The sequence below is a fragment of the Pristis pectinata genome, chromosome 12 (assembly GCF_009764475.1).
Source record: "Pristis pectinata isolate sPriPec2 chromosome 12, sPriPec2.1.pri, whole genome shotgun sequence".
Taxonomy (NCBI): domain Eukaryota; kingdom Metazoa; phylum Chordata; class Chondrichthyes; order Rhinopristiformes; family Pristidae; genus Pristis; species Pristis pectinata.
In genome coordinates, this window is record NC_067416.1 from 19,733,822 (window position 1) to 19,805,910 (window position 72,089).

At 39.7% G+C, this 72,089-nt stretch overlaps 1 protein-coding gene across 1 annotated transcript; it reads left to right on the forward strand.

The window, feature by feature from the left end:
* Window positions 1–784: 784 nt before the first annotated feature.
* htra1b (HtrA serine peptidase 1b) lies at window positions 785–46,280 on the forward strand. Its single transcript, XM_052027655.1, has 10 exons — window positions 785–1,065; window positions 1,195–1,648; window positions 12,144–12,243; window positions 15,103–15,307; window positions 33,244–33,438; window positions 33,536–33,568; window positions 33,916–34,030; window positions 36,418–36,475; window positions 38,795–38,890; window positions 44,829–46,280. Exons 2-10 carry the CDS (start codon window positions 1,213–1,215, stop codon window positions 44,995–44,997), a joined length of 1,407 nt encoding a protein of 468 aa, XP_051883615.1. The 5' UTR covers window positions 785–1,065; window positions 1,195–1,212; the 3' UTR covers window positions 44,998–46,280.
* The last annotated feature ends 25,809 nt before the right edge of the window (window positions 46,281–72,089 follow it).

The following is a 72,089-nucleotide window of genomic DNA, read 5'->3' on the forward strand; positions in this document are numbered from 1 at the left end:
TTGATTTCTTAACCCCTAGCCAGATTGTGGAGAGTGTGCCCAAGGGGGGATTAGTTTATCTTTGTCATAACACATGGAATTTTATTTGCATGCTCAGGACAGTTAGTACTGACAGAGCCAGAAATCTGACTGGCAGAGGCAATAGTATCACAATTTATCCATTGACAGCACCACAAACAAATTTTAAATGATTAATTACACTTGAATAAAAATATTAACAATCATTTTATTTAATAGCTTCGTAAATTAGGATCCTCACACGTTCTAATTGACACCGAAATCGTGCCCCTAAATCAGACGAAAACCAATTATATTTGAATACTACTGGGTGCATCGACCACAGCTTTGGTTGCAATTCGTGATGGTGAAAGCTGCAAACTGAAATCTGAATTATTTCAGTATTATATAACTGGTGTTTAGTGGATGGAAGTATTCTCTTAACTCAATTACATGAATTTTTTTCAGACGTTTACGCAGCATTTGCGTTTCTGCCAAGATTCGATTTTTTTAAATATAGAACCATACAGCACAACTATACCTGCAGAGACTGGAACTAAATTAGGGGAGATGGTTATGAATGCAGCATCTATCTGTCGTGTACGATCATTCTGGAGAGAGTCGTAATTCACAGGCCATCACACTTTGAGCAAATACAATAGGACATAGATTACACCTCCTGAACAAGGAGATGTTTTTGAAAAGGAGATGAAGCATTTACATAACCTGCCTGTTGGATTCACGGTTGCTTTTTTTTTCGCAGCGCGATGTTCAAAGTGACAACCGAATAAGCTGCAGTTCCCCTGCAACAGGGAGAATGGAAACGAACTAATCGGACCGGCCGGCTTGCAAACCCCCGACGAAGAGGCGGGTCAGCGTGCCGAGAGGGGGCGGAGAATTCGCTCCAGTAAACCAATGGTTGCAGGCAGCCGTGCTTGTGTGGCGGTCGGCGGGTTTGATCCTTCGGGCTGTCAGAGAGAAGTCCCATCGCTCTGGTGAAATTGGTCCTCGGGATAAAGCGAGCGGTCCCTTGCCTGGGCTGGAGAGGACTTGTTTCCAAAGCTTAAGGCAACTCTTTTTATTTTTGCATTCGTACACCCACCAGCATTTGAGCAGGGTGTTTAATTTTATGTTTAGCTCCTGGGGAGGTGCGTTAAGGCGATTAATTAACAGGACATTCTTGAATGCACTTTGCAGCGTTGGCGCTGGTTGGAGATGATGCTGTTGTGTGCAGTGTTGGGTGCCTGCTGGCTGCTGGCGGACGGCAGGGTTACCAGGCGCTCGCCCCGCTGTGAGCAACCCTGCGACCTGTCCCGGTGCCCCGAGCTGCCCTCCGAGTGCTGGGCTGGCCAGGTGCTGGATTCCTGCGGCTGCTGCCCGCTCTGCGCCGCCGGCGAGGGCGAGTCGTGCGGCAGCCGGACGGACGTGGCCAGCTGCGGCGAGGGGCTCAAGTGTTCGGTACCGCCGCCGCCCGCCTACGCGGCAAAGAGGAGGATCAAGGGGGTGTGCGTCTGTGCCAGCAGCGAGCCGGTGTGTGGCAGCGACGGCAGCACCTACCGCAACGTCTGCCACCTGAAGGCGGTGAGTCGCCGGGCTCAGAGCCTCAACCAGCCGCCTGTCATCTTCATCCAGAGGGGAGCCTGCGGTCTAGGTAAGCGGTGGGCCGGCAGTGGGTAGTTTCCACTTAACCGGTATGTGAACACGAACAATAAGCGTCTGCATAGAAGTAGCGTTCCTATACATCTGCTCAGTTATGTCTCAACAAGGAATGCATGGACTTTTATCGCGTACTTTCCTATTCGTGATGACCAGTTTACCATTGGAGGTTATGATGGCGAGTCTGTAGAAACGAACGCTAAATAAGAATGGGTAAGAATGGGGCCATACTTTGACGGATGTGTCATATCCTGATATTCTGTACGTGCATAATTACATGAAGTTGAGTTATATAGAACACTACAGCACAGTACAGGCCCTTCGGCCCAATATGTTGTGTGGACATTTTATCACAAGATCACAAGACAAAGGAGCAGAAGTAGGCCATTTGGCCCATCGAGTCTGCTCCATGAGCTAAGCTAATACTATTTCTCTCTAGCCCCAATTTCCGACCTTATCCCCATATCCCTTGATACCTTGACTAATTAGATACCTATCAATCTCCTCTTTAAACGCCCCCAATGATTGGGCCTCCACAGCTGTATATGGCAAAGAATTCAATAATTTCACTACCCTCTGGCTAAAGAAATTTCTCCTCATTTCTGTTTTAAACCAGTACCCTCTAATTCTAAGATTGTGCCCTCTAGTCCTAGACTCACCCACCAGGGGGAACAGCTTGACCACATCTACTCTGTCTGGTCCTTTCAATATTCTAAATGTTTCTATGAGGTCCCCTCCCATTCTTCTGTACTCCAATGAATACAGTCCCAAGAGCTGACAAACGTTCATCATAAGTAAGCCCTTTCATTCCAGGAATCCTCCTCGTAAATCTTTTCTGAACCTTATCCAACATCAGTACATCCTGCTCTAAGATTTATCTAGACCCTTCCCTCCCACATAGCTCCCCATTTCTCTATCATTCATGAGTCTCTTAAATGTCCCTAACGTATCTGCCCCCACAACCTCTGCAGGCAGTGCGTTCCACACACCCACCACTCTCTATGTATGTAAAAAAAACACTTAACCCTGATATCCCCCTTATACCTTCCTCCAATCACCTTAAAATTATGTCCCCTTGTGTTAGCCATTGTTGCGCTGGGCAAAAGTCTCAGGGCGTTATGTTAGTTATCTCAGTTATGTTTGGATATGCAACGTGTATTTTGAGAGGCTTTAAGTGATAGTGTGCATTGTTCTTAGAACATGTTGTTGAATTACATGGCTGTTTCAAATGTAGACCACTGATATTTTTTGCTCTTTTTTTAGAAAATAAAGCAAAATTTTCCCGTCATTTCAATGAAATATCTGATTTGAAAAGGAACTTGTATTAAGCATGACCTTGAATTGCCAGTGAGGGAGGATGTTTTTGTTTCATTTCAGTATAAACAACTGAGGGATATTTGTAGCCAGAATTAAACAAATTTAATTCCCAAAGTTGGTTCCAGTAAATTGACTTTTTTTCCCTCAAACTCAGCACTTTTTTATGCTGTATAAATGTAGAATGTGCATTGACAACAAGCTACAAAGAAATGCACGATGAAACGCATTGTTTAGAGTTGGGCCAAATGATCATTTTCTGTGCTGTACATTATATGTATTTGCTTCTAGGTTTTCATTGCACTACTTTCAATGGAATCGAGAAAGAGTAGCTGATCTTCTCCACCAGGTTAATCCCTGGATGGTGAAGATGAATATCAAGTGTCTTAAAGTCAGAGCTGGGTGTAGACAGACCAATATTAATGAGATATAGTAAATAAGGTGTATTAAGTAGGTAAATGTAGCTGATTACAAGTATTCATTTGTGGTCTGATAGTTTTATGGTATGAAGTTGTGAACTGAAACTTTGAACTATTTGACTATACTATATTGACTTTCTCTCCAGATTCCTTATTTGGCTTGGGCAGAGTATAAATTAAAATATCACATAATTTCAGTTACCTGTTTTGATGAATTATCAGAATCCGGTTTATTATCACTATGAAGAAATTGTGGGGAAACTCAGTGTTAATAAAATCTTAAATATTGTTTGGACAGGGTGTGTTTGTGGCAGGAGACTTTTGGCATCCATTTCTACACTGTTTTTGTGATAATCATCTAATTGGATTGCAGCACACATTCTAATCTCATAATTACAAGTTTCTTGTGTTGACAGTCGGGCCTTTTATCTGCACGTTCTGATCAAGATCCTAAATTGGGTATTTCACCTAATGATCTTGAAGGTTTCAACATTCTCTGGGATATGTGTTTATGTCATCCATCCAAAAAGAGGGAAGCCCATTGTAACCTACTGGTTCATTCATGCATATTTAGCAAATGTGCACGTGACCCAACAGATAGATAGATTAGCAATAAACAAACTGCTGGAGGAACTCAGCGGGTCAGGCAACATCTGTGGAGGGACATGGACATTCGACGTTTTGGGTGGAGACTCTTCATCTGTCGACTGTCCATTTCTCTCCACAGATGCTGCTGACCTGCTGAGTTCCTCCAGCATCTTATTTGTTGCTCCAGCTGCAGTCTCCTGTGCCTTCAGATAGATAAAGTACCTGGGATATATGTCAACTGTGGGTGATAACCATAGCTCCAGAAAATACCAGGGAAACTTTATCACGTATCTTTGATTCAGAGACTCATTCCTTCATTGTCATTTCATATTCTGTTGTGACATAGTTGGAGGCCATTTGGCCCCTTGAATCCATACTGGATCTTGGCGCAATCCTATCAATCTCATTCCCTCCTCCCTTGTTTTCCCTGTAATTTATTGTCTTGCACCATTAACTTTTTGACAGATTCTCCTACCACCCACTTAAACCCAGGGCAATTCACAGTATCCAATTAATATCTCAGCCAGCACATCTTTAGGAAACTGGAACATCTGAGGGAAACCTATGTTATTACTGGGGGAATGTGCAAATTTCATACAGACAGCAGAAGAGGTCAAGATCGAACCTGGGTCCTGGAGCTGTGAGGCATACAAGGTACCTGCTGTGCCACTGTTCTGCTCTTTTATCTCCAAAATTGCATTCCTAATAGCTGTCAGGCACTTTCAGCATTTTTAACTGCTCTGAAGGTCAGTGTCTTTTAAGAGGCATCAAAATGTACTTGAATAATTAAAAAAAATATCAGTAGCAAAAATAAATTTAAATGCATATTAAAATTCCAGCAAATACTTTATTTTAATGTTTAAATTAAAATAAGAGCACCATCTTCTTCTCCACATGATCAGTGAGTTCATTCAAATGAATGGTGTTGCCATCCATATTCCAGCTTCCCTGACATAAAACTGAGAGTCTGATTCAAAGCACGTCCTCACTTTACCAGAACAGTGCTTCACCAATGGTACAGATGGTCAATGGCCAGCCAGCATATGACTTCCAGATGTACTGACATACTGTCTGTTATTAGCTAGCAGTTCCCTTTGGAACTACAGATGATCAGTCAGCGTGATTCAGTGAAAAATACAGACCAAGTAGAAACGTACTTTATTTCAATAAAACATTTAATTTTTTTTCAAGAAAGTGCTAAGCATGTTTTACTGCAGCTTTGTCATGATTAAAGTGTTGCATTCTTAAAAGAATCAAACTTGACAAATTGTTGAGGGGCCCATAACTTCTGGAGGCATTCTTCACAAAAAGCTGAAAGCTGTGCAAAAATTAATTGGAGGCAAAGGATAACCAGTTTAATATGTCAATGGCATCTAAGAAATTTACCCGAGCATCTCATCTGTGCACTCTTGTTTGCTGACATGGTAAGCCAGATCTTTATAAATAATTTTTTTTTATGATGCAAAGAGAAAATGAGCTGATCCACATGGATTGATTATCACTGACATCTCGGATGCATTTGACCAATACTAGAATTATTTAATGTCCAAAAGTGCAACTTGAATTAATGTTGAACATGGGATTTGCAAGTGCAACTTGTTGGATTTGCCAGTTATTAAATGACTAAATTTTCTTTAGGATGATTTGGCAGTATCCTAATTCAAAATGACTACAGTTGTGTAAGAGTCAGTGGAAAATGCTAACGTGGAATCAATCCAAAGAACATTTAAAAAAAATTGCTTTCGGCACTGGCTAACTGGAGACTTGATGCTATTTAAAAAAAAACATGTTTTGGTGCAAAGCAAGTGTTGTTATAATGTTGAAATTCAGCCAAATCTCACCAGTTCCAGGTGTTATAAAACCCAGTAATGGGGCATGTTGTGAATTTTTTAAGTTGAGCAGTTGTTATTTAATCTGAATGTTTTCATTGTTAGCTATTAATAACCACACACAGTCTGTTCTACAAAATCCTTCATGATTTTTATAAAATACACTTCAGTTATTTTACATAGTTTTGAGATAACATCATTAAGGGACTTTGAACTTCAATACTTAGCTCAGAGATCATGCAGATATTTGCAGTTGCTTCAACATGCACTCAAACATCAACCACGAAACTGGAGTGAGTGAAATACATTAAGTAGCAGTACATGTAGAATTTTCTGAACATTATTTCAGAGAGCGTACAGACTACATTGGTACAAAAGTATAAGGCTGGATGATGTAAATCTCAAACAGTATTACAAATTGCTGAAAATACCCAGCTGGTTGGGTATCTTCTGTGCAAAGGCCTTTTTTTTCTTGTGAGTGCATGAATTATACAGTCTTTAAGAAAGAGTATAATTAAGTGCTTGTTCGATGATTTCTTAGTACTGTGGTTTGAGTGTACTTCCTTATCTTTCTCACTTATTTTAAACTGTAGGAAGATTTGTCTAACTCACTCATTGTTGAGATTAAAAACCAAGCAGCTTAGAGGAAGAAGTCAATGGTGTCCCATTTGGAAATCCAAAGTAACTGATTTTACTTTACAATTAATATAAAATACCATAAAACTTCCAAAAAGCAATAACCTCTGATTTGTTCTCTCAGCACTTTGTATTAGCCACTCTGATGCCTTTAAATGAAGGTGCCTGCAATCAGTGCTGTCACAATCACAGTTTGTGGTCACCCAGCAAAAAATGCTTCAGATGACCCATTTAGACCTTCAACAGTATTGTAATTGGTACAACTTATGGCACCTTGTTTCATGTGGTGGTGCCCCTATTTCATTGATGTAAACTGAATGTCTGTGCAACTTAGATTTGTAAATTATTTATTCCTCATTGGCCCAGGCTTGCAGTAGTAACGACAGTGAAAGTGCTGATGTTTGTCAAATTGACAGTAACTTAAGAATTTCTGTGAAATCCTAAAGTTGCAGTCAACGATCCAACATGCCTTCAAAAGTTGAGTAGTTTCCTACCTTCACCAATGGAATCACTTAAAGCCAGAATCTGACTTTCTGGTATTTACAAAGTAATCCTGCCATAAAGATCCTGATAATCTTGTAAGTAGTCTGTAAGTCTTTTTGTGGACTATTAAGCTGTTATAACTGGTTGGCAAACTATTTGTCTTACAAGAAAAAAAGCTAATTTTATGGATGCACATTAAACTTTTCTTTCGTAAGTATATCAAACCTCAATGAATTTTGATATTTCTTCTTGTATTTGTATAATCCAATCATTAGCACTTTGTGAAATGTATGCTCTCTTTGAGACTTTTTAAATGTGTTTGGTTGCTCAGTTTGATGGCTTCAATGCTGTCAGATATCAGGGATCTCTTGGAGCTGACCCCTGACAGCAGATAGTGTCAGTAAAGGTGAGGTCCTTGACATGGTGATCATGTGTTCATTGTGGGATGCTTTGGGGTCCATGACAAGCATCAATGCTTTGCTGCGGACTGCAAATTCCAGCCTTTTTGGTTGCAATTTAATGGCAGGTATACACCCAAGTTTCCTAATTAATACTGCGTACAACCCAAAAGGGATACAAATGATTTCTGAGTATGATTTGTCACACATACAGAGAAAACTCCCTGGTTGTTGCTCATATCTTCAATAGCTATCCAAATAAGATGAAACGTATTGTAAAGCTGAAAGCAATAAAATATTTTGCATTGTTCAGCACCATTCTAAAGATGCATTATATTTGGACAACAACTTAAAATAAAACCTAAGATTTTGCTGAGAAATTGCACAGGGTCCCAATTAATGCATTGTATTTTCCAGATAATTTGGAAGTTTAAAAAAAAGCTGGTTCAAATATCATTTTCTAACCCTAATTTTTCATTTAAAAACCCACTCTGAAAGAAAGCTAACTGCTTGTTTTTCTGTGTTAGGTAACTGTCTCATTTTGACAGTGAGAGAGAGGAATCAACTGTAGAAATGTTGAATGATCTTGGCAGCAAGAATGAAGGATTAGGTTTGGACACGTGGTGAAGGGGGCAAGCAGCCAGACATCTTGCATTTCTTTTTAACCTTGGGGGAGTGGAGCATTTTTATGATTTGAGCCTTCAGCTGTTCCTCGTTAGGTAATAAGAACATTGAATAGAGATAATGCCTTCAACAGAAATTGGAGAATGTGAGAATTTAATAGAATTTCATGGTATTAATAATCAAATTGCTAAATAGTTAAAAATTAGATAAAATGAAATAGAAAAGCAAAGATCAAATTTAGAATGTGTGTACGGAGGGATGATTTAGTTTTGTATTCATCAAGGTAAATGTGTACACTTCTCACCACTCAGACATTTAGTCCAGTATTTTCAGTGCAATATTGAGGGTGTACTTCAATGGGAGGTGCCCAGTTTTAGACAAACTCGAGATGCCAATTATCTTCAGATCCATTGAACTGTTTGAGAAACTAGAAATTTAATCAGTACAAAAAGCACAGAAGGAGTTGGTCAGCTCTTCATGCCTGTCCTGGATCTTTGCCATCCTCTTACCCCATAGCTCTGTAATTTTCTGCTTTTAACTCTTTGTCCAATTTTTTTAAAGTTATTTTTCCATCTGTTTCTGCAGTCCTTTTTAAGTCAGTGTTTCCAAGATGAACGTATCTTGCTCGATAAATAACATTTTTTTTCTGCTCCTTTCTCTACTTTGTTGCCTGTTATCTTAATTCTGAGTCCTCCAGATACCAATAGTCCTGTAAGTGAAAGGAGTTTCAGCAAAACTCAAAGTAAGTTTAAGGAACAGCATTACATCTTCCAACAGGCGGATTAAAGCCTTCTGCTCTCAACATCAAATTTGACAGTTTTGGTTAATCAGCCTTTCCAGTCTTGTACCTCACATTTCCAGCACTTCAGGTTTTATTTTCTCTCTCCTGTTCTAGTAATGTTAGATTTCATTCATTGTCTTCTCCTTAAACCTACCCAAGATATGCTTTTGGTATTCAACAGTCTTTACCACTTTTCTTTAACCAGCACTCCCACTACACATGTCATTTTATCTCTTCTGGCCTCCACTTCATCACTGATCTTTTGTTCTCTCTGCACCTTCCCCCTTTCCCCTGCATTTAAAACTTGATCTATTTCTAACTTTTCCAGTTCTGATAACCAACCTGAAATATTATCTCTGATTCTCCCTGCACAGATGCTGCCTGACTTGCTGAGTATTTCCAGCATCTTCCATTTTAATTTTGGTTTTCCCTTGTGTCTTTCTGAAACCGCTCTAAATCTAAGGATTAATGCTCCTGAATGATCCCTTGATGAGCCTCACTGGAAAAGTTATTTATGTTACTTCTTGCAGGAAGCTGAAAAGCAGACATTGCATTTGACTATATAATGACAGTGGCTGATTCAAAAGAACTTCATTGATTGTGAAGCCTTGTGAGATGCCTCAGGAATGTGAAATCTTTTATATAAAATGCAAGTTCTTTCTCTTTGGTGATTGCACCACCCAACTAAATACATTCCCAGGTCAGCTATGGTACAGCTAAACCTCTCTCAATTATATCTCAACAAGGCATTTTAGCTCCAATCACTGAAGCATACCCACAATTTAAGTTTCCTCATCTGTCTTTTAGTTAAATGTTAAGGCACATTAATGTTTATTTTGATGTATTGTATTAGTTTTAAAGAATCTGAAATGAACCTTCGAGGACAAAACAGTGGTACAGGCTTGTTGTGGCCAATAATTGCATTAGTAGCTGTTTGGTCATTCCTCTTAGAATAGAAATTATCCAGATACATTTAAGATTAAACCGATGTTTTTGGGAGCAAGAATGCAGGGCATGCTTTTGTGTTTAGCGTGTATTTAGCTGGAGCCAAGTGCATTTGAAAGGGCAGTGCTGAGAGTCAAGTTGTTTGATTTGCGCAAAATGGCATACTTCTGGATTATTTTGAGTAGTGAAATATTTATGTATCTGATATAAAGATGTGTTATGGCAAATAGTGCAGCTGGAAGCAGTAAATTAAAAAAAAATAACATTACTAAATCAACCAGGGCAAAACCTAATGAAATGTACCAATATAGAAAAATGTGAGGCCAACTACTTCAGATTATATATAAAACGATTAGAATGGTACTTTCTTTTTTCAGTTGTCAAATGATGGCATCCTAGACATGGCTAACATTTGATGCCCAACTCTTAACTGGCCTGGAGGAATTGGTAGTGAGTCACCATGTTGAATGGCTGCTGTCGTCTGTTAACGAGGCTCCTACCTTGGTGGGAGATAGGGATCCCCAGAGTCATGACTTGCTGATGAAGGAACAGCTATGCTTTTCCAAGTCAGGATGATGGGTGATTTGGAGGGGAGCTAGCATTCCCTTGTGCCTTCTGACCTGGGTAGCAAAGTCTGTGGGTTTTAGAGTTTCTAACTAGTTGCTGTGAGTGAGAAAACAAGTTCAAGGGGTCTCAAAAGCAAGGACTCTGAACACAGTCTGGCAGTAAGTGATTTATTTACAAAAGACAAGCATGGGAAAATGGTAACAGGAATAACACACACACACACATGCACAGTTTATAGTGAACGTGGGAAAATCGCACCAGGGATGACACACTCAGACACACACAATCAAGGAAAAACAATATGATACCTGCCCACCCCTTGACTCAGTGCAGGCACAGCTCTATGCTACTGGGGACACTAACTAAAACACTCCCAACCCTTTAACAGTGCACACCTCACGAACGATTTCTCCAGCACCATTCCACGGTGCTCGGCCTGGAGTGAAGCAGATGGTCCCTCAAATGTGGCAAAGACAGCAAGCCGAGCACGTGGTGCCTTTTATAGTGCTGGAGGGCTGGGGGGGGGGGGGGTTCCAGCCCAGGTAATTTACAGGGGGCCAATGGTCAGGTGTGTGCTGATGGGTGGGGCGGGGCCTAACCTTGATTGGCAGTGATGTGTCTTCTGACCAGGTAGTGGGCAGTACTGTCACGTGACAGCCACCACCCTCCACAATACACTAGTGGAAAGCTATTCACAATGGAGGTCCAAAGAATAGTGGTGCAGCTAGTTGTGCTGCTGCCTCATAGCTCAAGAAACCTGGGTTCAATCCTGATTTCAGGAGCTCTCTGTGTGGGGTTTGCACATTCTCCCTGTGACCATGTGGGTTTTCTCTGGGTGCTCTGGTTTCCTTCCACATCCCAAGACATGAACCCTTGGAGGTTAGTTGGCCACTATACCTCTTCCCCAGTGTGTAGGTGAGTGGTAGAATCTGAGTGAAGAAAGGACTGTGAGGAGATTAGTGAAAAGGAAAATTAGTGAGGAAAAATTAGTGGGTTGATGAGATTGTTCTGTGAGCCTGCATAGACTTGATGGGCAGAAATAGATTCCTGTGTTGTATGGTTATGTGGAAAGTCTTTATTGTTCATGTACATAAATCATTAAAGTGCCATGAACAGGTACAGAAAATAATCAAAAGGACTAGTGGAATATTTAGTGGATTAGACTGCGAGAGGGGTAGAAGTTCTAATGCAGCTATACAAAGTATATTGCAGCTATTGTATTTGGACTCCAAAGTATGAGCAGAGACATTGGAGAATATAAGTGGTTAAAAGGGTGAATTGTTTGCAGTTTTCAAATTAGTAAGAGTAACTAACTGATAGGGTAGATGGAAGAAAGCTATTTCTGATGGTTGGAGAGTCTAAGAGCATTAAAATTAACCTTTCGTGTGAGAAGAGGGATCATTTCTACAAAGAGGGTTGTAATCAATCAGAATTCTTTTCTGCAATTGAATGATGATAATTTGAGTGATGATAAGCTGTTAAGTTTAAATTAGATTGATAAACTTCTGTTCACTGAAGAAACTAGGGGCATGGGAAAAAGGTAGATATAAAAAGTTATGTTGCTGATCAACCATGATCACAGTGAGTGGAAGGACAGGTTCAAGGGATTAAATAGTCTACTCCTATTGCAATATTTCCAGTACTTTGATTTTGACAATATTTCCATAACAATTAAATAAAATAATTTGCAAGAATTTTATTTCTAATATACACTGTATTTTTGAGCTTGTGTGATGTTACTTAGCATGAAATGCAATATTGGCTCTGTAAGTTGGATTCCAGCAACTGTATCACCCAAACTATCCTGCAATACAATTTTCCAAAATTCTCATATAGGATACCTAACCTGAATAAAATTACCTGAAATTAGTTGTTAAATTCACTTGTTTACTTTTTTTGCTTACAGGTCAGAATGACCCAAACAGCCTGCGACACAAGTACAATTTTATAGCAGATGTGGTGGATAAGATCGCTCCTGCCGTGGTTCACATTGAACTTTTTCGTAGGTATGCAAGACCTTCTCTATAATTCGCATGTTAGTAGCACTTATGCAGACAAGTGACCATTAGAAAACAGGGTACTGTCATTTACTGAAAAGTCTCCTAAAGCTTAAAAAGAATGGCAGCCATCTGTGAAAATATAGAAAGAAACATGAAGATAATTTCTTAGGCTATGTTTGCCTATTCAGACATGGTGTCTGCATGTTAGGTAAACTAAATACTAAAAATGCCCAGTGAGAAAGAGGGAAAGGATGTCTTCTGGATATAAAGGATTTAACAGGGCCAGTTCTCTCAGATAAAAAAAATCTATTGTACAATTATATTTGAGATGTTAATTCAGTTTGGTTTATATTTTCATCTGTATATAAATGTTTAAAAACTTTATAACAGGTATAGGTCAGTCAGGTTAGGAAGCTTAAAGCTTTAGTAGTAAGTAGGATTTCTGGCATGTTTCCAAAATCTGCTATTATTGAACAATTTCAAAATATTGGTTACTAATGGGTGTGTATTTTGCAAAAAATTAAATAGGAATAACAAGAAAGGTAATAATTAGGGACAATTTGAAGGCAAATTATAACCAATCGTATAATTTTGAAGTTTCTAAAATATGTTTTGCAACTGATAAGGTGCATTAGACAGTAAAATTCCAGAAGTCAATGTTGGATTACTTCAGCATACTTTACACAATAAGTAGAAATAAATTAATTTACTTGGAGTCTACTTTTCTTCTCTTTGTTCTGGCTGCTTTTTAAGCAAACTTATTTGTTCCTCATTTCATGTCTTCCCTTCCCCTCCTTTTGAATGAACTGGATGTTGTCATTCCTAAAGCTGGTCCAAGTCTGCTCCACCCAACACTGTTTGACAGACTCCTAAAAGCAAAATGTGACATAATTCACTTGCTGCACCCCCAGTCACTTTCCTCGTTAATGTTGTTAGCAGTAATATCCCTTTCTTCTGTAAAGGGAAATCCATGTCATCAGATCAACTAAAATAAAAACAAACTTCTAATCTAATGTTTTTACCTTCTAATGCTTTTAACTTCTTCCTTATATAAGGAGACCAATACTGTACACATTATTTCAGATATCATCTCACCAATGTCCTATTGAATACTTGAAATATTCAATACCTCTCACAATAAATAATAAGCCTGTTTGATTTCTTAATTGCTATAGGTGCCAACTAGTCTTGTGAATCATGCACTAGAACAGCAAGATCCCTCTGCAACTCAGAGTCCTTGCAGCTAGAGTGAAGTGAAATGTTAATTTAATTTAATATATTGCATAACATCAAATTTTAAACTTTGTATTTTGCCAAGTGCAACTAGTTTGCTTAAACGATGAGTTCCCATTTAATTTGTTCTCTCAGCTGCAATGATTTTCCTTCAATAGTCATAAAGCCCTTTGGGCCCCAATGTCTATCTTTTTGCCCATCTATGCTAACTCCATTTGCTTGCACTAGGTCCGTATCCTTCTCTGCCTTGTCTGTTTAATTGCCTATCTTAAAGTCTCTTAAACGCAGTGATTGTATCTGATTCCACCTCCTCATCTGGCAGTGATTTCCAGATACCAACCACTCTCTGTGTTTAAAATAAATCTTCTGCCCTCTCAAATCCCCTCTAAAAACTCCTTCCTCTCATCTTAAACCTATGCCCTCTTGTTTTTGATATCCCTACCATGGGAAAAGATTTTGGCTATCTACCCTATCTATGGCTCCTGTTACCTCTATCAGATCACCCCTCGGCCTCCTTCACTCCAGGGAAAACAAACCCGGCCTATCCAATCTCTCCCCATAACCAAATCCTCCAGTCCTGGCAACATTCTGGTGAATCAGGATCAGCAAATGACGTCACTTGTCCATCATTTGTGGAGTATATATGGTTTTGGGGTTGTGGAGGGATAAAAATTCAATGAGATATACCATGCACAACAAAAAAAAAAGGGTTTGTGTTTTATGTCTTTATTTCTGAAATCCTAAAGAAGCATTAAGCAACACCTCCAAACCCATGACTTCTACCACCTAAGAGAACGTGAGCTGCAGGGTGATCAGAACTAGCAAGTTTCCCTTGAACTACACACCATCTTGCTTGAAAATGTATTGTTCCTTGGGTCTAAGCCAGTGCAACACTGTAGAAGTACCTTCACCAGAAGTAGTGCAGCAGTTCAAAAGATGGCTCAACATTGTCTCCTTAATGGCAGTTAGGGATGGACAATAAATGCTGGCCTTGTAAATTATCTCCACGTCCCATAAATGAATAAAAGAAACAATTCTTCTCCCCCTTCCACAACATGTATCATGCACACATTTCTACCAGTGTGGCGTATCCTTCAATAACAAAAACTTCTTATTATATAAAAATATCTTGTCAATATTGGTGGTACACCCCTCGTAGATTAGTGACCAGGGGATGTTTTCCTTTTGTTTCATATATGCAAGTTTTTATTGCTATCCTATCTTGGTAAACTAGACTGAGGCAGCAATTGAGAAGGATTTGGAGTAAAATATGACCTTGACTCTTGGGGCATTATATTGTAGGACTAATAATTGGACTGAGGAAAATCACATTTGTATGCAAAAGAACAGGAATCTATGAAGGATATACAACTTCAGATAAAGAAGTAGTTTATATGGACTACTGCTAACAAACTGATAGAAACTTGTTTTTAAAAAGAATTGAAAAGTTAATTAGTAGTTTTCAGAACAAAGGTAATTAAACAAGTTTTGCATTCAAATATTATAGTGAGATGATGGTAAGTGTGCAGATTAAAGATATATGTTGCAGACAACTAGGGCCACTTAAGGTAGAAAAAGTAAAAATATGCATTTGAACCTGTATATTTCTTAATGATTGATTGATTTATTTAGGGCAGTTTATTCCAACCGTGAATTGTCTGTTGCAAGTGGTTCGGGGTTCATTGTCTCTGAAGATGGATTGATAGTGACAAATGCACATGTGGTCACCAACAAGCAGAGAGTGAAAGTGGAACTGAGGAATGGAGCAACATACAATGCCAAAATAAAAGACATAGATGAGAAGGCAGATCTTGCTTTAATTAAAATAGATACTCCGGTAAGTTCTGTTCTCTAGCTACTGTACAGGGAATAATATTTATCATCACACTATCTTTCATAGATTACATTTTAACATAAGCTAAAGCTACCAATTCACTCAGCACTGAAGTACTTACAAAAGAAGGAATTAAGGATAAAAAAAAATTTAAACTCTAATTATACTGCAAAAGGAAAGGAACCAAGTACTGAACTACGTGGAACCTCTAATTGAATTCTTTTAGTCACCATTACTTTTTACTTCCTGCTAAGGGGACAGTTTTGTGGATCGAATGTTTCACTCTTCCTTGGATATTATTTATTGACCAGTCTCCCATGTGGGAACTTGCTAAAAATCTTGCTTAAATCCATATAACCAAAATGAAATGTGTTAATTTGTGTTGTTCAAAAAGATTTTAATTAAACTTGTTTCGACAACCTTCCTTTTATCTTCTTCAAGTCAGGTTAATCAGACCTGATCTTTGAATAAATCCAAGTTGGTTTTCCTTGATTAATCAGTATGCTTCCAAATAATGATTTTTTACTGCCCTTCTTTTCAGTAAGTTTACCATCACTGAGTACAGGCTGGCCTGAAATTACCACCTGTTTCCTTTATGATCAACAGTAATATGTCAGCAGATCTCCAGTCTTTCAGTGTTATTCCAGACTAGAAATTGGGCAGAGCCTTCTTTCTTTGCTTCTTTCAATAACCTGGGAGACATTTCATCTGAGTCTGGTAACTTATCTTCTCCCAAAGATTCTAAACCCCTTAATATTTCTTCTCTCTACGTTGATCCCACTCAACATTTCATACACCTCCTGTTTCAATACAATATCTGTGTCATTCCTCTATTTTATAAAGATAAAGCATTCAGTGAGAAGTGCACAAATGTCTTTTGCCTCTACACTTGTATTGCCTTTTTTAATTCTTAATGCAGCCTCATCTTTCTTTAGTTATTCTCTTGCTGTTATGTATTTGGGGAAAACAAACACCTTTATGTAGTTACAAAATATCTTTGTGCTTTCCTTGGTTTTATTTGCCAATTTTTTTTTTCATGCCCTCTCTGATTTCCCCAGCATATTTTAATCCCGGCACTTGTAGGTTTCCTTTAGAGTAATTAAAATGTGGGGAGTGTAAAACAAAAAAGATTAATGTAGAATTAGTGTAAATAGGCGGTTGATGGTTGGTGTGGATTTGTTGAGCTGAAGGCTTGATTTCAATGTTGTATCTCTTCACGACTTTTGAGCAGAGAAACTTCTCTCATGTAAGTGTTTACATCATATCCTGGGATTGTGGCTCTGGGTCTGATGGAACACCCTTGCACCCTTTAACCCATTAAGCCCTTTCAAAATCTTCTGTTTCAGTGAGATCACCACTTGCTCTTCTAAATGCATATGCAATCTTCCCAAGTAGGGCTTCCCCCTTTTCTCAGTAACCAAGGATATTGAAGGGGATAATGGTAGACAGGCAATGACTAGCATTTGATACAGGATTTGTAACTAATATACACTCTTCTAATACACAACAGAAAAAGTGGTCTGATCATGGATTACAAGTGTAACTAAAGGTAGTACTAAATCTTAGGAGAGCACATAAAATTGCCTGATAAAAGAGTAAAGCTGAGATTTGGGAGTCTTTAAAATTCAGCAAAGGTTGACAAAAAATTGATAAAGGGAAAATAGAATTTGAGAGTAAACTAACACAAAACAACAAAAAGTCTAAGAGTTTCTGCAGATTATTTAAAGGAAAAGGCTAGGGCAAATGTGCATCCCTTACAGACAGGGATGGAAGAATATACAATGGATAGTAAAGAAATGGCAGAAAAATTAGATATGTGAGTGTCTTTATGGAGATGAAATTTGTTTTCCCAAAATGATAAGAGAAAATTTCATTTTTTTGTTGCTTTGCAGTGTTGATGGCATTTTTAAAAATTAATCTCTACAATGAAATGTATGAGGCCAAACTTCTGGGTAGAGCTGTCTGCCCACACTTGCTGTTCAGGTGCCTAATAGCCGGACACTTACCGCTGTGAAAACCTTTGACAGATGTTGCAGGCACACCCTTAGATTTGCTAAATGCCAAAGTTGTCAAATTTTTTTTTACTCACCTCACTGACAGTCAGAAGCATTCAAAGACTATTAAAAATGAGAAGAGCAAATCTTTTGCCCCAGTGCCAGTGTGAATGCCAGGAATTGCCTGGAGATCTTTGCAGAAGTCCTGGTTTTTCAGCTTTGGTGTCAGCCTCAGCTGGCGTCAGGATTTACTGCCCTGTCACCTCTGGCTACAGCTGGAGCTATACCTAATGAAGTTTAACAGGACCAGTGATCTTCATTGGGCTTCCCAGTCTTCAAGCTGGAAAGTCTGTCCATTGAATCTGAGCCAGATTAAACCTGGGGCAAATACAGCAGTGGCCACTCAAATGAATGGGAAACATCAGCTTCTGGGAAAAATTTAAATCAGGATTATTTTAAGTTACTTTGAATGCTTTTACTTGATTTTTAGAGTACATGTGTGTTTTTTTTTGTTGAATGGGCTTTTAGTGTTATGGGCTATTAGTAAAACTGACACCTAAGACGAGAGAGCGGAGATTGCCGGAAAATAACGAGGTTTTTTTTTCTCTTTCTAGCGTTCGGGACAGCGGCGAGTGACTGCGCATGCGCGTGACGTCACCCGGAAGCGCGCGGGCGATTTAAAAGTCGAAGGTTCGCCTTCAAGTTTTCTTTCCAGCGACGAGAGAGCGGAGATTGCCGGAAAATAACGAGGTTTTTTTTTCTCTTTCTAGCGTTCGGCACAGCGGCGAGTGACTGCGCAGGCGCGTGACGTCACCTGGAAGCGCGCGGGCGATTTAAAAAGCAGACGAGCATATCTAGCGGGCAGCGTCGGAGTGGGCAGCTGAGTGAGAGGGAGCAGAGTGGGTTCGGCTTTGGCTCAACGGGCTTCGGCGAGAGCGGGAAAGAGGCGAGATTATAGAGAGGGGTGAGTTATTAGTTTAGTTTAGTGTTGAGCTCAGTGATATTCAGCAGTATGCATCTGGGATTAGTGTTGTGTTTGGAGTGTCAGATGTGGGGCCCCTGGGAGACGACCAGACTCCCTGATAACTACATCTGCGCAAAGTGCACCGAGATGCGGCTCCTCAAGGAACGGATTGAGAGTCTGGAGCAGCAGCTGGATGACCTTCGGTTGGTTAGGGAGAGCGAGCAGGAGATAGACAGGAGTTATAAAGATTATGTAGACAGCACCTCAGTGGCAGTCCCCCTCAAAAACCGATATCTCATTTTAGATTCGGTTGGAGAGGATGACTTCATAGAGGAAGACCTCAGCAGCCAGGACCTTGGCACCGTGTCTGATACTGTGGTCCAGCAGAGGAAGAGACATGCAGTGGTTATTGGGGATTCGATAGTAAGGGGTACGGATAGGAGATTCTGCGATAGCGATAATGAGTCTCAGATGGTGTGTTGCCTCCCTGGTGCCAGGGTACGGGATATCACAGACCGTGTCGAGAATATTCTGAGGGGGGAGGGTGAGCAGCCAGAAATCTTGGTACATGTAGGTACCAATGATGTAGGTAGGAAAAGAGAAGAGGTCCTGAAGGAGGAATACAAGGCATTAGGGAGAAGGTTGAAAAGTAGGACCTCAAGGGTAGTAATCTCAGGACTACTACCCGTGTCGCGTATCAATGACAGGAAGAATAGAAAGCTCTGGCAGTTAAATGCGTGGCTGAATGACTGGTGCAAGGGGCAGGGCTTCAGATTCTTGGATACCTGGGACCTTTTTTGGGGGAGGCAAGACCTATTTGCTAAGGATGGGTTGCATCTAAACTCCAAAGGGTCCAATATCCTGGCGGGAATGTTTAATTTAGTTGTAGGGGAGGGTTTAAACTGATCTGGCAGGGGGATGGTAACCAGGATGCTAGGTTACAAGATGCTAAGGTGAGGGAGAAAGTGTATAGAAACGAATCCATTGAGGATGGCAAGAATGACAGGCAGGTGATAAGTCAGGATAATTTACTGAATAATAGAAGTACAACAAATCCGGATGTTAGGATACAGAATGTTAGGATCGGGGATGAGGATGTTCGGATACCGAATGTTAGGATAGGGGATGAGGTCTACACGAACATGTCTAAGATAGTAGGTAGCGAAGATAGTAAGAAGGATGGACAGGTAGAAAGTCAGGATAATCTGCTGATCAATAGAGGTACAGTAAAATCAATAGCAGATACCAGTCTAAACATACTATATTTAAATGCACGTAGCATCAGGAATAAAGTAGATGACCTAGTGGCACAACTACAGGTTAATAAATATGACATCGTTGCAATCACTGAGTCGTGGCTTCATGATGGATATGATTGGGAACTGAATGTCAAGGGGTATACAGTATATAGGAAGGATAGGAGGGTAGGCAGAGGGGGAGGTGTGGCCATGATGGTTAGTAGCGATATAAAATCAATAGAAAGGAAGGACATTGGGTCAGAGGAGGTGGAATCCTTATGGGTGGAGCTGAGAAATAGCAAGGGTAAAAGAACAATAATAGCAGTCATATATAGGCCCCCGAACAGCAGTCAGGAAGTGGACCATAAGTTGCAGATTGAGATAGAAAAAGCATGTCAGAGTGACAATGTGAAGATAATTATGGGGGATTTTAACATGAAGGTGGACTGGGAAATGCAGCAAGGCGGTAGTACTCAGGAGAGTGAGTTTGTGGAATGTCTAAGGGATGTTTTTCTGGAGCAACTTATTGAGGAGCCCACCAGGGGATCGGCTGTTTTGGATTGGGTGCTGTGTAGTGAACCCGAGGTGATTAGGGAACTAAAGGTAAAGGAACCACTGGGAACAAGTGATCACAATATGATTGAGTTTAGTTTCAAGTTTGAGAAGGAGAAGCTGATAACTGGTGTATCGATATTTCAGTGGAATAAGGGAAATTACAAAGGTATGAGAGATGAGTTGGCCCAAATTGATTGGAGGAGTAAGTTAGCTGGAGGGACGGCAGAGGAAAAATGGAAGAAATTTCTACAGGAAATAAGGACAATGCAGGACAGATATATTCCAAGAAAAAAGAAGGTTTTGAATGGAAAAAAGGCACAGATGTGGATAACGAGGGAGGTGAAGGATAAAATAAAAGCAAAAGGGGCGGCATACAAAGTAGCAAAAATTAGTGGGAAAACAGAAGATTGGAACGATTTTAAAAATCTGCAGAGAGGAACTAAGAAGGTCATTAGGAAAGCAAAGATGAGTTACGAAAGGAAGCTGGCGGACAACATTCGGAAGGATTCTAAGAGTTTTTTTAAATACATAAGGAATAAAAGAGAGACACGGGTTGACATAGGACCAATTGATAACGGTGCAGGAGGTATTATAATGGATGATAGTGAGATGGCAAGGGAATTGAATGAATATTTTGCATCGGTCTTCACCATGGAGGACATAAGCAATGTGCCCATTAGTCAGGAGTCTCACGAATTGGAGCTGAGTTCAATTGAGATTAATAGGGAGAAGGTGCTTGGAAAACTAAAGGGGCTTAAGGCTGATAAGTCTCCCGGACCGGATGAGGTGCATCCCCGGGTTCTGAATGAGGTGGCTGTGGAGATAGCGGAGGTGTTGGCGATTATTTTTCAGGAATCAATAGATTCTGGCATGGTTCCGGAGGACTGGAGGGTAGCGAATGTAGTTCCGTTGTATAAGAAAGGTGGGAGGCAGCACAAAGGCAATTACAGACCTATTAGTCTGACGTCAGTGGTGGGAAAATTATTGGAGTCTATCCTCAAGGAGGAGGTTACCGAATACCTAGAGGCGCAAGGCAAGATAGGACCTAGTCAACATGGTTTTGTGAAGGGGAGGTCCTGTCTGACCAACCTATTGGAGTTTTTTGAAGAAATCACAGGTAGGGTGGATAAGGGAGAGGCGGTAGATGTTGTGTATTTAGACTTTCAAAAGGCCTTTGATAAGGTGCCTCACAAGAGACTGATTAATAAGATGAGAGGTCATGGAATTATGGGCAGGGTAGCAAAATGGGTGGAGAATTGGCTGGTTGGCAGGAAGCAAAGGGTGGAAATAAAAGGATCTCGTTCTGGTTGGTTACCGGTTACTAGTGGTGTGCCGCAAGGGTCGGTGTTGGGGCCTCTCCTTTTTACCTTGTACATCAATGATTTGGATGATGGAATAAGTGGTTGTGTGGCTAAGTTTGCGGATGACACCAAGATAAGTGGAGGAGTAGGGAGCATAGAGGAAATAGAAAGAATGCAGAGGGACCTAGACAGTTTAGGAGAATGGGCAAGGAAATGGCAGATGAGATTCAATGTTGAGAAATGTGCAGTTGTACACTTTGGAAGTAGAAATAAGCGGGTAGATTATTATCTAGAAGGAGAGAAGATTGATAGTGCGGTAGTACAAAGGGACTTGGGGGTACTCATACAAGATACCTTAAAAGTTAACCACCAGGTTGGATCGGTGGTTAAGAAAGCGAATGCTATGTTGGCATTCATCTCGAGAGGTATAGTGTATAAAAGTAAGGAAGTGTTGATGAGGCTCTACGGGGCGCTAGTGAGGCCTCATTTGGAATACTGTGCGCAGTTTTGGGCCCCGCATCTTAGGAAGGATGTGCTGACGTTGGAGAGGGTTCAGAGGAGATTTACGAGAATGATTCCAGGAATGAAAGGGCTTAAGTATGATGAGCGTTTGTCGGCTCTTGGACTGTACTCGCTGGAGTACAGAAGGATGAGAGGGGACCTCGTAGCGACATTTAAAATGTTGACAGGTAAGGATAGAGTAGATGTGGCTAGGCTGTTTCCCTTGGTGGGCGTGTCCAGGACCAGAGGGCACAATCTTAGAATTAGAGGGTACAGTTTCAAGACAGAGATGAGGAGAAGTTTCTTTACCCAGAGGGTGGTGAAATTGTGGAACTCCTTGCCACGCACAGCAGTGGAGGCCAGATCAGTGGGGGTATTCAAGGAGGAGATAGACAGATATCTAAATAGTCAGGGTATCAAGGGATATGGGGATAAGGCTGGCAAATGGGATTAGAATAGTTTTTTTTTTCTCTCTCTTTTTTTCCCACCCCATTTCTTTTTCCCTTTTCCTTGGAGCAGACTCGATGGGCCGAATGGCCTGCTTCTGCTCCCTTATCTTGTGATCTTGTGATCTTGTGACAGCTGGTGCGCTGGAAAGTGTGGGGACTGCCATCAGTGAATAGAGCCAGCTGTCTGTACCGAGACAGCTCTGCTGCTGCATGGGCCATGCCAAAGTGCAGGGAGCCAGACTTAAGTGGAAAACTGTGCTAGAGATCTCGCTGGAACAAAGAACGTGGCACGGGGCTGGCAACCATTGATTTTTGGGATAATGGTAGATCTGCCCTCAAGACCATTTGGGGGAGGGAAAAAATGTTTCTTAAAAATTTAAAGAATAACATTTTATGTAAAATCTTTGGGGGAAAAAAAAGAAACACCTTTAAATAATTAAAAACACTACTGCAGTCAAGTAATTTTTCGGAGCAGACTCGATGGGCCGAATGGCTCAATTCTGCTCTTACGTCTTATGGTCTAATTTTTATAGAACATAAGTTGGCTTATCCTTGCCCTTGTTCCTCGGAGCCATAAGTTCTCCATTTAAACAAAAGGGCTTGTGGATCATGTGCCAGGTCTAATGAACACATTCCCCATCATATGTGGTGTGGAGTTCCAGCAAATTCATGATCACTGGGAAAACCAGCAGACCTTGGACCCAGATGGGTAGCCTTGTTGGCAAACCACTGCACTTTAAAGGTAGGATGTTTATATAGTTGTTATTTTGTCACACACTTCAGTGTATTTTGCGTATAATTACTTTGAATGCAAGAGTAAGCCTTCACAGAGAGCAAAGGAATCACTGACCAATTACTTTGTTTTTCGTAGTTTTGATTTCCCTGGTGTTGGTCAGAACACCGGGGAAATTTCCTGTTTTACCTGAGTAGTATCATATGACTTTTAATGCCAAGCTGAACTAATGCAAAAGATAACTCAATTATCTTGTTCATTGGAGGCATTCCACTTTTCACAGTACTCGCTGTATCGCTTTAAGGTATTAACATATAAAACAAACCTTAGGGCGGAAAAAAGGTAATAGAAATGTATTTATAGTATAGGAATAATATTTAAAAGAAATCACACTGTTAATTGCCACTTGAATGATTTGGGCAGTCCAGTTGTAAGAATTTTAATATTGGGCGTCCATGAATTCTTTCATATTAAAGAGCACTATTAATTGTGATTACTTTGATCTTACTTATTCATATTTTGGTGATTGGGTAGTCTATTATCTAATGGCCTGTTGGACAGGATGTATGAATTGCAAATCATCTTATTAAATAGGAGTTAAAATTGGAAGTATATTAGTCACTCTGCTACTTGGCTCTGTTCATAAGGATGTGCTACTTGATATATTTGACTGAAATAAGTTTATTGGATAGCTATCCCATTAATATCCTGGATGGACTTTTTTCTAACTACTTTGACCTGGTAGCCTTGATTTAAAAGCAGCTGAGCCCATGCTGAAATTGATTGTCAGCAGTATAAGTGAACAAAGTAATCCCTGGAGCTATAGGACACAATCCAACCCTCAAAGCTGCTCGTGTTTGATAGCGCTTAACATCTGTGTAAATAAATTTAAGGGGCTGGCCTGAAACTTGGTGTTCAGCTGTTATTAATTGTTATTAAACATGCAGAGATCTGTGTTGGCTCTTTGCTCATATGAGTTTATTTGTAGTAAAATTTAACCAACTTTCTTAAAATAGAGATCTTATTATGTTTTTTTACTGAAATGGGTGCATGTTGTCTGATTATTTATTCTGAATGATGTGGTGTATCAATAATGAACTTCCAGCTTATTTGTAAATTTATGTATATTTCTCTACCTGTTGCTAAGTAATGTGCAGTTTTTTTTAAATTTTTAAAAAAATTTTATTTACAGCGTGGTAACAGGCCCTTCTGGCCCAGCGAGTCTGCGCCGCCCATTTTAAACCCAAATTAACCTACCCGTACGTCTTTGCAATGTGGGAGGAAACCGGAGCACCCAGAGGAAACCCATACAGACGGGAGAACACATAAACTCCTTACAGACAGCAACGGGAATCGAACCCCAATTGCCGGCGCTGTAATAACGTCGCGCTAACCGCTACGCTACCGTGCCTTATGACACCATTTTACTTCTTTAGCCGTCTATTTATAAAATAGTTGTGGATTTGTTTGGGGATGCAAACTAAAGGTAGGAGCTAGGAGGCCACATTACTCTATTGGAAAACTGCTGTCTGGTTACTATGTGTCCTGGATGTCAAACTGTTTTATCCATCAGATAATGGAGGCCACAGATTTTGCTCCACAATGCCTTTTTGTTTTGGAGGGGGAGGGTTCACCAACCTTCTTGCTGAACCATTTTAACTCTGCAATGTTTTGATACTTTGTTACTTGTTATTTGTCCTTAACATATCATTTCTGCACTCTTGTCATTTCTTGTAACCCTCCGCAGATTAATCTGTGTCTTTACCCTCATGTGTTTATTTATTTTTTCACTTTTTTTGTTCTGTTCCTCCTTAAGTGGTATTTTTTTGTTCTGTTCCTCCTTAAGTGGTATCCATCTGTAATATCCTTTGGTACTGAGGAATGGTTTCACCTGAAAGGTCAGTCGACGTGTTTTCTTAGCAAATGCTGAGTGCCTTGCTGGTGCCTCTGTTGTTTTCTGCCTTTGAAAGTCAGACTTTAAAGTGAAGGTTTTTTGAACCTTCATCTCCATTGGTGTTTCTCGCCACCAATAGCCCAGATAATTCCAATAAAACAGTCCCCAGATTTTATTAGAAAATTTAATTTTTATGGTATTGTTGACTTGTCTGTTTTCACTTACTAAAAAAAAATTGGCATTGCAAACACAACAATCCAAAATGCCTGATGTAACAGCAACCAATGCTACTTTTGCAAATATTAACAGATCTTTCTTTGATTTTTCAAGTTATTTCATTACCCAAGATACAGGATTTAAAGGACTCCAGCTTTTATTCATTCATTTTCTTTGTTATTTGGGAATATTACTAAGATGTTTTTTTTCCAAACATCTGAAGGAAGTTACAAATGGAAGCAGATTACACAATTTTCAGATGCATTATAACAGATCCAAGAGAACAGGGTTAGAAATTTTATCTAAGCAATTATGGTTCATGCAGTTGCTTCCCTGAAACTCAAGACCAGAATTTCTTCAATTAGATAAACAGAATTTTATCAACTATAACATTAAAGTTTCTTTCAAAGAAATTATTGTGTTTAAATGCCACATGAATCAAAGCATTCTGTGGAATTAAATACTTGTACTGTTGCCTGAGTTATGTTGTTTATGTTGACTGAATTTTGCTTTAAGAAGGAAAGAAATTTTGTGTGAAGTTGTATTGTTGTCACTATACTAGTGGGTTCTTTGAAATGACAATGAGGAGGCTGAATGAATTTAGGTTTTGCACATGTCTTGCATACTTTTAATTATATTGAATGATAGTTTCCCCATTTCTCTCTGATAAAGAGAAAATTAAATATTCTATGATGCTCGAAATCAAAATGCTGAAAAGCCTTTGGCAGATCACACCATCTATGGAGAGAGCAACAGTGTTAATGTGTCAGGTTGATGATCTTTCACCAGAAGTGAAGGACAAGTTAGTCACATGTGCAGCACTTACTTTCCACAATAGCTTTGAATGGGTGATTAGCTGAGCAAATTGACTGAACTGGAAGATGAAAACTTAGTCAGCTGCTTCCAGTCAACTTCATTTAAATCAAAGATTTAATCAACTATTATTGAAGCAGTTAAAATTGCATAGAATATTTGAAATTAATTTATATCACATTTGTCTAGAATATATGCTTAACATAGAAAGGGTGTACTCTTCCAAGCAGGTTTGATCATGTATTTCATTAAGAAAATTATCCTGCGTTGAATCATTGAAGTAGTCTCGCATCTATCACATGCCATTCCCTGATTTTGTTTAAGGACAAGTTTGGACAAATTTCAGACATTGAGTAACTAAGTAGTAGCTTCATGTTGTTGAGGTGGAGGTTTTCCTGTATAACAAATATTTTGGGGGTGGGATCTGAATTCCACAGGTTGCCCTGTCCAAGCCAGGTATAATACACTGCGTCTGAGTTTGATTAAATGTGCATGCAGTGTTGAGGTAAGCTAATTATGCACTAGTTGGAGCTGAACACCTATATATTTTATCTGTTTAATTAAGCAGGTTTTTGTAGTTAATTAAATTTATTGGCCTTTACAATGAGCAATTTGACTTTCTATAGCACGGAGTATGATGGTTATTTAGATGCTGGAATAGAATAGACATGTTTACCATTGCACCATCACTTCCACCTGATAGAGTCCAAAAGCATTCCACAACTCAGTGCTGAGTTGCTGGATACACTTCCAATCTGGCTCCTCAGTTAGTGTATCTAGTGTGGTCCCATTCATTTGAAAGGCACCTGTGACCTTTGTTAAGTAGTTTAGTTTAGTTTTTTTTATTTTTCTTTATTTCATTCTTTAATTTAAAGTAGTTTAATGCATTTTAAATAATGCTTGATAACCAGAGACATTTAAGAGCAGCAGAACAGGATTTGGCATCAGAGGATGTGGGAGGCTGATGGGGCAGTGCTGAGGGTAGGACCCCTGGATGTGGTCTGGTGGAATCGGGGCCACGTCTGGGAACAAAAAGTAGAGCTGGCATGGTGAGGGGTGGAGGGAGGCGATGGGAAATTGATTAAACACACTTCCATCTAATGTCACCATGAAAGGCTCGCTGTTATTTTCACTTTAAGTTTAAATTTTTGAGAATCATTTATTTAAACTCTCTTGTGCTTCTCTGGCTTGTGCTCGCTCATCCTCGAAATCCAAGAAGAGTCTTGTTACATTCATGCTGCTCTGTTGGCACTCTTCCAGGGAGTGGTCTTACCAGTTTCTGTTGTAATGTTTTAAGTATTTGTTTTGGCTAGATAGGAAAATTGTCGAGGAAAACTTGTTATTTTCATGTCTGAAAGTGCATAATATCTTGAATGGAACAACCCCAATCAAAAGCAGTTGTAAAAAAACTATTTTGGTGTTTTCTAGTTTTCACTCATAACAGAACCAACAAATTAATGCAGTTGTCATCAAGGAATGGGCCTAATAACTTGGGATAAAAGATTTCTTATATATTTTCTTTTTTCTTGTCTTCCAAAGACAGTTTAACATACGGTTTAGATGACTAACTGGGGAATAAATTTACATTGCCTGGTTTGAGAGGGAAACTCCATTGTGCCTTAACAGGGGAAGGGAGACAGGACTTGGATAAGATAAGATATCTTTATTATTCACATGTACATCGAAACACACAGTGAAATGCACCTTTTGCGTAGAGTGTTCTGGGGGCAGCCCACAAGTGTCGCCACACTTCCAGCGCCAACATAGCATGCCCACAACTTCCTAACCCGTACGTCTTTTGGAATGTGGGAGGAAACCGGAGCACCCGGAGGAAACCCATGCAGACACAGGAAGAACGTAAAAACTCCTTACAGACAGCGGCGGGAATTGAACCTGGGTCGCTAGCACTGTAATAGTGTTACGCTAACCGCTACACTACTGTGCCAATCCTATGACTGTGAAGCGAGTTGTGTGGTGATATATGCTCAGAATGGAACTTCAGTTATCTGCATTCCATTTCTCTGCTCTGAATATCTGCCAGGAGAAAATGTTGATCCAGCTGATACTTCATTGCACAGGCAGATAACATAAATATCTGGGAAAATCAACAGAGAAAAGATTACATTTCTGCCTATGATCTTATTCCCCAGTGTAGGATGTTGGTTTACTCTATATGCAAAACTGTGAGCACCATCCTGCAAGCTCCTAATGAAGAAGTGCGGGCAGATAAAAGCCAATTATAAATCAGCCAGAGTTTGTTAGCGATTAAACCTTGTCAGAAGTGAATTTTATCAAATCTTCAAGCTTAGTGAATACTTTCAGTTTAATATTAATCTTTCAAACAGCTGCATGTGAACTGCATTCGGGGAACAAAGTATAACGTGGCTCTTGGAACCATAGAAAAGTACTTCAACCTTGGGTATTCCCAATCAATTATCAGTCAACTGAGTCTCCTGGACTGTGCGAGTACTGAAGATTTTTGTTTAAAAGATTTAAGATGTATTGTATAACTTAAATAGTTGAAATATTTTACCAAGGAATTGTAGATAACATTTTTAAAGAACTTGCAAAGGCATATTTCTGAAATGAGTTTCTTTTCCTAAATCTTTTCTCCCTTTCTTTAACTCTTGTTGCTCGTCAGCTAAAGAGCTTTGATTCGTAGCTTCTGTGAGCGCCATTCAGTCTCTGGTACTGCACGCAAGTAGCCATACTTCAATGAGTGGTAGCATGATATTTAGCTGTGTTACAATTGAAATTGAATCTGTCCTCATTTTACATCTAGCAGCTCTGCATTGCAGTCATTCTGCATGGTTGTGTCATTTCCCCCTATCCCAGCACAAAATTCAATAATTGCCACCTTACTGTCATCTCTGAGACTAGTTAACCCAGCTTGGACTAACCACTGATGGTGGACCAAGTTGGAATATGTTAAACAAAAAATTCTAAGTGGTAAGCTGTATCAGTGATTTTAAAATGTATGATTTTGTAGTTCTTTGCAATAGTAATAGTTCTAGCTGTATATGTTTTAATTTTTTCATTCTAAAGTCTGTTTTCAGTGCTGTCTCCGTTCCCAGTATTTTGAAGTGATTAATGCTTTCAGTTACCAAACTGATGTAGAATACTGGAAATCTAATGCTAACCACAGGTGGTCATATTCCAATGGATCTGTTCTTCATTATAATATCCTATGACACTTCTCAGGGTCTGCATTATGTTAGTTTCTAAACCATATTAGCCCTTTGAGGTAAGCTAGAGGGTCAAAGTGGTGTTTATTGCAGGGCAACTGTTTTTTATACTCCGTTAATTTTGATTTTTCTTTAGAGGCTCCAATACATTTTTCCATTCTGTAATTACAGGAAGGTACTGAAATGGTAAGAGAGCCAATATGAAGACAAGACAAGGAGTGGGATGGGAACTGCCCAAGTGATGAATAGAAGCACCCAGGGTTATGGGAAATAAAATTTAAATGTTGCAGTTTTCAATAGCTCTGACAATTGGAGCATAATGTGGGAAAGTGTAAAATATGATCATAAAAATAAATGGTGAGCAATTACAGAGGGATGAGAGTGTCCTGATGCATGATTTGCAAAAGGCTAGTATGTAGGTACGACGATTGATTTGGAAGTCAAGCAGAATTTATCACTGATGGAAATTGAATGCAAAACTGGGGAAGTTGTTTCATTTGTACTGTATACTGTGTACAGTATTGGTCTCCTTGCTTAAGGAAGGATGTTAATGCATTGGAAGGAGCTCAGACAAAGTTTAGATTAGTACCTGGAATGGGTGGTTTGTGATGAGTAAAGGTTGGGCAAGTTAGGCTTGTATCCACAGCAGTTTAGAGGAGTGAGAGAAGACTTGATTGAAACGTGTAACACCCTGAGCAGTCTTGATAGGGTGGACGTGCAAAGCATGTTTCCTCTTGTGGGAGAATCCAGAACTAGGGATCACTATTTAAAAATAAAGGGTCACTGATTTAAGACAGTGAGGTAATTTCTTTTTTCTTTCAGGGGGTTGTAGGCGGGAATGCAGAATTGCATTACAATTAGATAAGTCATGATCCTATTGAATGGCAGGATGGACTCGTGGGGTTAAGTGGTCTATTACTGTTCCTAACTTGTACGTTCTTATAAGCAGAGTTAGACCAATTGGTTAATGCCCTCTCAGCAGCAATCATCATTCTGACTCACAGCAGCATGAAACCTATCCTTTTTTCCACTTACTGCACAGCTGCAAAACATCTGAGAATTTGGACAGTCTTAATCCAATTTATTGCTTATGCAAGACAACAACATGAAACTGCTTATAACTTGGTCTAAGTTCACAATAAAACTTGAGAGATGTCACAAAATTGACATTATTATTATCTACTTTTTCCCCTTGAGTACAATTGGAGAGCCTCCTCTGAGATTTCAGTTATGGTTTTAAAAAAAATTGCAAGAACCCAAAATCCTTTGTTGGTGAGTTAATATGCCAAATTGAGTTAGACGGTGAAATACATACAGTAAATGCTTCAATTCCTGGAAGTAAAGTACAAATGGTTTCTGATTTGAAGTTATTTGTATTCAGTTCAAATTGAGCACTGATTAGGAACTGTAACAATGGGGACAATGAACAAGCAAACTGCTGGCCTCACACTTCCAAAGAGTGGATTAACTATCGGACACTGACACGTGGGATTAATCAGGCAAACACTGAGCTGGCAAACCAAGATGAAGGTTTTCATCAAAAAGTGAAAATCCACACACGGCCACTCTAACCCCTCCTCCACAACTACCCTGCCATTACTGGAAGCTTTCAAAAATCTGCAGCATGAAGCAATACTCTGGGGGAAAAGGTTTGCCTGGTCTTTGCACGTTTGTCCTTTGCAACGTTCTCAATCATCCAAAACAGAAGCTCAGTGCTAAGAACCAAGACATTCCTCCCTCAATACATGTTTGTATATCCAGTAGCATGACTGCAAGATTCGTTTTTTGGCTGATTCAATTAAAAATATGAATTCAAAAACCACCACTTATATGTACAGAGTAACTAGATTTTTTTTATTATTGCTGAGACTAGCAAATAAAGAAAATAAAATCATTCCCTTGGGTGTGCATTTTCCTATGAACTAAGCTGCAGGAAAACATGAAAAGAGTATCATTTTGTAATGAAAAGGAGCACTTTTTTTTCAAATACAATTTTTGGGATGCGGGTATCACTGGCAAGATCAACCCCACCCCAAATTACATTAGATTATATAGGATAGGTAACACAGAAACAATCCATTCATCTCAACCAGTTCACTTCAGCCTTTATTTTCCACTGGAGTCACCTCCTGTCTCTTGTCTAAACCTATCAGCATAATTCTCCATTGCCTTCTCCCTCATGTGCTTATCCAACCTGTCCTTAAGTGGATCCAGTATATTCCCTTCAAGCACTCCCTGCTATAGTAAATTATACATTCTCATCAGTCTTTGAGGCTTCTTCTGAACCCTCCTATAGGATGTCATGGTGCCAGTCTTAAAATGATAGTGTCTAGTAATGCTCTTCTACATATGAAAATATTCTTTCTGCATTCACTCCATCAAAACTCTTCATGATTTTAAATACCTCTGTTGAGTTGCTCCTCGGCCATTTCTCAGAAGAAAACCTAGTCTGTTCATCTTTTCCTGATAAGCATACCCTGACATTTCTGGCGTCATTCTTATACACCACCTCTGCATTCTCTCCAGTGCTTCGATATCTTTCTTCATAATATAACAACCAGAAATGAGCATAGTTCCCCAGGTCTGTTAAATACTTCCCCCCTTTTCAATTCTATCCCTCTTGAAAAATAAAGTGCTTGGTTTGCAATTTTGGTGGTCGAACAGTGACACAACTTTTATTGACTTGGTGTATTTGTATTCTGATATCTTTTTGTCTTCTACACCACCTGGACTTGCAACTTCTAAATAATAAATTATCTATTCTTCCTTGTTTGAGCTGCACTCCAGACAAGTGAATATTCATCACACTCCTGACTTGTGTTTTATAGATAGTGGAAAGGCTTTGGGATCTCAGGAGATGAGATCACCAAGAACACCCAGACCTCTGACTTGCTGTTGTGGCCGGTTTTAATATGGCTAGTCCGGTTGAGTTTCTGGTCAACAGTGACCCTTGGCATGCTAATGGTGGATACTTGTTGACGCTAATGCAGTTGGATATCAAGGGAAGCTGATTAGCCTTTCTCTTGTTGGAGATGGTAATTACCCGGCACTTTTGTGACATGTGTTACTTGCCAATTATCAGCCTATGCCCAAGTGGTCTTGCTGCATTTTCTGAGGGGATACAAATGGAATTGAATTTTGCACATTTATGAATTAATATCCCCACTTCTGACTTTATGATGGAAGGAAGGTCACTGGTGATCCAGCTGTAGATGTCGGGCCTAGGACATTGCTCTAAGGATTTCCTGTGGTCATGTCCTGGGGTTGGGATAATTGACCTCCAATAATGACAATCATCTTCCTTTGTGTGAGGTATAACTCCAACCGTTGGAATGTTTTCTTTCTGATACTCACTCTTACCAGGGCTCCCTGATGCCATACTTGGCCAAGTGCTGCCTTCATATCAAGGCTAGGAACTCTCGCTTTATCTAGGATCTTGCACCTTTTCTTCACGTCTTCTAATTTCAAATTATATTTGTATTTCAAACCCAGATGACTAAGGATGTAGAATATTTCAGTTTGTTCATTGCAAGTATATTACCCACCCCATCCTCTCCTTATTTCTTGCAAGATATCTGAGCAGGAGTGACATGAGACAAACTCAATCCAAGTTATTTTGCCTTTGCCATGTGTAATCTGACTAATCATAGCCCAATGATTGTTTTGAGTAACTTTCCTTGGTTTATGGAATTCTTTCTCTGCGTCTGAATATTGAGCAAAAGCCAGGAACTTTGAGAGGAAAATGGAGGGATATGGACATTCTGTAGGTAGGAGGGATTAGCTATCTCGGCACTACATTGTGGGCTGAAGGGCCTGTTCTGTGCTGTACTGTTCTATGAACTTACCATTTAGATATTCCATGCTACAGGACGTATTAAAATCACTTTATTTCCAAGCTACCTGCTCTGGTTTGTTGACTTCATAAAAAATGGACTGCAAAATAATTTGCTGAGAAATTAGACATACCTCTCTTGAAGAGGTTCTGTCAATTTATTTATTGTTTCATTGTTAGAACCCATGATCATATAAATGATTTGCACTACATACACTGAAATGTAACGAAACGTACTGTAATATTTATGCCATTTGTTGCTAGGTAAAACTGCCGGTGCTGTTGCTAGGTCGCTCCACAGACCTGAGGCCAGGGGAGTTTGTGGTTGCCATTGGAAGTCCATTTTCACTGCAAAACACGGTGACGACTGGAATAGTGAGCACGACTCAGCGAGGAGGAAAGGAATTGGGGCTTCGAAATTCTGACATCGATTACATTCAGACAGATGCAATTATCAATGTATGTTTTGCACAGACGTTCTCGTCACGAGTTAAGTTTTCATTAAAGTTCCCGTAGACCATGTTTTGAGCTGAAAATGATTTGTTTTCTTCCATAGTTTGGAAACTCAGGTGGACCATTGGTGAATTTGGTAAGAGCTTTTTAAATCTGTCTTCTGTGCTGGTCTATATTAAACTTAATTTTTTTTTCTTCTTAGGTCTATTTTCACACTAACCACTATCCACATTCTGAGATTTCTAACCTAATCCTGTACTAACATGCCAGCAGCAAAAGATGTCTGTGCAGCACTGCCTTTTCAAAGCCACGGTTTAAGTCGGAAGGGTTTGTATTGTTATACCTTATGCATTACTTGAGTTTTGAAAATAAATTTCATAACTATATCTTGCATCAGTTCACCTTTCTAATTGCATATTCTCTGTCTAAGAGAAATTATTCTTAAATTGCGTAATGGCAATTTTTGTACTCTGTTCCTTTTAGGATGGTGAAGTTGTTGGCATTAACACCCTGAAGGTGACTGCAGGAATATCATTTGCAATTCCATCAGACAAAATCCGGCAATTTCTAGTTGAATCTCATGACCGACAAGTGAAAGGTATGTTGAATTTAGATTTTTTATTCTTTATTGCTTTAGTAAATTGTATCAGACTTAGACTGCACCAGTGGAACTTGATTTTAAAATGTTCTAATAAGTACTAGTTATATTAAGGTTGTGTGCTGGCATGCTGTTTTGTGAGGTGATTGGCAATTCTATCCATTTGGGGAATTCTGAACAAAAATTGGAAGTAAGAGGGGATTCTGCCACAGACCCAAGAATTCATAAATCAATTTTGTACACTTTATGTAATCCTTGGCGCGGGGCTCATTGCATTAAGAATAACAAAACAGTTCACCTCACATGGGTTTAGTTGTTGGGTTGTATGTACTATTATGGTAGTTTTTTAAAAAATTTAATTTATTGTGGCTTTATGGATTCAGAACATAATCAGAACATCAAATATTTACTGAGATTATTTGTCAGCAACTAGTGCTGTCGGTCACAAAATTGTTATTTCATTTGGTGCAATTATTGCCTTATCTGAGACTTTGCTATCAGGGTTTAAAGCTAGATCTTCCACTTTCTGTTGGAACGCAGTGTTCAATACTTCAGCTCATAGTTACTTGCACTGCATAGGATATTATAAACAATGAAAATCAGTCCACTTTTAGTGGGAATTGACTACTCGTTGCCAATTTTGAAGAATGCCTTCAAATGAAAAGTAATGGCTTAGATTTCTAACGCGTGCACAGACAAACTGAACAATAGGACCGAGACAGCTAAGGTAGGGACTGTGCATATTTGTGATCATTGAAATTGTTGTCAGGAATTTATTAATGGCAGGAAGCTGTATTGTCCCTTATTTCATTACTATTAAAATCACAACAAAAGCAAAAGCACAGGCATTAACATAGATGTCCTGCAATTAAGAATGTGTCTGAAAGAGCACCCTGTGGGAAAATTCTAAGAAAGTAGTCTGACTCACAACCTTCCATTGCTAGATGTATTGAAAACAAATTGAACAAACCTTAAAGGTAGTCAAGTATGAGCTGGAATGATTTGTGAAAGGGTGATACATTTCCATTTGTAGTTGCCCACTTAAAGTCATTGCGTCAGAACTCCTTCAGCTGTTTGGACTTTGCTGAGTGTGGCTTGCCACCCACACTCGCACAGAAGCACACGTTAGTTGTGCTCGTGCCCAGTTTGTATCTGGAGATTTGTTGCTGAAAAGCAATTATTCATGCTGAACGGTGAGGCTGTCAATGGCTTCAGGGCTTTGCGTGTGTAACTGCCATCGTGTGGCTAGGGCAGACCTAGCCCTGCCCACAAAATGGTTGCAAAACCTTTGACGTTTGCCGTAGCCTCACCCCAAGGATTGCCATCTGTTGTAGCTGTCAAGTATTTTCAGTGCTTCTAAATGAAACTGACATAAGATGTATTAAAAAAACTATTAAAGTGGTAATAAAAATATAATTTAAAAAAAATTGAATAAAGTAACAAATTAAATGAAACACACTTTAAATAATTAAGATCACTATAGATGAAAATCTTATGAGGATAGGTTGAGTGAGCTAGGGCTTTTCTCTTTGGAGAGAAGGAGGATGAGAGGTGACTTGATAGAGGTGTATAAAATGCTAAGAGACGTAGATCGAATGGACAGTCAGAGACTTTTTCCCAGTGCGACAATGGCTAACGTGAGGGGACATAATTTTAAGATGCTTGGAGGAAGGTATAAGGGGGACGTCAGGTGTAAGTTTTTTACACAGAGTGTGGTGGGTGCGTGGAACGCACTGCCGGCAGATGTTGTGGGGGCAGATACATTAGGGACATTTAAGAGACTCTTAGATAGACACATGAATGATAGAAAAATAGGGGGCTATGTGGGAGGGAAGGGTTAGATAGCTCTTAGAGCAGGATGAAATGTTGACACAACATTGTGGGCCAAAGGGCCTGTACTATGCTATAGTGTTCTATGTTCTAAATAAAAATGTACAACTTTCCTTATTCAAATGCTTCTTCCCCACAGCCATAAGATCTCCCTTCCGGTGATCTGGCACAAGAACCACAAGCAAATTCGCCAGTACAGATGCTGGGGAACTCCAGCTAGTTTGTGCTCCACTGCTGGATTTGTTGCAGAGTTCAGCAGCAGAACATTATGACTAATTTACTAGGACAATGTGACAGCAAGTTTACGGTTTTGGCAAAGTGTCTGAACGCAGTTACCTCTTCAAAGTCCTGAACTTACAGTTACATTCTCCTGGTACTTGTTTAGTCTTAAAAATACATTTTGTTAAAGTTTCCGAACTAGTGGTTATTTTCCACAACCCTAATAAAACTCTGTCAAGTACATTCAAAAGACAAATGGTCATGTGAAATGTGTTTAGAAAGCTGATTGAGCTTAAGTGCCTTTTTTTCAAGTACATTTATTTTGTTTTCTGTTGCAGGGCAAACTCCAACAAAAAAAAGATATCTTGGAGTTAGAATGATTACACTTACCCCTGGGTATGTAAACTGTAGACTTATTTGGTCATGTCAAAGGTTCATAATATGAATCTTGAAGTATTTACTTCGATTGCTGCTCTGTTGTCAACTAGACACAGGCTACAATTGTAGTTTGGAATACACAGCTGCAAAATCCTAAGTGATGGTGGGATTAAGTATGAGTTCTTGTCATTGATGGCTACTTCCTGTTGACAGCATTGGTAAGAATGTCACTATTGGATTGGATAGCTGTTCGGCACTCCTGTCACACACTCAGGATTTGCACATCCTAGCAGTGGCTGACACTGAAATCAATGTTCAGTTGTGTGTGGAATTTTGTTGGTTAACCCTTCTCATGCTGGAAGCACTGGCAAGAAAATAGCATTTAACTGAACGCTAGGATGTAACGGTTGCAGCCAATTAATTGAACAAAATCTGAAAGCAAATTTTTTGGAGAGAAAGTAAGGGACAAGGTATTACTTGGGAGAGGATTTTGTAGTTTAGTTTTGGTGTGGTCTTTGAGAGGATAGGAGGATAGGAAATGGGCAGTAGAGTATTAAATGGACTGAAGATTAAGGAGAGTGGGGGGGATCTGGTGGGATGAGCATTGGATTAATCATGTCTGAAGGAAAATAAGGCATGGAGAAGAGTTTTGAGGAAAGGAAAGAGTGACAATATTGCGGAGATGCAAGGGGTCAGTCTGTATAATGGAGATGTTATAAGTTCAGAAGCTCAGATCAGCTCAATTATTCATGATAGCAAGGTTGTGAACAATCTTATTCAACATGAGGCAGCGACCAGGGAGTGGAGTGGACAAACCAGTCCATATCCAGTGTTTATTCTGTACTCAACCCTCCTATTTTTCCTCTTCTAAATCCATCAAAGTCTAACACTCTTTTTCATTCTCTCTCATGTGCTTTTCAACTCCTCCTTAAGTGCCTCAATACTATTTGCTTCAACTACTCCCTGTGGTGGCTAGTTCCATATCCTCATTCTCCTTTGGATAGAGGAGTTTCTTTTGAATTCCTCTTTGGAACTTGTGGTTTGTGGTGTGCCAAGGATGATTTTCCAGTGCCAAAACATAACATATAGATGAGGAAGGGGAGAGGGCCCAGGGAGGGTTGGAGGCACTGTTTTAGGGATGAGAAGCAATCATTGCTGGGTTTATTTAGACTGCAACTGTGACCAATCAGAAAAATACGTGTTGTTTAAACAATAAGATTTACTGGGATGTTTATAACAAAGTTAGGATCATATGAATGTATGTATATCAAAGCCCTCTTCAAAATTTATAAAATAAATTGATTCTGAGTAGTCATTAAGAAGGAAAAGCAGCTGTGGTGACTCGTGCACAATTGCGGCAAAAGCTTTTGCTTTTATCCTCCAATTCCCCATAGTAAAGAATAAAATAGCACTTGTCTTCCTATGTTCTTTATTTGTCTAAATATTAACTTTGTGTTTCATTTACTGGCACCCTTTGATCCTCCATACACAACTTCTAGTAATTCCTCACAATTTTAAACTTTTTGCTTTGAAATTCATATCTGGTTAATGGTACTAAACACACAGCACAGCAGCATTGGCACTCAGTACTCTGCCTCTGAAATTCATTCCATTTCCTTGGAAAACATAGGTGAAAGGAAATGATACAACACCTCTGTGTCAGTGATATAGGCTGTAAATGGCAGTTGGTCCATTACCGAGAGTTTGCCAATCTGAAAGTTAGCTGTTTAATCCTACTATTTTCTGTCCTTATCAAGCTTCTATCTTTGCCGATATCTTACCTGCAATCCTATGGAATATCTTATCAAATACTTTTCTGAGAATTCACATAAACTATTCCATTGGATTTCTCCTCCTGTAACTTTCTCAAAAGCCTCTTATTAGATTTGACAAATCCCAGCATGTTCTTGAAAACTCTTATGAGGCTAACTGATCTATTGTTTCCTATTTTCTCTCTCCTTCCTTTCTTTAATAGTAAAGTTGCTACATTTGTTATTTTCCAATCCGCTGGGACTTTGCCAGAATGTAGGGAATTTTGAGAAATGCCACCAATGCATTCACTATCTGTAACCACCTCTTTGGAATCTTAGCATGTAGGACATCAGGTACTGGGATTTGTTGGCTTCTCATCCTAGTAATTTTGGAAAATAATGTATAACATACAAAATAAATAGCTTCCAGTTATTGGATCCTGATGAATTTAATATCTTATAGTGGAAAACACTTATTGTGGTTCCACGTTGATAAAACCATATGTTGTCACAAAGATCAGGAAATTTGATGCAGATTTTCATTTGGATTCAAACAAGTTTTGCTGAGTCATATTTGTTCCTCTAGCCTTGCCAAGGAACTGAGGGAACGTCAGAGTTATTTCCCAGATGTTAATTCTGGAGCCTATATCATCGAGGTTCTTCCACGTACACCTGCTTCCAGGTAAGTCCAGGAAACGGATTTTGTACATTTTAGAAAATAAAAACTGCGAGTGCTGGGAATCCAAACCAAAACCAGAGAACGTTGGAAGTGTTCACCAGGTCAGGCAGCATCAGTAGGAAGAGAAGAGGAGTTGACACTTTGGGTCAGGGGCCCTTCTTCAGGATTGGAGAAGTGAGAAGGGAGGGGAAGGTAGAGAGAACAGAGTGAATGTCTGTAATAGGGTGCAGACCAAAGTTGTCAAGGTCACAGTTACTTCAAAATCCAGTGGTTGGAATAAAATGATACAGGGACAGATTGGAACATTAAAAACTGAAACAAAGGAACTACCACATTTGTGAGGAGGAAAAGTGGCATTTACCTGAAATTGTTAAACTAATTAATTCATTGGGTTGTAATATGCCATAGAAGATGAGGTACTGTTCCTTGAGCTTGCATTGAACTGGCCCTGCACAAGGTCATGGAATAGCACCACATCTCAGGTGAGAGGTTAACTACCAATATAAGACCACCAATTCCCATGGCTCTCTTGAGTCCACCTCCTACTGGGAGTCACTTGGTTTGTAGCAAATGTCAGTGGATAGTTTGTCTCCTGAGATGAAGACAAAGAGATCAAGAAAGGTAAGAGAGGTGTTGGAAACAATCCAAGTGAATTTGGGGGTGGGGTGGAAGTTGGTAGTGAAGTTGATGAAATTGACAAGGCCTGCATGGGTGTGGGAGGCAGCATCAATGCAGTCATTGCTGTAGTGGAGAAAGAGCTGGGGAGTGGTGTCAGAGAAGGTTTGGAACATGCAAGGGCCCATGGCTACAGCTTTGATTTGTAGAAGGTGGGAGGAATCAAAAGAATCAGAGGACAGTACATGGGATTGTGGAGTCAGAATATTTAGTACATATCAGTAGAGAGGAACTGGTTGGATCTTTGTTCGAGAAAAAACAGAGCCCTAAATACAGAAATAACTAATTATTTTGATCACCTTACAGAGTGAGGTTGCAGAAACATTCCCATCTGCATTTGCCTGTTTTCTCAAGTGGTGACCAAAGCAATTCTTCCCCTGTTGTCGCAGTTTTAAAATAACATGAGCTCCTGTATTTCCCCTAATCCTTACCCAATGATATCTCTCTAATGTGATGGAAGATAGACAGCATCATCCCAAACAACATTTTGGAAATTGTTTGTTTGTATAGACAAAGTTACAGTAAAATGAAACAGATGGTGCTGAAGTATACAGAGCCGTTTAAAATTAGGCATGTGCTGAGCAGAGATTTTCACGGTTAAAAAGTCAGCAATTTATCATGATATCTCTTGTGAACTGTTGAAAATGAAACCTCCTCTGTGCAATGCTATTAATATATCAAGGAGTGTGTGGGAGTTTCAGGCTTTCAGGATAAATTTTCTGACTCCACAATCCCATGCACATCTCTTGTATTTCCTGTAAAGGTCATCTGCATCATATCAGAAAGGCTAGCATTAAAATGTCAGGAAACTTCTTCATAAGCAGTTCCTGAGCATCAATGATGACTTGCTCTCATGTCTGCTGTGTGGGTTCTGAGATGGCTGAAGAGGCCAAAATGGAAACCACAATAAAAGAAAATGATAGGCTGGATGCAAGCTTAGTTCATGGCAGAATATCTGAGACACATTAGGAAACATTGGTTATATTTTTTCATTGGAGTTTGATTTGTCTGTCTATGCATTTATTATACGGTATTTCTTCACACTTTAATTTGATTTAAAATAATATTTCTTTCAACTTCCCAAGTACATTCACATAGGTCACTTTTAAAGATGAATATGAATGAAAAGAAAATGCAATTTCATTTGGTTTGTAAGGAATGGAAACCATTTGCTGTGTTGTGAGCATTTCCAGATTCTGACGTGCATTCCTTTCAATCCTGTAATATGTACTCAGAGATTTTGTGACAATTCAGTTTAATTATATTTCAAAGTGAGTAAAAATCATTGGAGAAATTGGATAGTATGATGCAACACCATGACACCTTGCAGTAATATACTGGCTCTAATGTACTAAAAGTTCCAGGAGCCTTATCAAGTAGACTTTGCTACTGACACAAGAACGTAAATATAAGGACAGATGACCAAATGTGTGATTGGAGATAGATATTAAGGAGCGACCAGTATCTCAAAGGACAGAAGAACACAAGAAAATAGGAGCAGGTGTAGGCATAAGAAATACGAGCAGGAGTAGGCCATCTGGCCTGTCAAGCCTGCTCCGCCATTCAATAAAATCATGGCTGATCTGCCCGTGGACTCGGTACCATCTACCTCATAACCCTTAATTCCCCTACTATGCAAAAATCTATCTAACTGTGTCTTAAATATATTTAATGAGGTAGCCTCCACTGTTTCCCTGGGCAGAGAATTCCATAGATTCACTTCTCGCTGGGAAAAGAAGTTCCTCCTCATCTCCATCCTAAATCCATTCCCCCAAATCTTGAGGCTATGTCCCCAAGTTCTCGTCCACCTGGCCCTTCCATAAAATCTCATGACTGATCTGCCCCAGGCCCCAATTCCTCTTCTGTGCCAATTCCACATAGCCCTCAATTCTCCAACCTTTCAAAAAATTAATCTATCTCCTTTTTAAATACTTCTAGTGAACTAGCCTCCACAACCAGCTGGGGTAGAGAATCCCAGAGATTCACATCCTCTGCGAGAAGAAATTCTTACTTACCTCAATTTTAAATGACTGCCCCCTTATCTTGAAACTATGTCCTATGAAACTATTCATGACTTCCCTATAATTGGAAGCATTTCAACATCTACATTGTCATGTCCCCTTGAATGTTTCAATAAAATCGCCCCTCATTCTTCTAAAATCTAAAGTTATACAGATCTAACTTTTTCAGACTTTAATGATAGCACAAAGTGACTTTGGTCACTAAGACTGAGACCACTCAGTCGGCTGCCTCTAATGTGTCACTGCTTTGTCCTTGCTCAGTAGATCAAACTTCTAAGAATACTCCCTAGTCCATAGCTCTAAATACATACCTTTCCTCCTTCTCTCCCACCTCCAGCAAATCTATCCAAGTGACCAGTAAATTAGAGAGTGAGGGAAAGAAACACACCATCAATGCAGCCTGATCTGCAGGGCTGTCCCGCATTTTGTAATTCTGAAGTTCTTCTGTCTGTGTTCTCACTCCTTAACTGCCCTCTTTTCATAGATTTTTGTGAATAAAGGACTATGTTCTCCCTCCCTAACTGCCCCCATTTACCCATTGACCAAATGATTTTGTTTACAGCTTACCTCCATGGCAACCTTGGCTTCATCAGAGATATTCCCTCTGTCTTCTCCATCCTTCCCCTATCCTCTCTGCATCTTAAAACTAACTCGTTTTCTCTGCTTCCCAATTCTGACAAGAGGTCTCAGACCTGAAACATTCTGTTTCTCTTTCCACAGACGCTGCTTGATCTGCTGGGTGTTTCCAGCATTTTCTCTTTTTATTAGGTCAAATGGCATTTTTCTGTGCTTAAGCTTGTATAATTCTAACACATTCCAAAGCAGTTAATGAATCTTTCTGATTTCCATTAAGTTATTGTTTTATGTGGAGTAAATGTAATCACTCCAATTAACTGTGTAAGCTGGAAAAAATAATTTAAAGTTCATTGTGATGGAATCAGTTTTGTTCTAAAGCAATATTAGAAGGAAATCTACTTTCACTTGCCATTGGCTATTACAATAAATACCTTTGTCCTCGAAACTTATCAAGCTAAGTTGTTGTGCTTGGAATGTATTACGAGTGCAAGTTTTCTCAATGTTGAACATTTTCAGTGGCTATTTTTAGTACTCTGTTCAAGAAAGATGTCAAATGTTTCTTGCATACAAATGTACGACAAAGTATGCTTTAAGATAAAAAAGATTAAATGAAAATAAAGCTGACAAAATAAAAAAAGGGCCATTAAGTTTCTCATCAATATACCATTTGTCATTTAACCATCAGTTCTTGGGACTAGGGTGAATTTTATTTTTCCTCTGGACCCCAGCATTTGAAGAAGCCAGAGTGGGAACTGCCATAAGAAACAACAGGGTAAATGCAAGTTTAATGCATGTCAGAATATCCAGGACACTATTTAAACAAAAAAAGATTTTTTTTCCCTGAGTAACCTCAGTTTTGCATTGGAGTTTGATTTGTCTGTTTGGGAATAGTACTATACAGCTATTATACAGTAATTCTTAATCAAGGGCATTGAAATGTCTGAGTCAAATGGTTGTTTCTGTGGAAAGAGGAAAGCATTCTGGTGCATTTCCAAGGATATGCTGTAGCAGTTCACTGCTACACAATTGTCAAATTATCACACCCAATATCTGACTGAAAGGACTATACATTGTTCCTTTTCTTTGTTACCCTGTATCTCCATTCATCAGGGAACACTACCCACAGGTCCCATGTCAGATAAAAAACAAGTTAAAGCTTCTGTGCCGGGCCTCCAGTCTCCTCATCTCCAATGCTGACTGCTCTGCATTCACCAGTGATCTTGGTTCTGACCTCTGTAAGGATTTTGTAGATTGTTGCCATTTTTCTGCGTGAAATGTGCAAGTTTCCTTGCCAGGAGGTTTCAGCAGTAATCAGCAAACTTGTTATATTATTCATGATGATAGGAAGATGTCCAAAAGGGAGATTCAGGTGTAGAAGCAGCTTTTGAGAGTTTTCAGTACAAATTGAAAGGGCCAGTATGGAAGTACTCTCTGTTCATTCATAAAGATCTGAGGCAGGTGGGTGAATGAAAAATTTATGGTCCCGATGCAAAGAGAGGGTCCTTGCAATCCACAAAGGACAAAAGATTTGAAGGGATTCCTGCCAGAACATTCAAGAAGATTATCACATTCCCCATGACAATGCAGCTGGGTTCTGGCAAAAATGGAAAATGAATTAATGTGGATGCCATGTCCATTTGCCAGTTTATCATCCACAGCCATTTGGAAAACAACCACCTCTGCAGTTAATTTGCTTCACCAGAATCTCTACAGCTGCACCTGAAAGCCTATGAACTCCGCTGGAACTTGCACAGGTCACAGACATCTGGAATCAGCTCTATGGCTAGTTTATCTTTTGTTAATGGAAAAAGTCCTGCCCCTCTACCTTAAGAAACTTTAGCCCTTTAAGAGCCTCCAGAATTTTCTAATGTTCCATAAAATTGGCTACTTGTCAAAAGGAATCACCTTTCATGTTCAAAGGGCACCTTCATCATTTTAAGTAGCTCTGCTGTTTAGTTCTTTAGTTGCCAGATACCTAATTGGTACTGTTTATAAATCTAAATTGAACTTCCCACTTGAAGCCATTAGTATAAACTAGACACAGGGTCAAACAAAAGAAGAGATTTGTTTTAAATTCAATCAAAGTTCTTTCTCACTTGTGTGAAGAGTGACCATCATGTGCAATAAATTTCTGGGTAGGGAAGTAGGAAAATAAAACTCTATCACTGTTCAAGAGACAGCGGGGGTCTTATTGGTGAGACCTTTTAGAATAGCTAGGATAAGCTGGCATGATAGATCTTCCTACTTTTTTTGAATTTGTGTAACATCATCTTCTACTAGTTAGAGATATATTGTGTGGCAGAAGCAGAGGTCCGGTTAAAATAATCCAGAATGCAGAAACTACTTAGCAAGTATCAGTTTGTCTGTCACGCCAGCACACCTCTTTGTTCTTTCCACCCATCTTTATAAATGAAAATAAGTTTGATTTCTAACTTTTCCTGGTTCCAGTGAAAGGTCATTGAACTGAAATGTTAAACCTGCTTTGTTCTCCAGAGATGTCATTACTTAATAAATATTTCCAGCATTTTTGGATTTTACTTAAGATTACCGGCATTAGTTTTTTTTTCCATTTTAGTTGGTGAAATGTGGTGTCTAGAGAACAGTAAATTATCACTGAGGTTATTTTAATATGCAGGATGTTGACTGTTCTCTCTATTTTCCCTTTCTAGTGGTGGCCTGAAGGATAATGACGTGATTATTAGTATCAATAATCATTTGATAACTTCTTCCAGTGATGTCAGTGAAGCAATTAAAAAGGATCCATCCTTGTCAATTGTTGTCCGTCGAGGCAATAGAGATGTGATAATAAATGTTGTCACTGAAGAAATTGAACCTTAAATGGAGCTGGGTCTCCTGCCTTTATGAATAAAACAACAAAGATATTGGGTATTTACTGGATAAATGCAGTCTCTAGTTAATAGCTTATAATCCTGTTGATATTTCTACTGCAAAATGTCATCAGGAGATATCTACAGCTTGGATATAATTCTTTGTTGATTACAAGCTGAGATGATCCTGAAGTTGTAAAGTTTATTTCATGTATTTCCTTGATGCATCTTTTCATACTTTTTTTTCTTGATTTTATTGTAATCTGCTTTACTTCAAATGTCAGTGTAAGCAATGACTCAGCCAGAAATTTCACTTCATGATGTTGAGATTATCATTATTGGCACCAATTCTCTTGCAGTTACCTAATCTTCACTCAGTAATGGTAAAATTGAAATCTAATTTTGCTCGCATGGGCCTGGAAAATTTAAGGTGTTGGTGCAGCCTTTTTTCTACTGGATATCAGAATGTGGTAGCCAAGTTACTCACCATCAGGATGAGGTGGACTGTGAAACAAACATGGGAACACAGCTGTATTCTTTCCCTCCTTCAACCCTCACTGTCCATGTTTTCTACAGCGCAGACATACCATGAAGTTCAAATGTTGAAGTGCCAACTTGATCTAAGTCAAGAGGCTGATTGTTGGTGTATTTTTTTTCTTCCATTTGTATGAATATTTTTTCCTATCAGCAGGTTACTTTACATGCATTCCAGTATTATTCTGCCAGGGCTACATTGGGAGAGTGAGAAGGTAGAAATTCTCTATTCAATGGATTAGATTGGCGATTTTTCTATCTCACCACCTACTGGGAAATCTGAGTTTGGGTAGTTTGTGTACACTCCACTCATCTCCAGTTAAAAAGTTTCAAGTGAAATTTAGGAGAAGGATCAATTTTGAACTGCACTGTGAATAATGCCCGTTGATACCTGGGCTTTGTAGCCAAGGTTTATATGCTGTTAAATATTTTAAGGAGAAGTGCACTTATATCAGGGTAAGTTTTCTCTGTTCTGCTCCAATATGCAACAAAAGAAAATTTGATGCTAATTATTTGCCTTGAACAAGACTGCAGCTGAATCTTTGTCTGCATCAGTTGGCTGCACCTGGCTTTATTTGAAACATTTTTAACAGTGTGAATGTCAAACAGCTCTGCACAAAACATCTCTCTGGATTGCACTAGGAAAAGTCCAGTGGAAAATTGTCCCACTAATGAGGTGCTACTGCCTCCTGCCCTGGCATTTAGGCAATGTCTGTCTTAAGAGTTAGACTTGTGTTGTCAATAAAGGTCTTTATTGGTTATGCTTGGTTTAAGTATTTTTTTCTGCTTTGCCGTTTGTTACAGAATGCTGCTCATTTTTTACATTTGTTGATGGAAAGTGTACTGTACAAAATGAGAAGCCTCTACACAAATAAAGCTGCCCATTCAAATCCTGTTCTCAGTCAAGTTACAAATCCTTCGGGGGGGGGGGGGGGGGCGCTCTTACAAGGTTTCCATTTGACCTTTGCCTCTTGGTTTGAGTTGTCTTAACAGAACATAGAACAGGCCCTCCAGCCCACGATGCCTGTGCCTACCGTGATGTCAGATTAAACTTCATGTAAATAAAAACTTGTCTCGTAAAACTCCTTTAAACTTGCCCCCTCTCACCTTAAAGCTATGCCCTCTAGAATCTGACATTTTCATCCTGGGGAGAAAGAGTCTGACTATCTCCCCAATCTATACCTCTCATAATTTTATATATCAGGTCACTCCTCAGTCTCCACCACTCCAGAGAAAACCATCCAAGTTTATCCAACCTCTCCTTATAGCTAATACTCTCTAATCCAGACAACATTTTGACGAACCTCTTCTGCACCCTCTCCAAAGCCTCCACATCCTTCCTATAGTGTGGCAACCAGAACTGCACACAGTACTCCAAATGTGGCCTAACCAAAATTTTATACAGCTGCAACATGACTTCCCAACATTTATACTCAACACCCCGACTGATGAAGGGCAGCATGCTGTAGGCCTTCTTTACCGCTCTATCTCCTTGTGTTGCTACTTTCACGGACCTATGGACTTGCACCCCAAGATCCCTTAAGGCAAAACTAGTGCCTAGACCTCTCTCAGTTGCTTGAATACAGTATACTGTCTGCATTTTTTGAAAGTTTTATTCTTAAGGGCTTGAGAAAACTTATCCCATTATCACTGTCTGGATCATCCACTGGACTCGACCTCTGTTTGTTATTGGAGAACAAAGCTGCTCTCACTGGGTGCATCCACAGTCATTCCATGCTTGATCCAATGAAAGGCTGGGATGTTGATTCTCTTCAATTAAAAAGTCTTTACTCCTGGCGTATCAACAATAGAGGTTTCACCTCTACAAAATAATTGCTGGGGAGCCAGCAGAAGGTGTCCCTGGCTGTTAACCAATTTGGTTGTCCCCTTGAAGTGTAGATTGAGGATCTATGTACTTGTCTTCACTCTGTTCTTAAAGGATTTGTCATTCTTTGCCATGTCCTGTATTAAATGGGCGAAGCTGAAATATTAAATTATGTATAAAAGTCATAACTTGTGTACAATTTTCCAAGAAAAAGTACCTGTGGCTTTTCTGAACCAATGAAACTTATTACTGAATATGCTTCATCCATGTTGTTTATTCCTTTTATTGTGCTGTTTGGAAATGATTTTTGCTCAGTACTAGTTTCATTTTCTGTCTCATGCTTCCACTAACCATCACCACCTTCCCCTCCTCCATCTAAAAAGGTGAACAATAAAAGACCATCCATGTATAAGAACATAGATAAATTTTATCCAAGCTCGTATCCATGCCTTAACTCATAGCTGATGTTTGAAAATCAGCAGAAGAACTTACTCTTACACTACATTACTTGTTACTTTACAGTGTGAAGTGACTTTAACAATCTGGCTTCTGGTGATAGAGTTGCAAACATCAAATTAATAATGTTATTAAAACCATGATACAACATATGGGGCTGAACCAGCTTTTAACCTTCCTTTCTATGATCCATTAATATTAATTATATCCCTAACTAAATGGGGACCTGAATCCTATGTGAAAATGCCCCTGACTTCGGAGCCTGGTTTAGGTCACTATCACTTTCCTAAAGTCAGAAATTAATTGTGAACCTCTCTAATTAAGCCTCCTTTGCTACATTCCTCTGCATAAAGCTGATATTGTAGTCATCCCCAGAGGAACTGTCCAGTACCTACAATTTTTCATCTTAAAGCATCTGTTTCTATTGATTGAGTTAAGAGCCAAGCTTAGGGAGTAAATTTAGTGCTTTCTGTCACGCATTTTGTCAAATAATTAAGCAGAATTTATAATGAACTCACTTAAATTTCAAATGGTGCTGTTTGTCATCATATTTGCATTACCCTGATGTATTAAGCCTGCATTTCATATAACTGCATATAGTCTTGAATCTGTACAATTTTTGTGCACAAGTACTCTTTTATTTCCCATTTACGCTTGAGTGAGCAAAGGATTGGTGGGATTATAATTCAGAAACGGAAACCATCAATCAACACAATCATCCTTGTGTTCAGAGCAACACCATAATTGAAAGGAAATAGGTGTATATAAAGGAAATCTAGATATGTTTTTTCTTGGTTATGAAAGAAGATTTGCAGGGTTATATTTTGTGTTGCCAAACCCTTGAATGAATTGGATAAGAGTATCATCGCTGTATGCTAATAGGTATCTTATGAACCCAATGTTATTTCAATGCTTTAATAAGTGAGCTGCCCCTAAGAGCAAAATTTGGTGAGGAACAAAAGTGGAGCCCTCTGAAGAAAGCCAAAACTTTCCATTAAATTCAACGTGGTTTCTCATTCTAGAATTAACATCTATCCCCTGGACACACTATGTGGGACATTGGTTAATTGTTTCAGATAACAAGATATGGGGAAATGGGGACATAGTGGTTAAGTTATTGGACTTGTATCCAGAGATGTATCGTTAATCCCCCTATGGCACCAGGGTCAGCTGCAGGATTTAAATTCAGGCAGTTTAATAAATCTGGAATTAAGAAAAGTTATAAGTAATAGTAATCACAAAACTGTTGCAATTATTTAGAAACCCATCCGGCTCATTAATGTCCTTTTAGGAAGGAAACCTGCTGTTGTTATCCAGTTTGGTACATTAACTGCTCTCTGTTAACAATTAACCCTTAATAGAGAACAGTTAACATGTAATTAGGAACAGGAATAAGGGTCAATAATCTACAAATGCTGATCCAGCTATTGATATTCTCATCCTGGAGGACGTAACAAAGGAAAATGATGAAGGCAGGGCAGTAGATGTTGTCATTAAGGACTTTAGTAAGGCATTTGACAAGGTCCCACATGGTAGGCTGTTGTAGAAAGTTAAGGCACATGGGATCCAAGATGGGCTGGCTAAAGTGGTCATTGTTTCTTCTATTTTCAAACTTGACTCAGTTACTTGTCCTGCTCACAATTTCTTTCTCAAATGAATAATGATGGAAAAATAGGGATATATATATATACATATATATAAATAGCAATTAGCTTTTCAAACAATCCGTTGCTTTTCCATCCTGGAAATCAGGCATCTCTTCAGTTGCCTGATTTTTCACTGTACTTCTGGATTCTATGGATTATTTTCTGATTTCTGTTTGCTTTGCCATCGGATCCATGCTTGGAAGTTTTTCCTGTCTCATTCTTTATGCTTTCTGTTAGTCTTTTTGTTGGTCCCACTTTGGATGTTTCTCATTCTGAACCAGATAGTCCCTTGGCCTCACAGTAATTGATTTCTTGCAACAACATAAACCCAGAGTTAGAAATGAGAGAGGGAGAAAAAAATCTAGCAAACTAATGATCCCATTCCATTGTTTGGTAACACATTGGTATGTAGTCTCTCTGACTAGTGACTCTTTGCAAAAGCAAAGTGGGCAAACAGCAAATTGGAAAACATAATGATGGAAAGAAGTGAAGGTATAAACAAGCTAAATCTGTCCACAAGAATTAACTGAAAATACATAGTTGAAACTCAAGTAATCTGTACCAAGAACAAAAGAGAAATATCAGAGATGAGAGGAAGACAGAGTCAGTTAAGTGTGGCTTTCTGCTGAATCACTAGTAGGCATTAAAGAAATCACTTGCATTGCTCATGCTTTTATTATCTATCAGTGTTTATGTACACAATCTGGAGTTGATTCAACAGAGTACACTATGATTGACAGCCCTGATACGTTCCCTGCAGAGTGTGAAAACTAAGTAAATATCAAATAATTGATTGCCTGCTGACAAATTAGAGGTACGTAGAGATTGACTTGATTTTAAGCCAATTTATCCATCGATGTTGCAAAGACATGTGCATCTATCAGCCCAAAACTAACAAAGGGCACTTCATGTGGACAATTGTAAACCTTCTCTGGCCACATTTAAAAGATAAAAGTTCCTTTTTGCCACTAATGTGCTTTGGAAAAAGACCCATAGCTGTGCCTGAACAACATTCTGAATCATGTTGTAGCTGACATCTTCTGCTTGACTCATGACCAATTGTCATATCAATGCCTCAACTTCAACAAAGTAATTTTTATTTTATACAGCTCCCAACATGTGACTGGAAATTATTCTGAAGAATTAATGAGAAATCAGCTTTCCATCACACTTTTCAATCAATGATTTTGCAAATATTTCTATTGATGCCATATTTTATGTTAGTTCTATTGGTTGATCTTGACTTCAATATATTAGAATTTAATATGGGCATACCTGCCAGCCTATTTCACATACCACCAGATATTATTGTGTGGAAATGTGATCTAAAGTTTGCACTGCAGTGGTTGGTTGAGAAGCAGCTGAGGCTAATGCCTGAGCATAGTACAAATGCAAACTATTGAGTATGCTGGAAATCAGAAATAAAACAAAATGCACTGTAGGTATCTGGCATATCAGGCAGATTATGCGGAGAGAGAACAGGGGGGGGGGGTGATATTTCAGGTCCCTGAGAATGGTATCTGGGGCATGAAGATGGAGAAAAACACTTAATATAAATCTTGTATATTACTGTAGAATGAGATTACATTCTAGATAAAGCCAACAAAATAGCAGTGCCATTTATTAAAGGCCATAGGGAAAAGATACTGGCTGATTAGGTTCATTTCTCCAGTTCAATCGCATTTCATCCTGACACCTTGCACTATTAGCTTCCATCTCCCATAATAACATCAGCAGGACAGAAGAAGAGAAACTCTCAAAGAAATCACAGTATTGGACCTTCTTAGCCATTTATACTGCTTGTATCTTCCTCCATAGGAAAAGTCTAAGTGAGCAAGAATTTTGTATTTTTGGGTGTAATAATTAGAATACTAAGGAAAGAAACATTGGAAATAGTTGCTTTTTAAGCGATAATAAACACTTTTTAAGATGTATGCATTCAAAGAACTAACATTGTGCAAATTGTGTTCCATCAAACATTGAATAATAAAGACTGAAAATGCTCTGAATCAGAATCAGGTTTATTATCACAGTCTTACATAATGTGAAATTAGTTGTTTTACAGCAGCAGTACAGTGCAAAGATATAAAATTACTATAAATTACTATGATTAAAAAGGAATAATGAGTGTTCATGTTTTCATGGACCATTCAAAAATCTGATGGTGGAGGGGAAGAAGCTGTTTCTGAATCATTGAGTGTGGGTCTTCAGGCTCCTGTACCTCCACCCTGATGGTAGTAACGAGAAGGGAGCATGTCCTGGATGGTGAGCGTCCTTAGTGATGGATGCTGCCTTCTTGAGCCACCGCCTCTTGAAGATATTCTCGACTCTCTTCCCACAGATTTCTCTTCCCACAGATGCTGCATGACCTGCCAGGTATTTCTCTATTTCGGCATTTATTTTTATTTCAGATTTCCAACATCTGCCCTCCCACCATGAATTCACCTGGGTCTCCATGGAGATATTCCAGGTCTTCTTGAGGAAAAGCAGGGAGTGTAACTTGCTAGTGATTGATCTTCTACGTCTGTCAAGGACCCTTTAACTGGGAGGTGGAGGTTGGTACCTGGACCCAGGGCAAGGTGAACCCCAACTGGGCAACTCTGGTCACTAAAGGGAAAGTGTAGGGGAAGCAGCATCAGCAGCAAGTGCTGAGAAGTGACCATTTTGAGTGACACAAACATTGGAACAATTTTAATTTTTTTCCATGTCACAAATCTTGTCCAAATTGAAATTATATCTATTTTTTAAATTTTGTTATAGAAACTGAAAATGTTGCTGAGAAGGTGGGAGAGATGGAAAGGAACAAGGAAATATCTGTGATAGGATGAGGCCAAGTTGTCTTGGGGATAAGTTGTATCGGTCCACCAGTCAAATGAGTTAATGGGGCAGTTAGAGGGTGATAATACAGGTAAGGGGTAATGCATTGTAAACAGCAGGGTAGTGGGACATGTCCACCAGGTCAGGGTGCACTAATCGAGAGAGAAAAACTAAATCAAATGTCACAGATAGATGTCTTAGAGCAGAAGTGGCCAATTTGGATACAGAGAAAGCCAGTTACTCGAAGCCGGATGATGAAGTATTATTCCTCAAATTTGCATTAGGCCTCATTATACCCATGCAGGAGGCCATGGACAGATGGGTCAGTGTACGAGAGGAACTGGGAATGAAAGTAGCAGGCAATGGGATGCTTAGGAGCAGCCCTGTGGAGTGAACATGAGCGGTCCACGAAAACGATCACTCCATCTGCTTTTGATTTCTCCAGTGTAAAGGAGACCACGTCGTGAGCAATCAATGCAGTACACTAGACTGGAAGAAATGGAAGTGAATCACTGCTTCTGGAAGTGATTCAGTTTGTGTCCCAAGCTGGTGTGAGGGGAAGAGATAAAAAGACAAATGTTGCATTTTCTATGGTTGCATGGGGAAAGTGCCATGGGATGGGGAATGGTTGGTTGGAGTGGAAGAGCAAACCAGTGAACATTCCCTTCAAAGTGCTGAAAGGGGAGGAGAGGTGACGTTGTGTCTGTTGGTGGAAACTTGATCAAGCTGGCAGAAATTATGAAGGATGATCTGTTGAAGGCAGAGGCTGGTGTGATGGAAGGTGAGGATCAGGGGATCTCAATCCTCATTCTGACCAGGAGGAGAGAGAGCGAGAGCTGTGGGAAATAGATGAGACACGGTCAAAAGGTTGTAATACAAGGTAGAAGTGGGTGGTAGAGGGACAAGTATGGGAACAGATTATCAGGCTGAGGCACAATAATCAACTAGAATGATCAGAGAAAATAATCAGGAGATATATTGAGTTATACAGCACAGAAACAGGCTCTTCAGCCAAACTCATCCATGCCGACCAAGGTGCCTGTTTGAGCTAGTCCCATTTGCCTGTATTCTTCTCATTTCCCTCTAAACTTTTCCTATCCATGCACCTGTCCAAAGGTCTTTTAACCATTGTAACTGTATCCACCTCTACCATCTCCTCTGGCAGCTTGTTCCATATACCCAGCACCCTCTGTGTGAAAAAGTTGCCTCTCAGGTCCTCTTTCCCCTCTTACCTTAAATATATACCCTCTTGGTTTAGACTCCCCTGTCCTGGAAAAAAGACTGTGCCCATCTACCCTGCGACTATCATGCCCCTCATGATTTTATAAATCTCTATAAGGTCACCCCTCAGCCTCCCTCGCTCCAGGGAAAACAGTCCCAGCCTATCCATTCTCTCCTTATAACTCAAACTCTCCAGTCCCAGCAACATCATTGTGAATCTTTTCTGCACCTTCTCTAGCTTAATCACATCATTCCTATAGAATAGCGACCAGAACTGAACACAACACTCCAAGTGTGGTGTCATCAACATCTTAGCTGTAACATGACAGCCCAACCCTTGCACCCAATGCCCTGACCGATGAAGGCAAGCATGCCATATGCTTTCTTCACTGCATTGTCTATCTGTGTTGCCAGTTTCAGAGAACTATGTACGTGTACCCCTAGGTCTCTCTGTTCTACAACACTCACCAGGGCCCTGCCATTCACTGTGTATGTCCTGCCCTGGTTTAACTTCCCTAAATGCCTCACTTGTTTGAGTTAATTTCCACCTACTGTTCGTCTGCCCATTTCCCAGTTGATTAATATACTGTTGTAAGCTTAGACAACCTTCTTCACTGTCCACTATATCTCCAGTTTTGGTGTCATTCACAAACTTGCAAGTCATTCCACCTACTTTCTCTTCCAAATTGTTAATATAATAAGATGAAGTGTTGTTCTTGAGGTTACATTGATCAAAATCTGTTGTGTTGGAAGTACTCAGCCCACTGGTCAGTATAAATAGAGAGATTTATGGATTTATCATTTGGGCTAATCCCCTCTGTAGAATCCTGATGTGAAGACCATGGCCCAAAATGTCAATCTGCCTATTCTGTTTTTTACCAGTGCTTTAATGATTTCTGTATTTGGTTCAACTGATGTAATGCTTTGAAAGGGAGGTGGGACGACACTTCCTGGACGACACAAGAGATGAGAAATTGGAAATCAACTCAAGCTGGACATTTATTATTCACCGTCAGGAGTCCATCTTCCTGGGTAGGAAATTAAAAACAGGAAGAGTGAAAAATACATTTGTGTTCTTGGAAAATAAATACTGAAAAATTTCTCTTAAGTGCTTCCCAATGCAATTCTCATTTCTATGATGAGTGACATACAAAATAACATGGGAGATTATATTGAGTCATTACAGCTGAAAAAACATAGGCACATAGCCACAAATTGCGACTTACCTTATGTATAGCCAAAGCCCTTTCACACTAGAATTTGGCAGAAGATTATTTAATATGCTTCTCTTCTGCATTAAGCAATTCAAAGCTCTGCTGGCCGTGTTGATGGAGTGCTCTTAGTGGTCAGACAATGTCATAAATATGGAAGTTTGGGTCTCACAATTAAACCAGTCAGCTATAACCACTATATTTGGATCCCAGTGCTATTTAGACAAGCAAAACTCTAGCCATATTAGAGACCAACTGGCCAATAGTAAGGTAGTTTTGGGCTGGGGAGATAGGCAGGAATGGTAGTGTAGCAGTTAGTACAATGCTATTATAGCACCAGCGACCTGGGTTCAATTCCAACCACTGTCTGTAAGAAGTTTGTACGTTCTCCCCATGTCTGGGTGGGTTTCCTCCGGGTGCTCCAGTTTCCTCCCACATTCCAAAGACGTACGGGTTAGGAAGTTGTGGGCATGATATTTTGGCGCCGGAAGTGTGGCAACACTTGTAGGCTGCCCCCAGAACACTCTATGCAAAAGGTGCATTTCACTGTGTGTTTCGATGTACATGTGACTAATAAAGATATCTTATCTTATCATTATTGTAGAAAGAGAACTCTTAGGGTGGGAGCCCTTCTTGGCCTTACAAAAACAGTTTACAATAGAACAATATACAGATATACAACTTAATCTGTGGTATGGTGAGTAATCTTTTCATTGTAATCTTTATATCGAGATGATTCATAAACATTAAATTACATTTTTATCTATATTTTGTTTCTGGTTTTGGTTTTTATAATGCAAGGCTTCAAAAGTTGGAGACATCTCAGGGAAGGACCACAATACTGAGTAGTAGCAAAGTGGTTAAATTACTGGATTGATATTCAGAAGCCAAAACTATTGAGTGCAAATCCCACTATGGCATCTAGGAAAATTAAATTCAAGAAATTAAATTGGGTCTGGAATTAATTATGTAATATGAGTAAGGGTGAATATGTCAGATGGCATTTAAGAACCACTGGTTCAATAATGTCTGTCAGACAAATTCACTGCTCTTGCCAGGGCGAGCCTATACATGATCCTGAAATCTTCATTATAGTTGATTCTTATCCTATGAAAGCATACTGATCTCTCTGTTCAAGGCAATAAAAGCTGCTCGTAACAACAGCATGTCTCTCCTGTGAACAGTTAAATTCTGTGAGCATAAAAAGTTGGAAAGCCTTGGGCTTGAGTGTTTGAAATAGACAACTAATCATTTAGGCAGGTGATTGCTATATGAAATAGTAAATCAAGCAGAAAAGTATATTTGATAAATTACTTCAAAGTAAATCATTAGGTCAAGGGAATATACATTCAAAATGCAAAGGATAAGAAAGTGTAAGGTGGACATCTGGGCAAGTCTAAGGCAGTTTCAATGGTGTGCATTTGGAGGGTTTACATAACAGATGAAAAATGAATACTCCCTGAAAAAAGATTTAAATAGACTTAACTTTTGAAGATTTTGTGTATTGTGTCCATTTCTTGAAGGATGTACAATAGAACAAATTTAGCCTGCTGACTGTTGGAGTCCTGAACTAAAATAAGCTTGTTAGAGTCTGCAACTCTAAACAATTCTATATAATTAGGCACTTGATCAGAGTTGCTCTAAGATTTCATAAGTGATTAAAACATGCTGACATGTATCAAAATGTTTCTTGTTTGTTGTAAAGTAAAAACAGAAAGGAATGAAGTTTTGGTTAATACATACAAGAAAGGCTTTCCTTTATAGGTTATGTCTTGGAACATTATAAAGACATCTGTAAATTAATATGTAAGCAATTTTATTATAAATGGTGTGGAACTGAGTCAGAGGAAGAAATATTTCTGACTCTGAGTGCTGTGTGTCATGCATAAAAATTAATATGTATTTAATTTACCACAGCTGATTACAATCAATTTACTACATTAAAACATCTAAATATAATAACTTGTAAAGTAACACACTTTGATCATAAGAAAAGATTTTACACTAGCTGATCTTAAAACTGTTCCTCAAAGTGTGTTTCGTTTGTGACTCTGGAATACTTTAACAAAAATACTTGTTGAATTTCTCACTCATTGAAATCTCTGAGACCCTAAAATTTGCAGCTCTTTGATTGGACCAATTGATGAAGTTCAATACTGACCGTACCAGAATGGACTTTGTCTGTAGGAAAGCATCTCTTTGATTGGCATTACACTAAAGAGTCCTCTCTGAATCCCATCTGCCACTCAGCTTGTCAGGCTTTTAGTCCAAGAGAGAAGCTCCACTTTAGCAGTCTTATAATTGGACCAATTCAATTAATATTTTTAAGATGTCGTCTGTCCCTGAAGAGTATGGCAAGCATAGGGGAGGGGCTGTTTCTTAACTATCTCAAAGTTGGAAGGTCATGTACCAGCCTTTGGACTTTTACTGCATTATGTCTGACCCATGAAAATGAAAACTCCCAGGTAGAGATTTCCGATTGTCAGCTTTTCCCTTGGGGTCACACCCTAACATCAGTTGTAGCTGGGTGAAGTCTTCACTACATCTGAAGCTACCAAGCAAATTGTAAGATCAGCAAGGACCTGCTGAACTGTGCTAGGTTCACACGGTAGTGTAGCAGTTAGCGTAACGCTTTATAGCGCCAGTGACCTGGGTTCAATTCCTGCCGCTGTCTGTAATGAGTTTGTATGTTCTCCCCGTGTCTGCGTGGGTTTCCTCCGGGTGCTCTGGTTTCCTCCCACATTCCGAAGATGTACGGGTTAGGCATGACATGTTGAAGCTGTAAGTGTGGCGACACTTGCGGGCTGCCCCCAGAACACTCTACACAAAAAAGGTGCATTTCACTGTGTGTTTTGATGTACATGTGACTAATAAAGATGTCTTATCTTATCTTAATTTCAACCAGAGTATTGTTGAAATTATAATGGAATTTCAGACTAACATTTACATAATCATGTTTCCATTGAAACAGATGAAAGCAATTCATGCTTTCGGAACGAAGTGGATGTTATGTTATGCAAGGAATACAACACCCATCCTTTTCCATCAATATCCCACAGTCACCAAAATGCAGAGTGACTAGGTAATCTGTTTTATTGGCGAGGAAGCATTGGTCAGAAGATCTGCAGAACTCCCGGCTCTTTGAATCTTTTGTGTCCAGTGAAGGGTAAAGGTAAATGGATGCATTTTGGTTGGCTGACTATTTCTATTAGATCCCAGTGCCTTTGCAGCTCTTCAATTATAACACTTGTATTTTGTTGCATGCTCAAAAAGAGCCATATCAAATTAGGTTGCTGATATATTAGATTGGAGAACATAACAAACTAAGGGGAGGAGAATGTGAGATTGTATAAGGCATCAATTGACAATGGCAAACCTTGGCAATGCAGCCCAGAATTTCAGTTTTTGACCCCTGGAAAACTAAAGGTTAGATTCAATGAGAAATATTATAAAATGGCTCAGAACCACCATTGCAGGACAGGTCATATTCATGAGATCTTCCTAAACACCTTCTCCATCCCCCATTAAAGAAATCAGTCATGATTTGTTGAATATTAGAATATGGCTGACTCTTAGTCATTCAGTAGCTGAGTTACCAATCACCCACACAAGAGGAAAGAACACTTCCAGGTCTCACCCTGCCAAGAACACTGGGTTTGATCATTAACTCCTCTGGTTGCAGTAGGCTGACTTTGTGCATGGGTGATACCTGTATTTTTTTAAAGTCGTGACTGGGCCACATCAGGGTAAGTTTTCCAAGCACAGCTCAACAATGCGCTCTTTGTGTCAAACTTCAAGTGGGACAGGAGCTCCTTGTACCATGTGGTCATGTGAGCTTCACAGGATGCCACCCAGCCTGTCAGGCAGTATAGGCAGAAGGAGTTGGTGTCCTTGGCAGATGTCTCGCCACACATGCCAAACTCCCAATGCTAAAGTAGCACTGGATGTGCTCCCAAAGTCTGCTGAGATCGTTGGATACTTCTGGGCAGTGGTTTCACTGGTAAAACATGACAGGAAGCTGCACAATGCCGACAACTCCTGCTCCCACTGATGGGGCTTGGTACAGATGCCTACTGAGGTTGTAAGGTGAAGACAGAGTCTTGAGGAAGTGCTGACAGGTGTGCACCCTCCCTGGTCTGGTCTTCAGGTGGCTCAGTAACACAGCCAGGCTGCTGAAGGCTGGCTTAACACAGTGGGTGCTGTTGTGGGCAGTCCTAACCTCTGACATTATCATGGATAATGTAGTTATCGTGGATGGGCTGGTGCTGTGGTTACAGGCTCCTATGCAATATCTGTGATTTTCCATTACTCGTGGAGGCAATCCCCTGGATAATCTAGTAATCCTGGCCATGGTGTACAGTTTTGTCTATCTGCTTGCTCACCTCCTGTTCCTGAGTATCCGGTTTCCAATGGAAATTGCAGTGCCAGAATAAATAGTGATGAAGAATGAATGCTTTTATGTCTATTTCCATGGCATAAATGACAAATGAAACCGAATCATTTTAAGTAAGCAATATTAATGTCAGCACACAGAAGCTGTTTTCTAAATGGTGGATCCAAGCCAAACTTCTATGAAGTGCAGTGGAGGTAAACCTTCTGCATCCAGGAGAGAGGAAAGAACACCACTGCTGGGAAACCTAGGAATCCAGTGAAAGTTAAATTACAGAGCTATCTGTTATTGCAAATGGAAAGCAGAGGCTGTCTGTCATTCTAATTTTAATCTTGTAAGTGCTTAATCTAGAATTTTGTGATCCATGCTAAGGTAAACCTCTAATCATAACAATTACGGTGGCTTTGTTTCTTCTGCCAAGCTAAGAGGAAACAATCTAGTTCGTTCTTAGTAATTCATTGTAAGGTACACAATCCTAAGTGGAACATAAATGCAGTGCTTCTTTGACCCAATAAATAACCACATTTTCCCTAGGTAAGGCCCCTTCTTCACTTTTAACAGTTGCTGTGGGGATGACTGATTATGTTAAGTTGCATAAGGATCACCATCTCTTCCCTTCACTCCTTATGCCAGTAAAATACTGCATAATTTTATATGGGTTAAGACATGTCTGTCTTCTGGATGAATGCAGTGGAATAGTTTTACTGGGAAACTTTTACGTAAAGAACCAGCCAGCTCTTGTTTTCCACTTGAGAATGAACGTCCCATGATCTTTTATTAAAATCTTCTCCATAGCTTTTTAGTTTCACTAGCTCTCAAAGAAGGCTGCTGGATGAAGGCCAAACCATTTTATAAGGAAGTTTATGCTTAACTAAGCATTTTCTCCAATAGCAAGTGAGGTAAATTTAAAATCATTTGCAACAATGGGAGATTTATATGGAAATTTTCCATTTAGTTGTACAAAGTTATAATGACCACATGATAGAGTACCAATCTGTAACTGGGTCATTTTGGAATATTAACACATGCTGGTGCAAACATAAATCCTTTATTATTATTTCATTCAAAAGCAAATTACTCCAGATGTTAGAAATGGAAATAAAACAGAAAATACTGGAAATGTTCAGCAGGTCAGGCAGTGTCTGTGGAGAACAAAGCAGAATTAACATTTTGGGTTAACAGCCTTTTCATCAGAACTGGGAACTGTTAAAATGTTCTATGTTGCAGAGAAAAGGGGACAGAGAGAACAAAAGAGATGTGTGGCCCTATCACACATGGTCATTCTTTGAAGCAGGAAAACTGCTGTTGAGGGCTAGCCCTCTAACGTCCTGCAGGCCTTTATTCCTTGCACCATCTCATCATTTTCTGCTTGTCAACAGCTTAGGTTACCCCTGGGAATTATTGTTAGGTCATTGCTCAGTATAGAGGGTGGGTATGAGCAATAGCTTGCTCCGCTTTGGTCAGGTTGGTGTCTGATTGGAATATCCATCTGTCTAGACAGTAGTCTTCAACTTCTGTGTAATTTCAACTAACTTCCTTGAATCCAACTTTAAATCATGACAATCTGAAAGAAGCAATAAACATGGGCCACTAACGCACTGATCCTTCCAAACCACATGGCAGTGCTGGTATGCATGTTTAACTTTTCAAACTGGTGGATAAAGTGACACAGTTTCCTCCTGTCAAACAGTATCCGTAAATATTAAATCTAAATATTCTGGATGCTGGATGTCTGAGATAACAAAAAAATTCTGAAGTATTCAGGCAGCATGTGTGGAGAGAGGAACGGAGTTAACATTTCAGATTAATGAAGCTTCCATCTAAATAATGTTTGTCAATATCATCTTAAACATTCATATTAACATTTTCCTGATAGAGCTGTGGAGGTTAAAATGTCAATGTTAAAGGCATAGAGTCCTAGAGTCATAGAGCAATACAGCACGGATATAGGCCCTTTGGCCTAACAAGCCCATGCTGACCATGTTGTCCACCCAGCTAGTCCCAATTTCCTACGTTCGGCCCATATCCTTCCAGGAACCGCCCCTACATGTACCTATTGAAGTGCTTCTTAAATGATACTATTGTGCTTGCCTCAACCACTTCCTCTGGCAGCTCGTTCCATATACTCACCACCCCCTGCATGAAAAAATTGCCCTTCAGATCCCTTTTAAATCTTTCCCCTCTCACCCTAATTCTGTGCCACCTAGGTTTGAACTCCCCTACTCTGGGGAAAAGACTGTTACCGTCCACCTTATCTATGCCTCTCATAATTTTAAACATTTCTATAAGGTCGCCCCTCATTCTCCTACGTTCCAAGGAATAAAGACCTAACCTGGCCAACCTCTCCCTATAACTCAGGCCCTCTAGCCCTGCCATTTCCTTTTATTTCATTAATGTTTCCAGAACCATGACCCTCTCTAGAAATAGTTTATGTTGTTTATGATAAGCATTTTTTTTTAAATTTTAAAAGCAATTAACATTAGGATCCAGACAGAAAACAAACAAAGCTCCTAATGTAGTAGCAGCAGTTTTGGGCAACCACAATGGAAACTCCTTATGCAATGGAATGTATCCCAAAAGTTAACAATTAATTTCAAAGCTTGCAAATTCTCCATCATTATAAATTCAAATTGATCAAAACATAAACCAGAATAATTTAAGTTGGGAAAGTTACAGATCACATTTAGAACCATAATGTTATCAAATTGTTAGGTCACAGAAGGAGGCTGTTTGGCCCATTGAATCTATGTCTGTTCTTCCTAGAGCAATCTATTCAGTCCCAACCCATTGCTCTTTCCCCATAGCCCTGCAAATTATATTCCCTCAAGTGTCAATCCAATCCCATTGCTTCAGTCCCAACCCATTGCTCTTTCCCCATAGCCCTGCAAATTATATTCCCTCAAGTGTCAATCCAATCCCATTGCTTCAGTCCCAACCCATTGCTCTTTCCCCATAGCCCTGCAAATTATATTCCCTCAAGTGTCAATCCAATCCCATTGCTTCAGTCCCAACCCATTGCTCTTTCCCCATAGCCCTGCAAATTATATTCCCTCAAGTGTCAATCCAATCCCATTGCTTCAGTCCCAACCCATTGCTCTTTCCCCATAGCCCTGCAAATTATATTCCCTCAAGTGTCAATCCAATTCGCTTTCGATAGCCCTGATTACTTCCACTTCCACCATCCTTCCTGACATTGTTGCGCATCAAAAGCCTTCTTAAGTAAAGTGTTTTCCTAATATTTCAGCTCTATCTTTTGTCCATTACTTTGGTAGAGTGATATCAGAAAAGAAAATGCTTAACATGCATTAATTAGTGAAAGAAATAAACATTATTTTGTGATTGCACACAATGAAAATGTCAGAATGTTCCATCCTACCAAATCAATGACCTGGTTTTCTTACTGGCTGCTTTATGACTCAGTTGAAATTCAGTTATTTTAAGGAAGCTTGTGGTATTAAGTCATGCAGTTTTTGGCATGTATAAAAATAGGGAGCTAACAGATGAAGAAAAAAAGAATGATTCCAAGGAGTTATAATGCTCAAAATATATAAAACTTTCATCTTTAAAAACAAATCAACATAATACCCTATGAGGGATTAACTTATGCAACATACAGAATAGTGTTTCTGGTAAATTGACTATTACTATCTTGTGAAATAACAGGAATGTTGTGACAAGATGTTACCATACAAAGTGGTAAGGAATTGAAAACATCTTATGAAATGGATCAGTGGTTAACTTTCCATGCCAAAATAGCAAGCTGGTTTTCAGAAAGAGCCCTAAAAACAAGGCAGGTTGTGTAACGCTTGCTGCTTTTTAACTCTGTCAAAACCAGATTGACTTTGTAAGCCTTTCTACGTTAGTGCTAACAAAAATCTACAACAGCATCTTGTATTTATTTTACTTTTTAAAAAATATTTTTAAAATTTTATTTACAGCGTGGTAACAGGCCCTTCCGGCCCAACGAGTCCACGCTGCCCATTTTAAACGCATATTAACCTACCCGTACTTCTTTGGAATGTGGGAGGAAACCAGAGCACCTGAAACCCACGCAGACACGGGAGAACATACAAACTTCTTACAGACAGCGACAGGAATCGAATCCTAATTGCTGGAGCTGTAATAGCGTCGCGCTAACCGCTATGCTACCATGCTACCGTGCCGGTAGCATAGAATGCTACTGCATTATGTTTTAATGCAGTGAATTCTCCTAAGGTTTTTCACAGGAATGGAAATGAAAAGGTTTTACTCCAGATTTTATTTCCAAATATTAGGCTTGATAAACAAAAACTTGGTCTTAGAGGAAGTCTTTAAGTAATGTCTTAAAGGATGAAACAGACTTAGAAAGGATTAGGAAGGCAATTTGAGGGCCTGGACCTTGGCAACTAATGGTACAACCATTAAAATGGTGGTGAGATTTATGTTGGAAATGCTGTAAGAAGGTCATAAATGGAGTACAGCTGGAGGCAGGGTTGGAACGGGAGGTGGGGGGTTGCAGCTGTAGAGCTGGAGGGGTTTGCAGAGATGAGGCATGGAGTTAAATACAAACATGATTTTTTTAATTGAGTCATTGCTGAATCAGGAGGCAATGTGGGACAGTGAGCAGAGAATGGGGGTCTGAGGGATGGATGACATTGTAACGGACCACCTTAAGTTTCTGAAGGTTGGAAAACAGAAGGCAGGCTAAGATTGCAGAGGGACAGTGAGGTCTAAAGAACACAGAATCACAGATAAGGGTTTCAGCAGCAGAGGACGGGTCATGTGGTGTAGCACAGGAAAGGAGTCTTAGTCATGACATAGTTATACATCTGAAAAGTGATCCATTATCTCAAATAACCATCTGATGGGAAAAAGGAAACAGAGTTCAAACCATAAACAAAGGTTGAATTTGATCAAAGCTAACATTTGCAATTGTTTGCAGTTTTCTTCAGTTCTCCTTAGCAAATCAGTCCATTAACTTGAAATATTATTTGAATATTTTGCAAAATGTAGGTTTTTTTTGAATTCTCAGTGCAGTTGCCCTCTTAAGTATTTTTTTGTGTGACATAATGTGTCAGTACAATCATCTTTGAATCTCAGAGATGATGCATTTATCCTCTTAATTTAAAAACACCTATCACCTTGGGTGAAAGGCACATGACATCACCACCATCGGCAAGTTTCCTGCCAAATCACACATCCTAATTTGAAAATACATCACCATTCCTTCATAATTGACAGGTCAAGATCCTGGAACTCCCTATCTAACAATATCATGGCCACACCCTCAGTACAAGGATTCTGGCACTGTGAGGCAGCTCTTCAAGGATGTCATCTCCACCTTCTCAGAGGCCATTATGGAAGGGCAATTATTGTTGGCCTATTAATGACACCCATATCCCAGGAATGAAAAAAATACCTCCTCCTTTTCCATCTTCTTTAGTCCATCATTGTGTTTAACTTCCATTCTTCTTTGCACAGCAGGAGTGCCATCAAGGTTATAGACCTTGAACTAGGCCATCAGGACTGTTTGTATCTGTCACTCAGAAAGTGCATTCCTACTGGATAGAGCAGATCCATGTGGCAACCCAATCAAAGCTTTCAACATTAGAGATCTCAGGGTGGCATAGTGACACTGGTAGTAGAGCCACTGCCTCACAGTGCAAGACACCCGAGTTCAATCCTGACCTAAGGTGCTGCCCATGTGGGGTTTGTACATTCTCCCTGTGACCACGTGGGTTTCCTGGCTGCTTCAGTTGCCTCCCACATCTCAAAGGCAGATGGGTTGGTAGGCTAATTGTTCACTGTAAATTGTAAGTGAGTCTGGTGAGAGAATGTGGAGAGAAAAAATATTGGATTAATATAGGATTTGTGCAAACGGCCAGTTGATGGTCAGCATTGACTTGATGGACTGAAAGGCCTGTTACTGCGGTGTATCTCGATGTGACTCTATTGGACTGTGAACTTGCAAATTCAGGGTTTTGTACATAAATAATCTTTCATACTACACAAGTTATTTGTTGAATAAGACAATCTAATCTGTTCTTTTTCCGTTATCAGTACAATGTTAGAGATTGGGATATAATAAGTAGGAGAAGTAGAAATGCAGACTACCATCTTTTCATCCATCATTTATTTTCTGTGCCTAAGCCCTTGTAAACCAATTTAACCCTGACTAGACATTGAGACAAATAACTTTATTGCATATCTGTAATGTAACTGAGCGTTGGAATCTGATGTGGTTAAGTAACTAATAGCTAATGTGGCTTAGAGTGCAATAACTCATTCAAATTTAGGCATTATGATTTACTTATCATGGCTCCAAGTTGGCCAGACACTTCACATTTCTAAACGGCTCTCTCCCTTTCTCTCATTGTTGATTCAGCTGAGAATAATTACACATAATAGAAGTAAAATTGTTTGATTTTTGTCAGACAATCTAATTTGGGCATTTACTATACAGCACTAAGCATTTTTGATTGACCTTTAACTTATGTTATAGATACTCATGGCATGAAATATATGCATCAGCTTCTGTGGCAATGAATTTCTCCAGACCTCTCCTGTAACACCAGCCAGTGTAACTTTGACGTAAATCCCATTTAAACAAGTAAGTTGAGGTTCCACTGAAGTTGCTATAAAGGAACTGCAAAAGGACCTCAATATGCTTAGTTCACATATGAAATTAACTCTGTAGGTTTGCAAGGGCAGAGACACAGAAAATTAAAACTGATCCAAAAGGCAATTTATCACAATGTTCTGACTTTTAAATTATAAATTTAATACTACTTGTGGCATAACAAATAAATAATAAGGGATGTTTAAACAGCTTTATTTATGAGTCTTTCTGATAGAGTTCAACACTAAAAATCATAGCTGCAGTTCTGTGTGATGTACAATTATTAACTACCAATGGAAGTTAGAAATGGGCAGAGATTTCCAAAGAAGATGTAAAAAACACTTCAGTCAAAATTTGGTTTAAGGAAAAGTTTTATGTTTTTCTGGTATATTTCTATGCAAAGCAGATAATATTCTTTCTGTGCTTCTTGTGAATTTACAAAGCTTTTCAAGTCTATATGCTGCAATTTAGCCTTTGATTTGAAGCAGACTATGCTTCTCACCAATGTTAACTTGCATTAATTATATATCATTTGAGCTGAAACTTGACTTGATTGGATGCCGAATGACATGAAGCTTTTTGGTGGAGGCAGTCCCAGTTAGCAAGTCCAAAAGTACAGATGATTTAATCGACGCAACATTTACAAAACATTTAATCCCAGTAGTTACTGTCGATAATACTCATCTGCCCACATATTGTTGGTCCATTTGTTTTAAGATGGTTAATGATTTCATCAAAAGAAAAACAAGCCTGAGGAATGTCAAAGGAACATTTTAAGCATTAATTTATGAAGATTGTCAACAGTCTTCCCTGGATTTTAAATTTGATCCTTGGGAAGGCGATCTCCATACGCACATAATCCAGTTTGTGATAGACTAGCTCCAAACCAGGCTATTTCCATTTTGAGCAAGCTGCCACACATGATGGTACTTGACTGCAACTGGACTGGATCTGCAGTATAATGCACCAACGTAGAATGTGGAGGAGATGTATCGCGCGGCTAACATATTAGCCCCTAATTTGGATCTTCCAGTGGAGGGATGTAAAAAGCCTGATCCTTGAATTATACCTGTTTTATGGTATTGACCTTGATTTATTTTTGTAACTATGTTCTATGGTGATAAAATTCAAACCAACTGAAGCAATTCTGATGTCATGCTGTCAGTGGGAAGCTTTGCTTAGTGGGAATATATAGGAGAAATTCATGATCCCTGTGCATGATTTTCCAATTGTGTGGATTAAAGGTCAGAAATCGCTCATAGTTATGTGGTTAGAAAAATATCTCTAAGAATCTGACCTTTACAGCTGGAAGGACTGACCTATAAGGACTGACCTTTACATTGCCAAGGCCAGACGTCAACTCTCAGGCACCTCATCTTACCTATCCCTCAACCTAGACCCCACCAAGGAGCATCAGGCCATTGTCTCCCACACCATCACTGACCTTATCACCTCCGGAGATCTCCCCTCCACAGCCTTCCATTTCATAGTTTCCCTACCTCGCACTGCCCATTTCTACCTCCTACCCAAGATTCACAAACCCAACTGCCCTGGTAGACCCATTATTTCTGCCTGCTCCTGCCCCACTGCACTTGTGTCCTCATATTTTGACTCCATTTTGTCCCCCTTGGTTCAGTTCCTTCCTACCTGTGTCCGTGACACTTCACATGCTCTCCATCACTTCAGCAACTTCCAGTTCCCCGGCCCTGACTGCTTCATTTTCGCCATGGACGTTGAGTCTCTGTACACTTCCATCCCCCATCAGGAAGGCCTTAAGGCTCTCTGTTTCTTTCTCGATTGCAGACCCAACCAGTCCCCCTCCACCCCCACCCTCCTCCGTCTGGCAGAACTGGTACTCACGCTTAACAACTTCTCTTTTGGCTCTTCCCACTTTTTCCAAACTAAAGGTGTAGCCACGGGTACTCACCTGGGCCCCAACTATGCCTGCCTCTTTGTCGGCTATGTTGAACACTCCATGTTCCAAGCCTACACCAGTAACGCCCCCCAACTCTTTCTCCACTACATTGACGACTGCATTGGGGCTGCTTCCTGCACCCATGCTGAGCTCGTCAATTTCATCAACTTTGCCTCCAACTTCCACCCTGCCCTCAGGTTCACTTGGTCCATCTCTGACACCTCTCTCCCCTTTCTGGGTCTCTCTGTGTCTCCATCTCCGGAGACAGATTAACCACAGACATCTTCTACAAACCCACTGACTCCCACAATTACCTTGACTACACCTCTTCCCACCCTGTCACTTGTAAGGACACCATCCCCTTCTCCCAGTTCCTCCACCTCCACTGCATTTGTTCCCATGATGAGGTTTTCCATTCTAGGACATTGGAGACGTCCTCCTTTTTCAGTAACCGGGGTTTCCCTTCCATCACCATCAATGCTGCCCTTACCTGTATCTCCTCCACTTCCCACACATCTGCCCTCACCCCCTCAACCCCCCCCGAAATAACAGGATTCCCCTTGTCCTCACCTACCACTCCACGAGCCTCCGTATCCGACACATCATTCTCCGCAACTTCCGCCGCCTCCAACGGGATCCTACCTCACCTCCTCTCTCCACTTTCTGAAGGGACCTCTCTCTCCGTGAATCCCTTGTCCACTCGTCCTTCCCCACCGATAACCCCTGGCACTTATGCCTGCAACCGCACCAAGTGCTACACCTGTACCTACACCTCCTCCCTCACCACCATTCAGGGCCCCAGACAATCCTTCCAGGTGAGGCAGCACTTCACCTGTGAATCCAAGGGTGTGATTTATTGCATCCGGTGCTCCCGGTGCGTACTCCTGTACATTGGTGAGACCCGACGCAGATTGGGTGACCACTTCATCAGGCACCTTCGCTCCGTCCACCGCAACAGCCAGGACCTCCTGGTGGCCACTCACTTCAATTCCACATCCCACTCCCATACTGACATGTCTATCCATGGCCTCTTCTACTGCCACGTTGAGGCCAGACACAGGTTGGAGGAACAACACCTCATATTCCGCCTTGGGAGTCTCCAATCTGATGGCCCCAACATCGATTTCTCTAACTTCCGGTAACCCCACCCCTTCTTTTTTCTCCCCCCAATTCCTTTGTCTTCCCGTATTCCTGTGGGTCCCTTCCCCCACCTTGATGACCTGCCCATTTCCTCTCCCTTCCTCCATCCCTTATTCTATAGTCCACTGCCCTCTCCTACTGGATTCCTCCTTCTACAACCCTTTGCCTCTTCTACCTATCACCTCAGCTTATTACATCTTCCTCCCCTCCCCCACCCACTTACCTTCCCCCCTCACCTGGACTCGCTATCACCAGAACTCACCTATCCCCTGTCTGCATGTGTTCCTCCCCCTCCCCCCACCATCTTATTCTGGCTTCTGCCCTCCTTCTTTCCAGTCCTGATGAAAGGTCTCAGCCCAAAACGTCGACTGTTTATTTCTCTCCATAGATGCTGCCTGACCTGCTGAGTCCCTCCAGCATTTTTTGTGTATCGCTCCAGATTCCAGCATCTGCAGAATTTCTCATGTCTCTAAGAATCTTGGACTTGTTTGTCTGGGTCTAAAATTTTAAACAGTAAACTTTTAAAATGAGCTCAAGAATCCCTCTCCACAACTTCTTTCTACCATTATGTTAACACAGTGCGTTTGTGTGATTGCCAGTAACAATAATCATCAGTTCTCTTGTGAGGCTATTAATGTAATAATGAGTTATAAAAACAGGAGAGAATAGTTTTATTTCTCAAAGTGCATTCAAAAATCCATTTCCAATGTTGGAAGATCAAACACCAGGAAAGATTTTTTTGAGGTGATTACTTTTAGCTGAATATATGTTTTGTGCAAAGGTTTTTCCTGCCTTAAGTTCCAATTCTCTTTATGCTTCACAGCAGTAGCTGTAACTAAATTTCTTGGGTTATTAAGCAAGCATTATATGACCAGATTTCCATTGTTATCAAATGCCTTGGAAACCATTAACAAATTAGCATTTGATTTAAACAATTGCAGTTAGATTGTAGAATTCATTTAATAAACTGGAGATATTCCTCTTTCCTGGCCAAAGTTCTCCTTCACCTCTGGCCTGTCTGTTTGATATTTCCTTTATGATTTTGTTTGTATTTTGAAGTAGTTAGGAGGTTATTTCAGAATGAATTTAAAATATTATATTATTCCTTTTGAATTCTCTGTCTTCATTAAAAATTTGTCATTCAACTTTCCTCCTGCATATAATTTTTAGCAAGATTTGGGTCCATTTATATTTCATCTGTAGGTGAGTAGTGTGCTTGCAGGCATTTCTGTTGATAGAACATGCTGCAGATAGATTAGGCTCAAATGACTAGACAAGGGATCATAACAGTGATATTCATTTCTTGGAGGCAGGTTGACTTGCAATTTTATAGCACCTTTCACAACCTTGAGATGTCCCGAACCATTCTACAGACAATGAAATACTTTTAACATAGAGTCATTGCTGTGTTGTAGAAAGCACGGCAGCCAATTTAGCACACAGCAAGGGGGAAGGGAATTTGGCGCCAGAGCCTATTGTTGTTGCCAACAGCTGAGTGGCCTGCATTAACAGGACAACCTTACAGAGGCAAAGAATTTGAGCATTTTCTGAATCGATGTCTGAATGTCTAAATAAAGAAAGGGAAAGTTGCTGACTGTAGTTCAGGCATTCCTTGACCTAAAAATGCAGCCTAGCAACTATTTCTGTAGGAATGCCCTATGTTGATGCAGGGGTCTTAGTTTCTGGCACAGATAGGAGCTGTTAGCTCCCAATTTCTCTTTTCCATATTGTACTGGAGCACGTTTTTAAAATATTATGTACTGCCTCTGTATCACAGCCTCTCTTTGGTGCAGCAGAAATCCTGCATGGTGCTCACCGACAATATGTAGAACAGATGGAAATCTGGCCAGCATCGCAAAATAAGTGCCAGTCTCATGAGGCACTGACACAACCTGACATGACGAGTTAATAAAGAAGCAGTTATATTACCTCAGTGTTTTCATTTTTACATTTTGGTAGATTTTACTTTCTGCGGAGAAATGAGTTAGCAATGTCAAAATATATTATGAATAATGGCTGATGATGTATTTTGATATTGATCCACTGAAACTATTTACAATATGTATTGATGTTTTTGTGATTAAATAAGATGGAATGATGCAATTATTGAGGGTTTTGTATGTTGAACATTTTCACCTCCATAACTCAAACAAGTGCAGATGCCAAGAATCTGAAAGGTCCTTCAAATTTCATCTGAGATATTGACTCTGTCCACAGATGCTGCCTGACCTGCTGTGCATTTCCAGCATTTTCTGTTTTTATCTTTGCCTGTGAATTTGCTGACAATGAATTTCAGTTTTAAGAAAATTCTCAAGACTTGGGCATATCTCATTGTTTGATGCTTCTCTTTATTCCTCGTTCAAGTAGTCTATATCTTATATTAGATTTGGATACATAGTTTGTGAATATCTTCTGAGCTGTGTTTGGTTGATTTGCCTGTCACCAGTTTGCAAATATAACATCAGAGCCATTTAATGTATTGCTTAATGCTACCTTTGAGCCTTCTCACTTTCATGCTCCTGTTAATATCTTTTTCACATTCTCCTCAACATTTCATATCACAACACTCTCTTCCAAAGTGAATCAATTAAAAAGCTGTCGGATCTCATCATGTGTTGTGGAACATGCAATGAAACTGAAGCTCAAAAAGCCTTCTAGTTTTGCTTATGGGATGTTGATGGACCAGTACCCTTTGCTTCCTTGCCCATGTCCCTCAAAAAACATAATTACGTTATCCTTATTCCTTGTTACTTTATACTTCCTCCCTTTCTCACCACCAACTTTTCCAAGTTCATCTACCTCCAGAGTCCTTCCTCTTGCTCCTTTGATTCCCAGCCCTGCGAGAAGGTGATTCACTTGTTTTAATTCATGAATCCCATTCACAAGCACTGATAAAGACAGAGAAATTGTCAAAAATAAAAATAATATTAAAAAAAATTAAGCTGATGACATTTGAAAAAAATTAACACATCAAAAACGCGTGCACGCGTGCACACAAACACACACACACACACACACACACTTAAGTACATGCAGTTAAACATTGACTTAAATCAAAAAGGTCTGCTTGCCCTTTTATCTTCGGCTGTTTGATCTAATGTTCCAATGCTCTACTTTCATCAAGTTGAACTGGCTCAGTGGCTGATTCCTTTGCGTGGGAGCTGAGGAATCTGTGGAAACCTGCACTGCCAAACTAGACTCCAATGGCATGCTAAGGTTTTAAGATCCAAACCAAATTACCAGCTTTAAGTAGAAAATTGAGCCATTCCTCCATCACAAATACCTAGCCACAATCTCCTTCACTTTCTCTTGCTATTGTCCGAGGCTGAAATAGACTATCGACAAATTG

What these genes read in the sequence shown, in the direction of transcription:
- htra1b (XM_052027655.1), top strand. Translation starts at nt 1,213, where the DNA reads ATGATGCTGTTGTGTGCAGTGTTGGGTGCCTGCTGGCTGCTGGCGGAC. An exon ending in GTGGACCATTGGTGAATTTG is followed by an intron (nt 33,569 to 33,915) that starts GTAAGAGCTTTT and finishes TGTTCCTTTTAG; the next exon opens with GATGGTGAAGTTGTTGGCAT. An exon ending in CCACGTACACCTGCTTCCAG is followed by an intron (nt 38,891 to 44,828) that starts GTAAGTCCAGGA and finishes TTCCCTTTCTAG; the next exon opens with TGGTGGCCTGAAGGATAATG.